At 29.7% G+C, this 72,089-nt stretch overlaps 6 protein-coding genes and 1 long non-coding RNA gene across 7 annotated transcripts; 3 read left to right on the top strand and 4 right to left on the bottom strand.

Annotated features, from left to right (window-relative positions):
• Window positions 1-22,204: 22,204 nt before the first annotated feature.
• On the top strand, window positions 22,205-26,054 carry LOC107638670 (Ubiquitin-specific protease family C19-related protein). The gene is made up of 4 exons (XM_088483749.1): window positions 22,205-23,210; window positions 24,332-24,487; window positions 25,005-25,216; window positions 25,319-26,054. Exons 1-4 carry the CDS (start codon window positions 22,482-22,484, stop codon window positions 25,509-25,511), a joined length of 1,290 nt encoding a protein of 429 aa, XP_088339875.1. The 5' UTR covers window positions 22,205-22,481; the 3' UTR covers window positions 25,512-26,054.
• LOC107638671 (tropinone reductase-like 3) lies at window positions 26,001-28,394 on the bottom strand. Its single transcript, XM_016342027.3, has 6 exons — window positions 27,926-28,394; window positions 27,458-27,574; window positions 27,080-27,214; window positions 26,867-26,992; window positions 26,618-26,719; window positions 26,001-26,517 (listed from the first exon to the last, which is right to left on the bottom strand). The coding sequence occupies exons 1-6, from the start codon at window positions 28,061-28,063 to the stop codon at window positions 26,368-26,370; spliced, it is 768 nt and encodes a 255-aa protein (XP_016197513.1). The 5' UTR covers window positions 28,064-28,394; the 3' UTR covers window positions 26,001-26,367.
• Window positions 28,395-31,838: 3,444 nt separating this feature from the next.
• On the bottom strand, window positions 31,839-36,165 carry LOC107638669 (EH domain-containing protein 1). The gene is made up of 15 exons (XM_088483747.1): window positions 35,957-36,165; window positions 35,717-35,865; window positions 35,569-35,626; window positions 35,042-35,097; window positions 34,907-34,949; window positions 34,749-34,816; window positions 34,183-34,296; window positions 33,928-34,030; window positions 33,753-33,802; window positions 33,368-33,496; window positions 33,034-33,285; window positions 32,861-32,940; window positions 32,607-32,733; window positions 32,309-32,452; window positions 31,839-32,226 (listed from the first exon to the last, which is right to left on the bottom strand). The coding sequence occupies exons 1-15, from the start codon at window positions 36,015-36,017 to the stop codon at window positions 32,041-32,043; spliced, it is 1,620 nt and encodes a 539-aa protein (XP_088339873.1). The 5' UTR covers window positions 36,018-36,165; the 3' UTR covers window positions 31,839-32,040.
• A 13,649-nt stretch (window positions 36,166-49,814) lies between these two features.
• On the bottom strand, window positions 49,815-52,438 carry LOC148566568 (uncharacterized). The gene is made up of 4 exons (XR_015881383.1): window positions 52,168-52,438; window positions 51,639-51,869; window positions 50,010-50,382; window positions 49,815-49,937 (listed from the first exon to the last, which is right to left on the bottom strand). It is a non-coding gene; the product is annotated as an uncharacterized LOC148566568 (long non-coding RNA).
• A 245-nt stretch (window positions 52,439-52,683) lies between these two features.
• MRB1 (transmembrane protein, putative (DUF3537)) lies at window positions 52,684-55,852 on the bottom strand. The gene is made up of 4 exons (XM_016342024.3): window positions 55,108-55,852; window positions 53,632-54,081; window positions 53,171-53,477; window positions 52,684-53,036 (listed from the first exon to the last, which is right to left on the bottom strand). The coding sequence occupies exons 1-4, from the start codon at window positions 55,510-55,512 to the stop codon at window positions 52,903-52,905; spliced, it is 1,296 nt and encodes a 431-aa protein (XP_016197510.1). The 5' UTR covers window positions 55,513-55,852; the 3' UTR covers window positions 52,684-52,902.
• Window positions 55,853-63,212: 7,360 nt separating this feature from the next.
• IM (Alternative oxidase family protein) lies at window positions 63,213-67,059 on the top strand. The gene is made up of 9 exons (XM_016342023.2): window positions 63,213-63,664; window positions 63,755-63,947; window positions 64,354-64,447; window positions 64,762-64,877; window positions 65,451-65,559; window positions 65,685-65,753; window positions 66,054-66,125; window positions 66,224-66,271; window positions 66,632-67,059. The coding sequence occupies exons 1-9, from the start codon at window positions 63,543-63,545 to the stop codon at window positions 66,847-66,849; spliced, it is 1,041 nt and encodes a 346-aa protein (XP_016197509.1). The 5' UTR covers window positions 63,213-63,542; the 3' UTR covers window positions 66,850-67,059.
• Window positions 67,060-68,312: 1,253 nt separating this feature from the next.
• On the top strand, window positions 68,313-70,911 carry LOC107638665 (inositol diphosphatase DSP1-like). Its single transcript, XM_016342021.3, has 5 exons — window positions 68,313-68,756; window positions 68,835-68,928; window positions 70,079-70,136; window positions 70,230-70,273; window positions 70,362-70,911. Exons 1-5 carry the CDS (start codon window positions 68,563-68,565, stop codon window positions 70,545-70,547), a joined length of 576 nt encoding a protein of 191 aa, XP_016197507.1. The 5' UTR covers window positions 68,313-68,562; the 3' UTR covers window positions 70,548-70,911.
• Window positions 70,912-72,089: the final 1,178 nt, after the last annotated feature.

Genomic DNA, 72,089 nt, shown 5'->3' with positions numbered 1-72,089 from the left:
GATGTGTTCGATTTTAATATTATACCTACTATTTGTGTTTAGATTCAATTATGTCCCTAGAAAAGTGAATTATGTAAATGTTGTAGGAATTAATTTCAACTTTTGATGAGCTATTTTTCGAAGTGGATTATCGATTCTATCCCAAACATTTGTATTCTAACTTCAAGAAGAGATTTTTAAAACTCAAACTAAAGCGTTCATGATGTGTAATTGACGGCAGGATAACATTGAATCACTTTTACAAACGTTAGAGATACAAATAGGACAATTTAAACGTTAAAGACACAAATAGAATTTACCCCAAACGTTAAGACAAAAATAATACTTTACTCTTATACTTATATATAAATACAATTGAGAATACTTGAATTGGATTTGTTTTTTCATTCCTAGGATTTGAACTCAAGACTATTGACTTATTACTAAATTCACATTAATTATTATTTATATATTAATTATGTTTAGACCATTACATAAATAAAAAAAAAAAAAGTGAATTATACTTGGCATGTTTCAATAAAATATATTTGTATTGATCCTTGCAGAACATAGATTATAGTTGTCACAAGGTACTAATCCCATGCTTTGCTAGCTCGCTGTCAATATTACGCAATGATAATTTTTATTTTTTATTTTTTTGAAAGTAATGATACTTTTCATAGATGTTACCTATCCGCTTAAATACATTAGCATTACTACAAATTAATGTGTTATACATGTGTATAATGTACTGTATTTAAATGTTTGAACTTATTAGCTAACCTAATGCATTCATTTGAATTCAACTCAGAAGAAAATATAGTCACCAAAAAAAAAAAAAAAAAACTCAGAAGCAAATATGCATGTATTATTAGAGGTACGGATGTAGAGGGAGTGAATAGTGATTTTTATTCCCAAAATTGTAAGGAATTATGCTTATATATAAAATATGTATTTAAAAAAATAAAAAAATATTATATATTATTTTTTTATTATGTGATAAATTATATTTCAATTATTTAATTTATTAATATTTTTTATTTAATTAATTTAATATCATACCATCAAGTTTTGGTATTTTTCAAACTAATTTTTATATGATCGTCTTTATATCTATTTTTTTAAATTCATTTATTTTTTAATATTAACATATTTAATATTTATATTATTATAAATATTAACAATGATTTACGTAGTTGTATTTTAGTAATCAGATTGTGTACTTTATGTTAGTAATTTCATAAAACTAGTAATTTAATTACTTCCAGCTATAGCCATAAAATTTTTAATTTAATTTAAAATTTTTAATTCTTAAATCACCAATTCAGATGGAATTAGAGTGTTTGTTATCGTATAATAATTAAAATTGAGGACCAAAACTTTATGAATTTTTATGAACAATCGTATTTTTTTCATCAAAAAATAAACTAATTACTAATATAATTAACTAGTATAATTTCTTAATAACTACAATACGAGTCAGACTCATTTTTATATTAATAAATTGGACCAAAAATAGAATAAAAATTCTAACACTTTAGATGTTCTTTTTTTATAAAAAATATTCATTGTTTTTAAAAATTTATGTTATAAAAGAAAAAAATTTATAAAAATATTCTATAAAGATACTATATCTTTTATATAATTAATAGTTTATAATTTATTTTTAAATTTTTAAAAAAATTAATTTTAACTAATAAGATACGTAATTTTTTTAATTAAATACACTTTAAATTATTGATATTTTATAATTTTATAATATATTATTAATATTATTAATTTTTTTATATAATTATTATGTTATAAATAAAATTATAAAAAAATTTACAATTTTTTAATACATATATTAATAAACTTTTTAAAAAACTAATTCAATAACTATAAGTTATATCTAAATTATTTTTATGAAATAAAAAGATATAATTAAAAAAATTATCTAAAATTTGATCTCCTCAATATTAAAATTTTTGTATCCATGCCTATATATTATGAAGGTGGTGCTTGTATAATTCACAACTCAACTAGAAGCTTTAATTTCATTTGAATTAAAGTTATATAAGTCATGTTGTTATGATAATAATGGATGTTTATTAACGTGGGCGGTTCAACTTTTAACTTTGAAGGATTTAATTTCTCAATATAAATTGAGAGTTAATGAAATTTGAATATTTGAACTTGTTGTATGTATAAATAGAGGACAAAGTTTTAGACAACAGACATACGATAATAATATAAAAATTCTTTTTCTTTTTCTATCTCTCTGTATAAACCGCAACATATATAATATTAGTAAATATATGAATTACTTTTATTATAATGAGATAATAGTATTAGTGAACGTTAATATTAGATTCTTTTATTTATACTTTTTTATTTTGTATTTATTTTTTTTTCTTATTTATTTATTTTACAATACGTTATCAAAACGAGACTCTGATCAAATTTTAAAAAGACTCAGGTAATAAATTTTCATTATGTCGAAACTCTCTCATCTTGAATTTAATGTTCTTGAAATATCTGAAAACAATTACTTATCATGGATAGTTGGATACTAGATGCTGAAATCTATCTTGATCCAATGGATCTAGAAGATACCATTACGGCTGAAAATAATGCATCCCAGAAAAATAAAGCCAAAACCATGATCTTCCTTCGTCGTCATCTTGACAAAGGATTGAAAAATGAATATCTCACACTAAAAGATCATGTAAATCTATGGAAAAAACCTTGAAGAAAGGTATAATCATCAAAAGACAGTGATACTTCCTCAAATCTGATATGAGTGGACGCACTTACGTCTATAGGATTTTAAATACATAAATGAATACAATTTAACAATGTTCCGAATTATCTCACGAATGAAATTACGTGAAAAAAAAGATAACTGATAATGATATGTTAGAAAAAACTTTCTCAACCTTCCATGCTTCAAATGTGCTCCTGCAGCAGCAATATCGAGAAAAAGAATTTAAAAAATATTATGAGCTAATTTCTTGTCTTCTTTTTGCTGAACGTAACAATGAATTACTTTTAAAAAATCATGAAGTGCGTCCAGCTGGTCCCACCACATTTCCTGAAGCAAATACGACAAATCATAAGATGTAAATGACAAGGTTTTAGTAACAAGAAAAATTATGAAAGGAAGAAAAATTATGTTCATAAGAAAGAATCTCACCAAAATTGGGATAAAGAAAGAAACAATGGACAAAATAAATCAACAGAGGATAAATGTTTCTGTTGTGGTAGAAAAGGTCATTGGTCGCGTACCTGTCGTACCCCAAGGCACCTAGTTAGTCGATCTTTATGAAGCATCTTTGAAAAATGATGACAAAGGAAAGGAGACAAATTTTATTTCAAATGATGTTGCTGAAAATTACCCCACTCATTATGAAGTATCTGATTTTTTTGAGGATCCTGAAAGAAATATTGGTCATTTGATCAATAATGGAAAAGTTTAATATGTGGGTTTGTTAAGCACTCATGCAAATAAATAATGTAGGAAACTTCTTGTTAAACTTTAATTTTTATGTATTTGAATTTTAAGTATGATGTATATAAATAATGTTTAATAAAATATTAATGTTTATCTTTATAAATTTTAAAATTATTAAATGTGTCAAGTTCTAAATAATAATAATAGTAATAACAATAATAATAATAATAAAACTTTTAAGTATATCACACTATTTTTATGTACAATGCTTCATAGAAAAATATTTTCAATCAAGAATATAATTTTATTGCGCATATACTTTTACTCATTTTATTATTATTATTATTATTATTATTATTATTATTATTATTATTATTATTATTATTATTATTATTATTTGTCTTTGAAACAAATGGTAAAGACATATAATAAAGATGTTTGCCTTGCAAATAGTGCAAGTTCGCATACAATTCTCAAAAGTAATATATATTTTACACATTTTATACCAAAAGAAGAATATGTTAATACTATTATTGGTTCGGGTAATGTGATAGAAGGTTCTGGAAGAGCTATAATTTTGTTTTTCGGAGGAACAAAATTCATAATAAATAATATACTATTGTCTACTAAATCTCTAAGAACTTGTTGAGTTTTAAAGATATTCGCCGAAATGAATATCATATTGAAACAATGAATGAGGAAAATCATGAGTACTTATATATCACAACTCATTATTCAAATAAAAATATTATATTAGTTACCCTCACTTTCATCTGGGTTATATTATACTAAAATTAGTGCAATTGAATCACATGTCATTGTAAACCCGAAGTTTACCAGTCCAAATGAATTATAATTTGGCATGATCGATTGGATTATCCGGTAACAACCATGATGCGGATAATTATTAAAAACTCCCATGAACATTCACTAAAGAACCAGAAGATTCTTGAATCTAGTAAATTTTGTTGTGATGCATATTTTCAAAGAAAGCTAATTTTAAGGCCATCACCAGTAAATATTGGATTTGAGTCCCATAAATTTCTAGAAAGAATTCAAGGTGATATATGTGGACCTCTTAATCCACCATGTGGATCTTTTAGATATTTTATGGTCCTAATAGACGCATTTTCGAGATAGTCACATGTGTGCTTATTGTCTTCTCGCAACCTGTCGTTTGCGAGATTACTTGCTCAAATTATTCGATTAAAAGCATAGTTTTCAGAAAATCCAATCAAAGCAATTCGTCTTGATAATGTTGGTGAATTTATTTCCCTAGCCTTTGATGTTATGGCTAACAGAATAAGTGTTGAACATCCAGTAGCTCATGTTCATATACAAAATAGGTTAGCAGAATCACTTATTAAACACCTCCAATTAATTGTTAGACCTTTACTTACGAGAACAAATCTCTCAACCTCGGGTTGGGGGCATGTTATTTTACATGCCGCAGCACTTATTCGTTTGAGACTAACAAGTTACCATCAGTTATCTCCTATCTAATTACCTTTTGGCCAGTAGCCAAATATTTTTCATTTAAAAAGATTCGGGTGTGCGATATACATTCCCATTGCACCACCTTCTCGCACCAAAGTGGGACCCCAAAAAAAATTGGGGATATATATTGGATATGATTCTCCCTCTATAGTGAGGTATCTTGAGATACAAACTGGAGATGTATTTAAAACCCAATTTATACATTGTCATTTTCGTGAATCAAAATTTTCAACATTAGGAGGAAAGAATAAGCTTCCTGAAAAAGAAACTTAATTGGAATATATAATTTTTAATGCATTTAGATCTTTAACCAGGACAATGTGACCTAAAAGTTCAAAAGATTATACTAGGGATGGCAATACCACCCGAACCCGCGGGTACCCACCCCGCCCTTACCCGCTCGGGGCGGGTTCTTGAGAGGGGCGGGGCGGTGTCGGGTTTAGGTAATACCCGCCCTACCCGCCCCCGCTATATATATAATATATATAATTTTAATATATAATATGTATAATATATGTAAAATAATTAGTAAATGATTAATAATATTGTATCATATTTAAATTTTTACTTTAATTTATGTTATGTATGTGATGATGGTTATATAAATTTTGAAATTTAATTTAATTTATTGGATTTTAATAATTATATGAGTGGGGCGGGTACCTGCAGGGGCGGGGTAGGGTTCAACGTTTTACTACTCGCGGGTAGAAGTGGGGCGGGTTCTATGCGGGTTGTTGTACGGCGGGGCGGGGTCGGATAAAGGAAAAACCCGCCCCTACCCGCCCTGTTGAAGGATAACTAAATTCCTGAATAACAAATAAATTTCCTGATGCATTTTCTGATACGAAAAGGATAACTAAATTTTATATACTAGTTGAAAATACTTCAATTCGAATTGATGTCCCAATCGAAACAAATTCACGTCAGAAGCATGGTAGGCCTGTCGGTTCCAAAGACAAAAATTTTTGAAAAAGAAAAGAGGTAAATATTATTCCTGTTGAAAAAGATAAAGACATAGTAAAGACACCTATAGTTGTCCAAAATTCTGATATAATTTTGATGCCAAAAGACGTTCAGGTACCTGAAAATTGTGAAAATGACAAAATCTCTATAAATTATATCTTTAGAGGAGAAAAATGGAACCGAAATAAAATAATTGTCAATGAAATATTTGCATATAATGTGGCATTAAATATCATGCATGAAAGTAAGGATCTTGAACCAAGAACGGCAGAAAAATGTCGACAAAGGAATGATTAGACAAAATGGGAAGAAGTTATGAAGGTTGAGTTAGACTCACTTGCAAAACGTGAAGTCTTTCGACCTGTAGTCCGTACACCAAAATATGTAAAACCTGTTGGATACAGATGAGTATTTGTGAGGAAACGAAATGAGAAAAATGAAGTTGTACGCTATAAAGCTCGACTTGTGGCACAAAGGTTTTCACAAAGGTCTGGTATACATTATGAATAAACATATTCTCCTGTAGTTGATGCAATTATATTACTTTATTTGGTCAATTTATCCGCATACCGTAAACTACATATGCATCTAATGGATGTGGTAATAGCTTATTTATACGGATGATTAGATCGTGATATCTATATGAAAGTAACCGAATGATTAAAGATATCTAAACCATCCAATAAATATTCACAGGAATTATACTCAGTCAAAATCTGGTATAATCATTTTACTAAGTATCTGGCTAAAAACAGATTTAAGAATGATGATATGTGCCCATGTGTTTTTATAAAGAAATCTGCATTTTGATTCATTGTAATTACTATGTACGTTGATGATTTAAATATCATTGGAATCTTGAAGAGATTCCAACAATTATAAAAGCTCTAAAATAAGAGTTTGAGATGAAAGATCTTGGAAAGACTAAATTTTGTCTTGGCCTGCAGATCAAGCTTACAAAAAATAAAATCTTTATTCATCAAACAACATACATAGAAAAGATATTAAAGAGATTTTATATGGATAAGTCACATCCATTAATTACCCCAATGATCGTAAGAGCTTTGGATGTGGAAAATGATCAATTCCATCCTAAAGAAGAAAATGAAGATATCATTGGTCTTGAAATATCAGATTTCAATGTCATTGGGGTACTAATATATCTTGCTAATAATACATGACCCGATATGTCATTTGCTGTAAATTTATTAGCAAGGTATAGTTCTTCTCCAACCAGAAGACATTGGAATGAAATCAAACAAATCTTTCGATATCTTCATGGAACAATTGATATGAAATTATTTTATGCATATGGATCCAAGTCACAACTAGTTGGCTATGCAAATGCAGGATAATTGTCTGATCCACATAAAGGGAGATCTCAAATAGGATACCTGTTCACATATAGTAGTACAGTTATATCGTGAAGGTCCACGAAACAGACGATTGTAGCAACATCCTCTAATCATGCTGAAATACTAGCGATACATGAAGCTAGTCGCGAGTGTTTTTGACTCAAGAGCTTGATCCAATATATTCTGTTATCATGTGGACTGATTGATCATAAGATAGCTCAAACTGTTCTGTTTGAAGATAATACAACATGCATTGCTCAGCTTAAAGGTGGATACATCAAAGGTGATAGAATAAAGCATATTTCTCCCAAATTCTTCTTCACTCATGATCTTCAAAATCAAGGAATAATTGATGTCTAACAAATCAGCTCAAGTGATAATCTAGCAGATTTATTTACAAAGTCACTTCTATAATCCTCCTTTGAAAAATTGATACATCAGATTGAGATGCGCTGATTTCGAGATATTAAATAATGTCGACAAGAGGGGGAGACTGTACTCTTTTCCTTGGTCAGGTTTTTGTCCCTATTGGATTTTTCTTGACAAGATTTTTAACAAGACAGTCATTATCACAAAGGATATTGTACTCTTTTTTCTTCACTACAGATTTTTCTCATTGGGTTTTTCTTTAATAAAGTTTTAATGAGACATAATCTTAAATGGATATCCAAAAAAGAGTGTTATGAACTTATGATAATAATAGATGTCCATTAATGTAGGCAGCTCAGCTTTTCAACGTTGAAGAATTTAACTTCTCAATACAAATTGAGATTTAATGAAATTTGAATATTTGAACTTGTTGTATATATAAATAGAAGACAAAGGCTCAAACAATAAACACACAACAATAATATAAAAATTATCTTTTTTTTTTTTCTATTTCCTGTATAAACTGCATCATATATAATATTAGTAAATATATGAATCATTTTATTATAGTAAAATAATACTATTAGTGAATATTAATACTAAACTCTTCTATTTATATTTTTTTTATTTTATATATATATATATATTTTTTTATTTATTTTACAATAATGTAACCTTTTTTTTCTTAATTGAAGAAAGGTGGGGAACCGTTCAAGGTTTAGGAGTGCTAACTTTCGTTCCAAAGTAATTAGTGAATACTAATAGTCAAATATAGAAGAAAATCAACTTTTGAAGATTTATTTTTTTTTTTTTTAAGATTTTAATGTATTGAATATGTTGAATAAAAAAATATTATATATATATAAAAATTAGTAACTAAATAAATTGTCATGTATTATTTTATTCATTTTTAATATATATTTTTTTTAACATATATTTATGTGAGGTTGATTTAGTAATTGATTATATATATATTGAAATATATAAAAAAAAGAGTTTTAATGAAATTTTTTCTTTCATTATTTCCTTAACAAATGTCCTGGCCAAAGTCAATTTCAAATAAGTGTTTTTTAAAATGAATTTAAAATAAGTTTCTACTTAAAAAAGTTAGAGAATATAAATCAAATTAACATATTTTTTACTAGTAATTATATCAAATGAAGGTGAGAAAATATATGAAAAAAAGTAGTTTGATTTAGTTAATTTAATAATTTTTTAATTAGTGCATTTTATATAAAAAAAATATAATTCTTTTTACTAATATGTTAAAATTATCATATTTTTAAAAGAATAAATTATTATTTTTAATCATAAAAAATTAAGCACAAACAACTCTAGTTATTAAATATATGAACCATCTCAATATTAACCAAACATATAAAAATTAAATCAGTCAAGAAGACTATCTTTTTAAGTAGTTTTTTTTGTGTCTTTCTTTTTAAGTAGTTTATTCATTAAAATTGTAATAATTACTTAAATCTTTGACGATAAAAGATAAAAATTATAACGTATACTTGTCTTAAAATCAAGTTGTTCCAGCTTTTCTTCTCTCTGAATTATGAAATCATTCAATTAAAAACCCCAAATTAAAATTCATTGAACAGCATATTAGAGTAAAATACCAATTCATTCCCTGTCCATTTTTCAAAATGACAAGACGATCCTTAACCAAAAACACGTTCCATTACGGTCTCTAACCCTGTATTCCGTCTGCCAATCCGGTTCTTCTGTTAGTTTTTCGGCGAAAACTCGACGGAAATTGCTGATGTGTCAGGTTAAAAAATGGACAGGGACCTAGTTGTCTCTAAATTTAAATTGGTTAGGGATTTATTTGTCTTTATTATTCTTTAAACAATATTTTAATTATATTTTTATTCATTATATTAATATTCTTTTTTAATAAAAAAGTACAAACTAATTAATAAATTATTTAAATTTAAAAATATCATTTATTATGAAACCAAATAAATAATTTTAAATATAATTTTTAAATATATAAATAATAAACATTAAAATTCAGTTAATACATTAATAATAATAACTAGTGACGGATCCAAAAAATTTTGATAATGGGGGCGAAATATATATAACATGATAATAATTTTTATAATAAAAATATTACGTTTACATAAAAAATTAGCTATCAAATTATCTACTATAAATTTGAGTATAAATATATATATTAACTTATTTTTAATGTGTATTTTGTATTTCAAAATTTGTATTTTAAGATTTATTCTGTACAAGTGATTATTTTATATTTACGTAGCATAATTGTTGTTATAATTATATTTTATTATTATAAAATATGATTAGGTTTCAAGATATCTAATTACAAATTAAAATACGAAAATAGTAATTTAAATAATAACACATAATTTAAAATTTAATTTTTTATATTTCATATTTTGAAACTTTGACAATATAATCAAAATGTCCCTTTTTTTAGTCACAAAAAATGTCTTTTTTTGTATATGTCGTTAAACAATCATTTAAAACTCAACTTTCATACAATCAGCTCTTGATAATATTTATAGTTGAAAAAATTCATTCAATTAGTGTAGTTATTATGAAAAAAAACTAAAGCTAATTTTAAAAGAAGAAACACAAATGGATAGATAATATTCTTTTGAGCTGATTTCTAAAAAAGAACACCAATCTTATTTAAATTTAAAAATTAATTATTATAATGGAAATCTAATATGAAGTTCTCAAATTGATTATCAAGTGTCGAAAGTTGAATAAAAAATTATTGTGGGGTCAAATTTAATAATTTAATGGAGGCAAATAAATATTATTATTATATACTACTCAATAAAATTTTAAACTGTAGTGGGGGCGCTTGCTCCCACACCTATAGGAGTGGATCCATTGGTGATAATAATCCTATGATATACTATTAGTATTATAAATAATGAACACATTATTTGATATATAGTAAACTTTTTTTTACTAGTAACAAATTTAATTTTTTATCTCTTTAAACTAAATTAATAATTCTATTATGTTTTATTTCATTTAGTATTAGTAGTCTACTCATAGTGTATTTTAGTGTAAAGATATCAAATAGAATTATTAATTTAGTTTAAAAAGAGATAAAAAATTAAATTTGTTATTAGTCAAAAAAAGTTTACTATATATTAAATAATGTGTTCATTAGTTTTCACTTTATTGTAAAAATTAGCTAGATCATAATACTAATAGTATATTATAGGGTTATTATTATTAATATATTAACTGAATTTTAGTGTTTATTATTTATATATTTAAAAATTATTTATTTGGTTTTATAATAAATGATATTTTTAAATTTGAATAATTTATTAATTAGTTTGTACTTATTTATTAAAAAAAATATTAATATAATGAATAAAAAAATAATTAAAAAAAATTATTTAAAGAATAATACGGACAAATAAACCTCTAACCAATTTAAATTTAGAGACAACTAGGTTTCTGTCCATTTTTTAACCTGACACATCAGCAATTTTCGTCAAATTTTCGCCGAAAAACTGATAAAAGAGCCGGATTGACAGATAGAATATAAGATTAGGGACCGTAATAAAACGTATTTTTAGTTAAAGATCATCTTATCATTTTAGAAAATAGACAGGACCGAATTGATACTTTCCTCCAGCATATTAGTATATTACAAAGATAGAAACTGAATTTGCCAACAATAATTAATTATGTATGGATTTATGATCCAAAGTTAATTGAGTGGGGAGGGCACTAATCAGTAATTAGTAGCTACAGTGGTAAAAAGAAAAGAGAATAATAAAAAGAGAATGGCATTTGTTCTCCACGCGCATATTTATGCAACTCGGGGAAAAACAGCAGTCAGCATCGTTCAGTACAAAAGGACACTTTCGTCATTTCGAAAGTGTTGAAGAACCATCACCGACTTCCAGGAGAAAGCATATTTACTATTTTGTCCTCCACTTGCCATGTCAACTTGGCGGGAATCTAACCAGCACTAACCAATAATAACTAACACTGATCCCTCTTTCATATCTAATATAGTCTCATGCTCATATATTAACGTATTTTCTCTAATAAATTCGTCTGCACATCTTTTTAGTCACTTGAAAAAAAAAAGGTAATTATTCAACATAGAATTTGAAATATTAACTTTATCTATTGTACTTCTTGTAATATTTTTTTGGTGTAATGCTAATTAATTAGACATAATAATAAATTAATAAAATTACTGGTAGAGTGGTAGAGATTTATTATAAAATTTTTAAGCATAACTAAAATTTTATTTTTAGATAAATCATTAATTAGAATAAAAAGTCCAACTATATTAGAAAATGTATTATATTTTTTCTTTTTTTTGTTTATATAATTTTTTCTTAATAATAATACCCTAAACCCTAATTGCTAATTTGAGGTTTGTTTATTTGGAATTAGAGATAACACATGAAGGAGCTTCCAGTTGTGGACATTTGATGGGGATCCGATTAGAATTAGATCCTGAGAGTCCGAGTCTTCCAGACACGGTAATGCTTTTTTTTTTTATTGAAAGAATAAAGTATAATTTTTAATTTTTAATATTTTTTTATTTAATGATAACAGATCATATTTTACTTCAGAAAAAAAATTGAGATGGTGCATTCACTTGAGACACTAACAGAGTCAGAGACTCAGAGAGTTATAACTCTTCATGGGTCCCACTTCTTTCAATTGATTGTTTTATTATCAACGATGATATGCCCCTTGGGATTCAAATCCCCACCGTCAATCTATGCATCATAGAGGTTACTAAATCTTCTCCTCAACTCAGAATCTAGGTAGTAGGACCTCTATTCCTAACAAGGGTCATAGTCTCCCTTGAAGACGTTCTATTTTATATGGCAAATTATTTCATAAGTTTAAGTTTCTTATAGAATGTAAGGTTTTTTTTTCCCTTTGCAATTTTTTATTTTTTTTACCGAGTGAGGAATGTTAAGAGTGGTCTAAAAAAATGTTGTATATTATATTTGTATGTGCTGTAATAATACAATATATAAAATTATGAGTATTTATCTATTTTAGTTCTCAAAAAATTTTATACCAGATATTTTTAACTAAAATTAATTATTCGATTGGTCATTAACAATTAATCCGTCAGTCATGTACGTCAACTCTAACGGAAGACAAAATGATTCCTACAACTCTAACAGGGGATAAAATTATCCCTGATCCATTTGTTCAAAAACGACACTATTCTTCTCCAATTTTTATCATATCTCGCATAATCCTAACATTTATAGTCTCTTTCTTCACCTTCACAGTCTTCTTTTCCATCTTTTCCTCCCTCCTCTTCAACACCAAGATCAAGTCATGGTGTAACTGCCACGCGTGTTACATCTACCTCAACGTGTCATGGACTACACACTTCCTAAATCTCTGTAACTGGTACACCCACCTCCTCCGCACTTCACCCCACCAAAAGCATCCACTTCTACGTCCTCGATAACAGCATCACCTCCAACCTCAACAACGTCCACCACATCCTTAAGATCAAGTTCCACAACTACTTCAAGGGCACGCATTTCTCTACTCTCTGGAAAGCAATATAGATTGTTGGACATTATGACATAATGAGAAGATTCTCTTTCGACATCATATGTAAATTCTCATTTGAAATGGACCCCGAGTGCTTAATTCCTTCTTTCTTGGAGTCCAAGTTGACAGACAGCTTCGACCTTGCATCCAAACTATCAGTACAACGAGCAATGTCGCCGTTGCCGCTTATATGGAAACTGAAACAATTACTGAACATTGGTTCGGAGAAGAAACTGAAGGAAGCGATCGGAGTGATGGACAATGTGGTCATGGGATAAGACAGAGGAGGAGGGAGATGGCGATGACGACGACGGGTATTAACAAATCAGACTTGCTGTCTAGATTTATCGGATCCATCGAAGACGACAAGTACTTGAAAGACATAGTTATTAGTTTTCTAAGTATGAATTGGTTGAAAACAAGTTTTTTCTTCTTGTGAACATTGAAGTTGCAGAGTGTGCATTGTGTAGCTTGAAGCTACAGTTTTAGACAGTTAGTGTTATGCGAGATACGATGGAAATTGCGAGAGAACAATATCATTTCTGAACAGAGGATGTCAGAGACTATTTTGTCCCTTGTTAGGGTTGTCAGGGACTATTTTGTCCTTCGTTAGAGTTGACGGAGTAAAGGACCAAAGTGACTGACGGAGTTAATTATTAACGACCAATCGAATAATTAATATTAGTTAGGGACTAAAGTATTTGATTCGAAATTCTTTGATAACCAAAATGGGTAAATAGTTTAAAATTATATATAGATATTAAGAAAATTAAAATAATAAAAAAATTTTTATAATAAATATTTAAATATAATAAATAATTTTAATCAATAATAATTAATTCTAATATATTCTAAGCAAGAAATAGTGCTTACTCAAATTTTTTTAATATTGAGACAAAATCCAATAAGGATATGAAACTCAGTGTCGACAGTTAAGATATTAAAAAAATATATTACTTATTTTTTAAATTTTAAATTTTTTAGTCAATTTTTTATTTAAATAATATTATTTAATTAATTTAAATATTTATTTTTTAATTTTTCTCTTCCAAAAATTAAATAATAAATAATTTTTAAAAAAATATCTAATTATACTAGGAGGAGATTGGAGTGAGAAGCGCGAAAAATCTAATTGATTATCATGGGAATGTAAGTGACTACAAATTAACTAACTTGATCTAAATAACTTTAATTTGTTATCCCTAACTACTAACTTGATAAATATCCATGTACTTCTAAGAAATATTACAACAATGTGTCGATCCTTGTCTTTTGCCATGCCAATGTATGTTGTTTTGCTAACCTAGGGGCTAGGGTCATAGTCATCCTAATGATCCTATATTCCTAGTAGAAGAACTTATTTGAATAATTACGTGAATTTGTTTCTGAAATTTTTAAAATTTATTATTTTAATTTTTTAAAATTTAAAATATATAAAATATTTTTTAATATTTAATTTTGTTAAACAGTATATTTTTTTTATTAGTCATTAATAATATCTATTAATATAGAATGTTAATTCATACATGTGATTATTAAATATTTATACGTGTAATCTGAATAAATTATTTTTTTTTAAATTAAAAAATCTCAAAATAAATCTTAAAAAATTTTAAAATAATTATTTCAAATTATTTATATATAATTATTTTTAAATTAATAAATTTTATTTTTCAAAATTTTGGTCTGTTTATCTCAAATTTAATTATTTATATACAAATTTTTTTATGTATTTTTAAAATAAATTATAAATTAATTTTAAAAAGTACTATTAAAAAAATTAAAATAAATAAACCTATATTTATTTTTTATCATACAAAATATTAATTTAATTTGAGCTAGTGTTGTTTAAAAAAATATGAAAACTTCTATTTAATATAAAATTTTTCATGTAAATAATTACAAATATTTGTATAAATATTTATGAAGACAATACTTTGCAACTTGCATGCAACAAGAACTAGGGATGACAAAACTCTCAGCGGGACGGATATCTATAAAAATTTATCCACCGAGAGATAGATACGAGGAGGATTTTTTACTTACGGGAATGGGAGATAGGGCCTGTATAATAAACGGGACGGGGGCGGAGGCGGGAATAGTAGTCTCCCATGAAAATTCATTTAACTCCCATATATGTAAAAAGACTAGAATACCCCTTAATATATATATATATGAGGAAATGTGAGAAACCCTAGCCGTTACAATCACAAACCCTAAATCCCTAATTAAGTCTGAACTTTGAAGTCCCTCAAACAGTCAAACCTCATCCTCTCGCCATGTCCTCTCTGAAACGCTGAATGGTGACTGAACCACGCACGGACGGCACGGTCTCACCATCACCACTGCTAACCGCCACCTTCCACCCCCCAGTCCTTCACCGCTACCGTCCACCCCTCAGTCCCTCACCGCCACCTCTCAGTCTCTCACGCACTGTGGATGTCAGTCAGGTCACCGTCACGTCACGCACACCGCAGCAGGGAGTCCGTCATCTTCGCCGTCGTCGCGTCTTCACCGGTCGTCGCGCCTTCGCCAGTCATCACTTCTATGCCAGCCGTCGTCTCTTCTCCATCGGGTAAGTCACAGAACTCTGGAATCTTCATTATTTGCTTTGATTTTGAAGGATTTGTTATAATTTTTGTGAGTTGGGTTAAGTTAATTTATATTTCTGATATTGAATTGTTGATTCTTGTTTATATGATTCTGAAATTTTTATTATTTACTTTGATTTTGAATTTCTGATGCTAAATTGTTGATTCTGGTTTTTATGATTATGAAATTTTTATTGTTTATTTTGATTTTGAAGTATTTGTTACAATTTATATTTCTGATGTTGAATTGTTGATTCTGATTTCTATGATTCTAAAATTTTTATTATTTTACTTTGATTTTGAATTTCTAATGTTGAATTGTTGATTCTGGTTTCTATGATTATGAAATTTTCATGATTTATTTTGATTTTGAAGCATTTGTTATGATTTATATTTCTGATGCTAATTCTGAAATTTATGTGTTTATGTGATTTTAAAGAATGTCTTTCTCTCATGTATTGAGTAATACTCTTGAGAACAGTACTCCATCGGAAGAACCTACAACCACTAATGTTCAAACTACTCAAGAGGCTCCTCAATCTCAATCTCAAGAACCCCCAACCGATATGATAACTACCAAGAACAACAAACTCTACAAGTGGTGTTCGAAAGAGGAAGTTGACCTCTGAAGTGTGGAATCACTTCAAGATTATCGAAATCAAGAAAAAATTGAAGGCTAAATGCAATTATTGCAAATCGAAGCTACTTGATGACACAAAACAAGAAAATTCGCACTTGCATGATCACTTCAAAACGTGCAAGCTTCGCACCACTAGAGATATAAGACAATGTATGATGAAGACAACTCCAACAACCAGTGAAAAAACAGTTGTGGTTGGTGCATATACATTTGACCAAGAAAATGCAAAGAAAGAGTTATCTATTATGGTTTGTCTTCACAAGTATCCGCTGCGCTATCTATTGTGGATCACATTGGCTTTCGACGATTTTGCAATGCTTTGCAGCCTCTCTTTAAGGTGATTACTCGCAACACTTTGAAAAGTGACATCTTAAAACTCTACAATGATGAGAGATCGAAGACATTGAATGTCTTTGAGCGGAATAAAAGTGAGTCGCAATTACGACTGATATTTGGACAGCAAGCAACCAAAACAAAAGTTATATGGCTATCACGGCTTATTATATTGATGATTCTTGAAAATTGCAAAGTCATCTTGTGAGGTAATAATATTAAATATTAATTTTATTTTTGTGATTGGTGAAATTTTTATAATTGGAATACTTCTTATTTTTTTTGTACCAAATTATCATTATAGATTTATATATATGCTGGCTCCTCACACGACTGAGGTATTTCAGAGATTTTTGTGGATTATTTGATGGATTGAAATCTTGATAAAAAAATATCTACTTTATACTAATAATATGATTGAAAATATTTTGACTAAAATGTCACAGAATATTTTGATAATTGCATATTTGTATTTTTGGTCAATCACAAGGTCAATGTGGATAATTTAAAAAAATTTAATTTGAAGTTCTTAATACTTTGCAATAGTTGAAGAAAAATTATTTTGACAAATCTAAATGTTGTGCTATTACAGTTAGCAATTATGTCAAAAAATAAATTTTTTTTACTTAAAAATATTTTTTAAAATTTATTTGGTGTTAATATCTAAATTCTTAAGAGCTTAGCTATATATGATTTTATAATGTAATAACCTCTTAGATTTAATTGTTATTATTATAATTTTTACATTACTTCGACGTAAATATCGTCTGATAATAATTAAATAATATTATTCCTTATAACATTTTAATATCAATAAATAAAATTATCTTCTAGTACATATTTTATTATTTTTTTATATTCTTTATTTATTATATATTTTTAATAATATTTTATTATTCTTATTAATAAAAATATTATAAGATGTTAACTTTTAAAAAAATTATTTGAAGAGATTGTTTTAAAATTTTAAAAATTTGTTAGCGACTATTTTATATTTTATTCTATCTTAGAGATTAATTTGTTCAGTTGGCATTTATGAAAAATTAATGTTTTATGTCAGTCATGGTTAATTAATAATTAACATAAAAAAATTATATTATCTAACAAAAATAAATAATAGAGACAATCATATATTAAAATTTAAAAAACTAGAGTATCCAATTTTAAAAATTACATGAACTAATTTAAATAATTAGTCACATTATTTTTCACGTGGCTACTTATTTTAATTTTAGATTTTTTTAAACATTTTTTTAAATTTTAATACGATTACGTACGAAGTGAGTTGCATAAAAATAATATAATTTTCTTGTTTTTATGTGGATATGATTAATCTAAGAATTTGTCGGAAGTAAATGCTTTGCACCTGGCGAATTCATTTTGGGAAAATAAAAAAAATCACAATTTGCGCTCTTGAATCATTAATTTAGAAAAGGTCCTTAACAATTTTTGTTTTTTACCATATTTCTATAAATCACCCATGATCTTTATTTTTGAAGATTTCACCTATCGAATCATATTACAATTTTTATCATCTTATAAATACTTACTTTTTATTTTAGACTTACATAAAAAAGTTCGTGAAAATATATTTTTAATACACAAATTTATTACGAAAAGTGCTTCGTAAATGTAAAAATTTTTGTATATATTCATGCATTAATAATATTAGGTAAATAGCCATTTTTCAACCAAATTTTTAAAATTTTTTATTTAAATAAAATAAAAAGAGATTAATATTATTTGATTTTTTAAAATTAATTTTCAAAACGTGAACCTCTTTTTTTAATAATATATAAATCATCTTAAAATTGTGTGTTTTGAATTATATATTAACCATTACACAATTTATACTTTAAAATATTCTAAAAAAATATACATAAATCGTTATAGGATATGATGATTTACACATTTTATATCTAAAATACATTGAAATAGAACGATTTATGTGCAAAAATTAACCTTCACTAATTTAAAGTAATTTATGTGCAACTTCCAAATACACAATGGAATGTGACAATTTACGTCAATAACAATAATAAATTTTTTAATAATTCAACAATTTTTTTCTTCCATCTTTATAATAAATTAGAGTTAAAATTAAAAAATAAACATACAACATTAAAAAAAGAAAAATATATTTTTATTTAAATAAAAATTAATAACTCATAACATATATTTTTAACAACCAATAAATTAAGGCATTTTTTAAAAAATCGTATTGTAAATATATTAATTAAAATTTGACATATAAATTATAAAATATAAAAGATATATAAAAATAATTACAAAAAATAAAACAAAAAATATTACCTTAAAAAATAATAATCTAACAATATATAACAATAGAAATTATTACAAAATAATTTAAAAAATAACTGCAAAGAAAAAAATTATTTTTTTAACAAAATATAATAAATTTAACTATTTTAGAAAAATAACATTAGAAAAATAATTTCAAGATATATGAATTTATCTTTTTATATATTTCATCGTTATTATTATTATTATTATTATTATTATTATTATTATTATTATTATTATTATTATAAAAATATTAATTTACAAATATAAAAAATAAAAGAGACCATAACATAAATTTAAAAATTATCGATCTCTAATCTATTTAAGTAGGAATAATAATTATTCAAGAAATACAATTTACATTATTTTTTAAATGATATTTTCTTTTAAAGTGTACACTATTTTTATTTCTAAAACGTAGTTGAAGTTGCTCCAAAATATTTTCATAAACATTAAATATAACTTATACTCTTAAAATATATCTCAATTTATCGAAGAAAAGATTCTGTTGAATAATTTACTTGTCAAATTTTTTTTTTATAAACATTAGATGTGGAGTTTCAATGATCATCATTTTCATTAGACAATAATATCTTTAATCCTGATTTTGTTGTCACTCTAGATTTGGAAGTATTTAGAAATTACATATAAATCACTTTAGACTAGTGAGGATTATTTTTTGCACATAAATTATGCTACTCCAATTTATTTTAGGTGTAAAACGTATAAATCATCACGTTCTAGAACGATTTAGGTTGATTTTGAAAGTTAGTACTCTAAGACGAATTTTTTTACTTGGTTAAATAATTACAAAATTATTTGTTCAATTAGTATTTTTTTATACATATTATTTTATATATTCTTTCTAATAAATAAATAATTATTAGAATAATAAATTTTTTTATCAAAAATAAAACATTTTTATAACAACATAATTAATCTTTTTTCATGAACAATAAATATACATATTCTTATATTATGGATACTTGACTTTCAATATATCTATGTAGAATGGTTGATTTATTTAAGTATATCCTCTTAGATATATGTTTATTGTTCAATATTAAAATTTAATTTTCATTTAACTTCAAATAAGGGAAAGAAAAAAAAAAGGTTAGACATACTTTCTATATTTAAACAAATGCTCTCTTTTGAGAATGTTGTATTAAACATTCATATGCAAAATGTGAATTTTGAATGGTGTGTTTTTCGTAATACATAAATTATGCTTACGGAGGCTTTTGGTGAACTAATCTGTTATACGTGGAAAATGATATTGACCGCAAGAATGACATTAAAAATTTAAAATGTCAATGGAAAAGGGAATAATTTGATTTTTACATACCACATACATAACACCTATCTATATTTTTATAGTATATGGTCAATCATGATTAAACTCATTTTCTTGATATTTTTTGGTAGCAATAAATGAAAGCAATGCAAGCCATGAATGAGATGCAATAACAGTACAAAATAACAATAGTACACAGTCCATAATTTTCACATACAGAGAGGACTCCTGCACTCTTAGCTGATTGTTGGCCCAGTTCAAAGCATGTATGAGAGAGAGGGAGAGGAGGAGAGAGAGAGAACTCCGACAAAATATTATACTTGCCTCTTTTTCCTTTTTGTGTTGGGTAATAGGTGTAATATTATCGAAGTAAATATGAAAATTTTAGAAAATTTTATTATAATTTGTGAAACAAAAAATTATATTATGTGTATATAAAAAAATTAATCAGTAAATTAACGATCTCGTATGAATTTGTATTGAAATATAAAATATATATTAAAAATAAATTAAATAATATTATTTATATATTGTTTTAAAAGTTATCTGAAATGATGATTTGGGTCTGAACGTGAAATCGAGACTTCTTTTAAGACAATATTCGATTTGTACTAGCGTCGAGATGTCGCCGTTCGAATTTTTCGTGCGGAAATAGAGTGGTACCTACAAAAGACTCTAATACTTTAGTTAGCAAAGATTTTAACCAGATTTTTAGTAAATTGAGTTCTGAATATTCATGAGTGTGTCAGTGTATTTATAATAGAAAAAATAAACCATTTTTTAGAGTAGTTCCACCTTGAATTATGGATGGCCATTCCCCTTTGTTAAGAAAGTTGTTTAAATTTATCTTTTAGATGAGTACGAGATATCTTAGGAGTTAGTTATTAAGGTTGAACTGCCCGTTGTCACGCCCAATCTCTATGAAATCTAAATGAGGCCACCTCATTAAATGGGACTGACTTCATTTTGGATCTGACTATGAACATATACAAATATATAATAATTTATTTAATGATAATTTTTTGGCTAAATTTTTTTATAAATGATTTTAATGTGAAATACAAAAGTATTAATTATTTTAGTGTTTTACACTATTATGATAATAGTAATAAAAAAATTTAATCATAAAAAAACAAAATACCATTGGGTTAATTTTTTTGTAATGAATTTTTATTATGTGTTTTTTATTGTTATAGACTGTTGTTGTCATCATTTTAATAGATATATAGATAATTTTTTTAAATAACAATTCACAAATCGAAAGCTCAGAATTGTAAAAGAGAAAAAACTTAAGATTAATTTTAGAATTGGTAAATTTAAATTCCGGTGATAAATAAATCAGATCCTCAATATTATGTGATTAATTTTTTTAAAAATTTAAAGCAAATTGGTAGATCGATTTTGTGATTAAAAATCTTAGATCGAACTTTTTAATTTTGTTGATAGCTATTTTCTATACCCCTAAATAACATACATAGTCTCAATAACAACCCCAATAAATAACACTACTATTTTTTCAATATAAAAATTAACAAAACGAATATTATTGACATTTTATAAAAAAATATTATTTTAATTATAAAAATACAAAATATCAACAATGTTTTGTAAAGACTTAAGTAATATATAACATATAGTTTAGGTTATTTTTGAGAAATTCAACCCTAATAATTCAATATAAAAAAATAAATTTTTTATATAAACTTATTTTAAAAAAATTACATGAAAAAGGGAATTACAAAAAGGTGATGAAAGAGAAATAGGATAACCGAATACTGAAAAGGGTAACAAGGTAAAATAAGGGAAAGAAAAAGTATGGGGGGGAGGGACATGAAGAAAAATGAGTGACGAATAGATAGAGATAAATGATAAATCAATCTGTTGTGTGTTAAATTTAAAACAGCATTATTAGTATTTAGTAGTGCAATTAAGAGCTTCATTCATGACAACAGCTTTGAAGGGATACACCTGTCATTATCACAATCACACAAACCCATTTTTGTCATTTCATGCAACCTTCCACCTTCTCTCACTAACTACCCCTCTCTCTCTCTCTCCCCACTTCCACTTCCACCACCACCAACTCACACAGAACACAAAAACCCACACAAACTGGTGAGAAGCTGGGAAGAATCATCACACAGCAACACCCAAAGCTTCCAACTTCCTTGCAATGGGGACTCGAATCCCTTCCCATCAGCTCAGTAGCGGCTTGTATGTTTCGGGTCGACCCGAACAACACAAGCCCGAGCGACAGCCGACAATGTCGTCGCGCTCCGTTCCCTACACCGGCGGGGACCCCAAGAAATCCGGGGAGCTCGGGAAGATGCTCGAGGTTCCCGGCGTCGACGCCAAGCCCTCTCGGTCATCGTCGCAGCACAACAGTGGGTCGGTTAGATCCGGGCCGAACTCGGGCACTGTTGGCAGGAACAGTGGTTCGGGCCCAATGACCCGGAAATCGTCTGGTTCGGGCCCGATGGCGCTTCCAACGGGGCTCATCACATCGGGCCCGGTAGGATCCGGCCCGATTGGAAAGCGTTCGGGTCAGCTGGACCAGACGGGTGCTCCGGCAGCGGCGCCTTCGGCGGGAGGGAAGACGGTTTATGGTTCGGCCGTGACGAGCTTGGCGGAGGAGGTGAAGGTTGGGTATAGGGTTTCTCGGGCGGTGGTGTGGGTTTTCCTGGTGGTGGTGGCAATGGGGTTGCTGGTTGGGGTGTTCTTGATGGTGGCGGTGAAGAAATTTGTGATCTTGGTGGCACTTGCGGCGGTTATTGTTCCGGTGGTGGCTTTGACTGTTTGGAACTGTGTTTGGGGAAGAAGAGGGTTGTTAGGGTTTGTGAAGAGGTACCCTGATGCTGAGCTTAGAGGCGCCATTGATGGACAATACGTCAAGGTTACCGGGGTAATTTCATTTAACTCTATTTTGATTTGTTTTCTTAATCTCTTTTATTTTGGAGGGTATTAATGAATGAAATGAATCATTAATGTTCACGGATGATATTGATGTTTTAGTCTTAGACCCCCATTTTTGTGGTTCCTCTTTCTGATTGCAAAAATGTTTATTCTTATTTAGCTAACATTGTTTGTTTCTCTATTACTAGAAGTACTGAAGTAGTATTATTATTCTTTTTATTTTTCAAATGATTGTCTCATTTGGTGGGAAATTATTTATTGTTAGGTATGGGATTTTTGGTATGGTATTGGTTATTGCTTATTGGTGATTGTGACTCGTTTTTGGAACTTGTCTTATATGTTGAAACTTCTCTGCCCCCGGGGTTGCTGGAATCTTGAATGTCAGAATTTAACCTAGTAAACTGTCTCTGATTTATAATAATTCTATATTAATTTAGTCTTAAAGATATACTAGTATATAACTATATGCTTTATTTATCCTGAAAAGAACAGAGCTAACTTGCATTTTGAGGAATCGTTTTGTTAGTCCATAAGTTTTTTTCATCACTTTGACCACATGGTTCAGCGTAGATGGTGGCATGGATAATGTTGTATAATGTTCATTTATGTTCTATTGTGCTTAGTCTGGTAGATAATGTGGGGACCATATATTCACTTTTCTGAGATAGTCAAAATTTCCAGAGGAGCTTTTTGTCTCGTTAACAAAATAATTGTGTTTTAATCACAATTCTTTGCAAAGATAACCAGTTATTATGGTTAGCTAGATATTTTTTGCTGTGGGACATTTAGGGAAGCTCATATTCTGACTAACTTCAAAATTTGAGTTGTCGCTTTTGCTTTCCCGTCCCATTCCTTTCTCTTTGTTCCAACTGTAATGCTTTCTGGTTAAGCGGCAGGCTGAAATCTTAAGCTATGTTATTAGGCATGCTCAATCTCCTTAATTTTTTTCTTTAGTGAATCCTTCTAGCTTTTCGAGTATTCGATGTTATAATTTTGGAGAAAATTTGAAGTGACATAAAAGATGCGGATGCTTTAATGTTGATATCTGGTGGAATGAGTTGAAATAATTTCTCCAATAAATGTTTATATATATCGTATTTCTCCCTGTAGGTTGTAACCTGTGGCAGTATTCCTTTGGAGTCATCCTACCAAAGGATACCTAGATGTGTATATGTCTCTACTGAATTATATGAATATAAAGGTCTTGGTGGAAAATCAGCAAATCCTAAACACCGCTGCTTCACTTGGGGTTCTAGATACTCTGAGGTTAGTTTGTTCAACTGCTTCATTAATGCTTTATGTATACTCATTTGAGATTTAGCACAATTTGTTGAGAGTGAGATGTCACTCCTCTCTCGCAGTTGTACATAGAGTTGATTGACACCTGAAATATTCGGATAATGCTTACGGGGCAAAATAATGTTGATTTAACTTTGAGGTTGAATAGGGAATGTATAAACCGACACCACGTCCATAGTTCTGAATAATAGATTGATACCTATTTTCATCCAAAGAAAAAAAAGAAACAAAAAGAAACCATTGAATAGGGATATCAAAAAACTACCCAGATGCTCATGTAATTGCAACCTAGCGTATGTAATGAAGTTCTATGACTATGTTGACTTCAACTGCATGGTGGTTTTTAGTGTCAGTTAAATTTATATACTCTGTTCTATTTCTTCAACATCAGTAAATTGATTGAATCTTACATTCTGGTAGTTTCTGGCTTTTTGATTACCAGGTAAGGTGTTTCCTTCTTACAATTATTATATCTGGTGTGCAGAAATATGTAGCAGACTTTTACATATCAGACTTCCAGTCTGGGTTAAGAGCACTAGTGAAAGCAGGCTATGGTGCCAAGGTTGCTCCCTTTGTGGAACCAACTACTGTAGTTGATGTAACAAAGGACAACAGAGAGTTATCGCCGAACTTCTTAGGCTGGCTTGGGGACCGCAAACTCTCTAGCGATGACCGTATAATGCGCCTCAAGGAAGGGTACATGACTTACTATTTTCACTGTGCTCCTGTATCTGTTAAAATTTCCTTTTAATTGCTTTTGGAATTTTTAAAATCGAACACGGGGTTTATACTGCATAGGTACATCAAAGAAGGTAGCACCGTAAGTGTGATGGGAGTTGTGCGTCGACATGATAATGTGCTCATGATTGTTCCTTCCACAGAACCTGTCTCAACAGGTTGTCAATGGATCCGCTGCCTCTTGCCAACCTACGTTGAGGGTCTTATCCTGACATGTGAGGATAATCAAAATTCCGATGTTATTCCCGTTTAGCATCTTCTGTCTAATAAGCTTCCACGGAAACTCATGTCTTAATACCAAAAATGTAGTTAGTGATGGTGGAATCCTACACTACAGATTAAACAACTAGTTTTCCACGTGCAATCTCTGTGTAGATCATCAATTTGGCTCGGGAAGAAGATGCAAAGACGACTCTGAAGTCGTCATAAGAATCAGAATATAATCAGATTAATATCACTTGAGGAAGGGTCAAATGTCAATTAGAAGCAGTATGAGAGTCATATATATCAGTGTATGAAGAAGTTGCATATTGTCTTATTTATTATGCTTAATTATATGTACATAGGTAGGAGATATGCCCGAAGGGGCTCGAAGTAGTTGCTCTCATGTTTGGAGTTTAGTGCTAGCATGAATGTAGTTGCTCTATTGCTAAAATATTTGATATATGTCAAGTGTGTTAACCTGTATTCTTCAAGTTAGTATGTTGTATTAAGCCTATGACCTATGTTAGTAGCTGTAAAATTGAAGCATCAATCCTATCACTGATAATCTTGTATAAATTTTGGCGTAAAATAAGTTCTTATGTTTTGCATTTACAAACATCCTTAGTCTTTTGTTCTCAAATTGGCAGCTGAAGATGATAGAAAGTAGGAATGATATACATATACATGTTAGGGAACACATGGAATGGTACTTAATCCTCAGCAACATAAAGGATATTGGATTGGATTAACTTATTCAGCAATGGTACTTGATCACAAAAGTCCCATTAGCAGATGATACTTGAATACTTTTCTTGCCAATGGATGCAGGGAATCCAAGGAGCAATACAATTTGGGGTTGGGGATGGTGAGGTCCACCAAAGTCCACTAAAAGATGGAAAATTGGTCTACAACCTGGAAGGGACTCCACCAGCAACCACTAGATTCTCTCCTGTTATGTATGAAGCATCATCTGATGCCAAAAAAGCTACTGCAGCAGCCATGTCTTGTGTTCTTCCAAGCTTTCCAAGTAATGTCTTCCCTTCAAGATCTTCCCTCTGTAGTTGTACCACACAAAAAGAAAACTCATTCCAGGTGAGGAAATAGGAGACTTAATAAAGCAAAACTAGGAGTCTAGAAGGGACAAAGTGCGCTTACAGTAGCATCATTTGTGGTAAAGAGTGCAGTAAAATGAGTTGGCACAAAACCAGGAACAACACAGTTTACACGAGTGTTGGGAGCCATTTCACTAGCCAAGGCCTCCAAAGAAGAATAAAAACTTTAAGCAGATATAGAAGATAGAATTTAATCTTGATGCACTATCATTCAAACAATCAGTTATATGTTCACGCATCGATAAAAGTATTTGACTTTGATAGCAATACCAATTGCAAGGCAAGTACATACCTTGGTAAGTCCAAGAACTGCTGTTTTGGAGACTCCGTACAGAGCCATAGTAGGAGGTGGATTATAAGCAACAACAGAAGCAATTAGCACAACACAAGAACCCTTCTTCAAGTAAGGAGCTGCATCCTATGTAAACCATAACCATACAATTTGCAATTTCAGTATATATATATACTTTCACACTTTGTTGTTTCTTCCCTTTTCTTCATTTACCTTAAGGAGAAGTATAGTGGATTTGACATTTATCTCCCAGAGCTTGTCAAGGACTGAGTCTTGTGTTTGTAAGATGGGTTCCACAGAAGGATTCACAGCAGCATTGGATACAACAACATCTATCTTTCCATACTTCTGTAACAAACCAGGCATGTTAACCAACCACTTCTTAGAGCATAGCTTTCAAGTATTTTTGCAAAGACTTAAGTTTAGGTAAAAGGATTAAACAAATTCTTAGTCTATATCTTCCAGAGCAACACAGTACATATAAATTCATGGTGGTGGACCCTTAATAGAACATGTTACTCATAAGCACCAAGATTGCAAAAACAGATCATACAACACAGTTTATTATCTGAAGAAACTCTTCAACCTCACCTGTATGGTTTTGCTTATCATGGTCTTCCTCTGTTGTGCATCTGAAACATGGCAAACCATAGCCGACACTTCAATTCCTTTAGCCCTTAGCTTTTCCGCAGCCGCATCAACATTTTGCTGCAAAAGTGTCCAATATTATTCCTTTTCGTGATGCAAGGTGGAAAGATGATAAAAAGCGAAACACATAAATGTCATATAATACTTTCTCATTATTCTTTCTATGTACAGATTAAAGTTTAGGCGGGTTCGACAACACACCTTTTATTAATATATTTTAATTTTTTTCTTACAAATCCCTTATTAAAAGGGTCCTCGCAACAACAAAAGAGAAACTCAACCATATTATACATTGGTCCACTTATTCAGAGGAATATTATATGCATCATTTCGTGTATACTTCTCTTGTGCACTTTCTATTTTGATAATTAAAGTAATCGATAAGAAGTGAGAGAAGATAAAATGTTAAACCTGTTTTCGAGAAGAGATGACAACAGATGCACCTTCCAAGCCAAGCCTCTCAGCTATGCTAAACCCAATTCCCTGAGTGGAAGCTGTAACAATGGCTACCTTACCTTGAAACTTCATGCCAAATTTTGTAACATCCATTTTTCTACTTTTACTTTCTTAAAGCAACAAAAACACAAACAGATGGTGAGTGGTTTCAAAATTTTGATCTCAACAAAGAGCTGAGAGACAAGGCTTGCTTTTATGAACATGATAAGGTAGTTAAACACTGTAGTGGATACTGGTCCCTTGTCATTATAGAAGGATGAAGGATAACACTCAGAAAAAAATGGGCGATTTGATTTGATCCACGACTTCCTCCACCATTTTTTGTTCTCATCATAAATGAATATACTGCCATTTTCACTGTTTTATTTGACTCGAGAGAAAAATGCACGTCATCAATCATCATCACCTACTGTGCATACACTCTATTCTTTCTATTTTGGGTCTTCTATTAAAACAAAATGTGATTTTGACAGTTCTATAAAGTGCTCGGAAAAAAATTGCCAAGGTCTTTGACTACGATCATGATAGTAAACATAATATATAATAAGTTTTGGGGATTCTTAGTTAAAAAAAGTTGGTTCCTAGCAAAAATTGTTAATAAAATTTTTGGCCCTGGTAATTAAGGACCATAAGGATATGAACACAAATTTAGATCCTGTTCTTGTCTAGTAAAAAGCTACTTGATCTATAGCTCGTCAAGTATGATTCGTGTCAGACAGTACTTCCATTGGATGAGTTATACCTCAACTTGATGAAAAAGAACACTTGTAAAAGATATTTTGACACTCATATCAATATGTGATCAAAGTTCTTTTTACGAGTTTATATGTATAACATCAACTTCGTGTTCATGTAAAGATTTTACCTTTATAGGTGATGTACAAAAAATACCGTCAGAATTTGTCTTATTTAACATTCATTAATTATCGCAACAATTAATAAATGCTAAATAAGACAAGTTATGACTGTTTTTGGCTAATTTTCTTTAGTTACCAAACATTTCTGTATTTTAGACGGTTATATGATATAATTGGTTATAGGCCGAGATATAGCTTGGTTAAATACGAGTTATAACAAGATGCACACGTGTAAGTGTGTGTTTGGATTACAGTTTACAAACGGGAGTTTGAATAAAATTGATTTTGCAAACTTAAATAATTTTGATGAAAAGTAAGTTTGTGTTAAAGTGATTTATGTTTGACAATCTTTACATCAAAATAAATTATAGTAAAATAAAATGTTGTTTAGATTATACTACTCAAAATCACTTTTAGATAAAAAATTACTAAAATAGACACCAACTTAAATAATTTTTATATATTATCTTATCATTTTAATTTAGATAATTGAATAGATCTTATTAATTAATTCTATAATAAAATTAATATTTATACACTAAAATAAAAATAATATATAAAAATTGGCAAAATATATTTTTAATTAAAACTAACAAAATATAAATTTTAGAGAGTACTAAGAATAATAAAAAAATTAAATATTTATCTTGATAGTAATTGAAATAAATTAAAAAAAATTTTATGATATTTTTTATATAGTATATTTTTAGTACTCTTAGTACTCTTTTTTAGTATGCTATGATTTATTATTATTATTATTATTATTATTATTATTATTATTATTATTATTATTATTATTATTGTTTAATTTACTTTACCTAATAGAATCAATAAATCATATTATAAAAAGATAATAAAAATAATACAAAAAATTACAATTATAAAAGTGTATTTTTTTTGTGTGACTAATTATAAAAGTGTATAATATCAAATAAATAATTAATAAAAAATAAAAATAATAAATAATAAAAAAGAGAGTTCATGTAAACAAAAATAATAAGAATTCCATAAATAATATAATAACATGCATAAAGGATAAAGTTGGTAAAACGTAAATAAAGATGGAGTATTGATGGTTAGAAGTCCGTTGGTGAAATGCAGAAGCTCAAAATTGTAGCTTCTTGTAAACCATGGTTTTGAAAGCAAAATCACTTCTGCGTTTATGAATAAAAAATTTGCCAAACCAAAAATTGAAGCTTTCAAGAAGGCTAAACGTGCTTCTTCTCTTGTAACACGTTTGCCAAACACACCCTAAGTTGTGAGGTCAAACTGAACTCTTTTAAAATCAATGTTGAGGGATTTGTAGTTAAATTTTGATATACCAAAAATAACCTTAACAAATTATTTAATTTATCTTCATCATTTGTAGTTAAATTCAATTTGTAGCTTAGTATTTTATTCTAAAGATTATATTTCAGTCCAATTTAATCTCATTTTAATTCATTCCAATCTCATTAATGATCTTGTCAAGTTCTATTTCGTATTTGAGTAGCAGAAGTTTTTTTTTTTTTTTCAATTATGAAAAGTCATTATTTACTTGGCACCATTTTAAGAAAAGCTTTTAACTTTTCAAAAAGTAATTCACAACTTTTTGAAAAGGTATAAATATATGATTTTTTTTTTTTTTTTATAAGTTATTTTATCACTTTTATAAAATAAAATTGACTTCAAAACAAAAAAAATCTACTTTCATTCTTGTTCTGTGGAGAAATATTTCTTGTTTTTGCTAGAAATATTGGCTCTGCACTGGCCTTCCACCATCATTTTTACGCAATGTTTCATCTGTTGGAAGTATTGGCCCTCCACCACCATTTTAAAACAATGTTTCATCTGAACCACCTCTTGTAGATTTTTTTTAGTGACTTAATATTTTTTTTGGTGACTTATTAGTAGTTTTTTTTTTTTTTTTTACCAAAGATAAGAGACTCGAACCCGCAACCTCTTAATTGAGTATGGGGAGACTATGTCATTTGAGCTATTACTCATTGGCTAACCACCTCTTGTAGATATTCCTTCTAATTATTTTTTTTATCATTTTATCACTCTATTTTTATTATTAAATTTGAATGTGTGTGGTATGAAATATCAGTTTTAATTTTTTTTTTGCTATTATTTTTATAATTAGTTATAACAAGTTCTTGACCCCAGTAAAAAAAAGGGAGTAAAATAAAAAATAGCAATAAAATATACATTAACACACATTTTACATTTGTTTATTTTTACCTACCATATTATATCTTTGGCATTGTCATCAAAATTATTGTGAATTAAAATTTTATTACTATTCACTACATACAAGAATACCATTATGGGTGAATGTGAAGTAGAAGAACCAGTTTCTAATATTACATAGGAAGAACTAATTGCCTATAAAATAGAACTAATAAGAGAGCAAATAAAAAATCAGTTGCCTTAGTGATTAAGTTATGTAAAATTAACATTCAATATTGAAAAATATTTGTTATCATCATTGTTTTAATATCTATTTTATTGTGTAAAAAAATTGATTTTTTTTAGTTATTTATCCAAACGCTACAACTTTAAAATAAATACTTCTATAACTAAAAATTCAAACACAAAACAACTTATTTATAAGCTGCTCTTAATAAAAGTCCTTATTATTTACCCAAACTAGATCTTAGTTTGGATAAATAACTTAAATAAATTCTTTTATGTTTAATTTTTTAGTTATAAAAATATTTATTTTAAAGTTGTAACGTTTGGATGATAGTTGATAGATACTTAGATAACATCCCTATTTTAGTGCTACTGCTACATATCAGCACCATTTACGGAACGCCCTTATCCCTCTTAAAAGTACTACAATATTTTATGGGTCAGTGCCTACATGATAAAAGTCTCTCTTCATATGGTGGTGCCCTTCATTCGTCATAAAGCAAACAAAACAGGTCATAGAATTGTTTTTAGAAATTTTTTAAAATAAGAACTCCCTTTTCTACAAACTTTTCCTATGTACTGAAACCAAATAGGCAAATATTGACACTAGAGAGTGAAAATGAAACCAATCAAATTTTTATAAAGAATTTAAAGATAAAACAGTAGAATCTCACATTCAAGAAGCATATATGACAATGGCAATTAATAAATCCCCAAACATTAGGGATTCTTGAAGACGAAAGCCTAAACAGGCTCAAGTCCACCGATAATGTGCTTGTTTATCTAAATTCAGAGCTTTTAAAAAAAAGAAAATAATTAATCATAAGGATTTCTGAATTTCTTTAAAAGCTCTGGAATTTCATATCCAAGCATATCATCTACGGCTTGAATCATTCTGGACTTCAGTTTTTCAAATTTATCAATGTTGTAACTACTTAAAACTTCTCTGAAGTGATCTGCATTAGGAAAATCTCCAGAAGGTAGATGATACTCTCGTTGAACCTGTTTTTCAACATAAATAAATAGTAAAATTAGAGAAGGAAAAGGAACCAAAGTAAAGAAGCAAAGGAGAAAGGAAAGATACCTTTGCAAATTCCTCATCAAGTTTATCAATGAGCCTTTGTTGAGCCTTGGCTTTGCCCATTATTGCAGGCATCTCCTTCTTGAGATGACTAATTATGTATGCATGAATTTTAGCAGATCTAGCACGTTTGACAAATTCATTTATCTGCACCATTACATTAAGCATGTAAAATCTTTCGTTAAAATAATAGAAGCAAACATGATCTATAAGCACAGAGTGACATACATGTACCAATGTATATAATTTTTCTTGATTGCACCACTAAGTCATGTAAATAGTATAAAATTTGTGACTATACCTTGCGATCGCAAGCCTTCTTTGGAATATCTACCAAATCTGCAAGCAAATCATTTTGTTCTTTCTCAAAGAGATCCCTCCCTAAAGGACCAGCAAAGCTTTCATCGATAGGCTTATCATTGAACGAGCTGTAGAGAACATTAACGTAGCATTAACTGAACTGAAGAATATCAAACTAACTGGATAAACAAACTTCGTCAAATTAATTGAAGATTAAGAAGATAATTAGGCAAATTTTGAGGAGACGAAACCTACCCAATATATACACGTGAAACTTCAGGAGTGTTTAGCACTTTCCCCAATGACCACATCAACGCTCCATAAACTCTCATCAGCTTTAAAATAAATTCAGGCAAGTAGAGAAAAATAAAAAGATTGAAGATAGCATTCACAACATACCAAAAGAAATCTCGTTCATAGTATCTTACTTGTTGAGTATCAACTTGATCTGCCTTATTTAAAACCACACGGATCTTGTCTTCATTACCACGTAGAGATGAAATCACACGTTTGAACTCGTCACTAATATCAAGTTTATGAGGATCAAATAGGAGAAGAATGAGATCACATTTTTCAGCAAACCAAGAAACAACACCGGTGAAATCATAGCTTCTTTGAGTCCTTTGTTTCTCTCCAGATAGGACACCAGGAGTATCCACAAATGTTACTTCATCCAATAGCTAAAATAGAAAAGTGGTTCAAGTAAAATCTCAGATAGTGAATGACACAACCATAAAAACTTAAAATGTAAATAGAACGTACAGGATGCGGCATTTGAGAACATTGAAACTTCGATAAAAATGATCCTCCAAATGTTGTTAGGCCACCAAAAGGCATATCAGCATCAACAGCAATGGTATTTCCAGGAATACTCCTCTCATCAGGTCCCGACTATATAAATAAGAAAGCAAACTCCATTAACACAAGAAAACTTATATAAATTCAGCCTATGTTATGCACAAAGTTTAACATATCCAATCCCAAGCTTGGATAAAAGGAAATGGCTATGTTGACAATTTACAAGTAATAAAAAACTTTGTTGAATTGTTGTGTCATGATAAAAGAAAACTGCCTTTTTTTTTTTTTCTAGTCAGACTTCATAACAACTTCTAAAGAAGATACAAGAGCAAAAATAAACTTTTTATACCATGACAACAACGAATCTATCAGTTGTGGGCTCAGGTCCAACATGTGCTCCTGAACAAAGAAAGATATTTTAACATAGTATAAACACTAGTACAGTAATATATTTTCCTCTATCAATTCTATGAATGAAGGAATTTTGACAATGTAGGCATTACATCATGTAGAACTAAACTGACCTGGATAATCACATCTTAACAAATGCTTTATAAATGTTGTTTTTCCTGTAGAATATTGACCGAGAAGCATGACCATGGGTTTAGCATCAAAATCACTGTTGGTCTGTATACACGTATAATCTTGATTTTATTATCAACACATATATTCACAATAGCAACAAATGATAAGCAGGGTAGTTACAATTACAATGCTAATACATGTGTGGACAAATTTTAGCATCAAATTTACGTAGAAGGTGCACAGATGCAACTTACCAACAATGGAGATGCAAAATCGTTATACCGATAAGTGACTTCTAATGGCTTTAATCTCTCAACGTACAATTTCTTCAAGCCATCAACTATTGATGTAACAGAATTGAGAGGTAACTACAAAAAAGAGAAGCTATTATGACTACTGTACACTTTGCAACAAATAAAATTGAGCAAAACCATGGAAGCAGAGCTCCACTGCTACTTTATCAATATCAAAACCCGGCATCAGTTTTTCATCTTCATGCAAGAAAAACAACAAACATGGATTCACTATATACAATCATTGTGAATGTGTTCCAGAGCATGCTCGTTGGACTTGAAGTATAATGCACGAGCTTGTGTCAATCACTTTATTATAATGAAATCGTTACTTGAATAAATAGTTTGGAGGATCTCTCAACTCCGAATTATAGAAGAAATATACTATCAAATGAAGAGAAATTATCTGATCATCTCTAAAATAATGGATTTTGGATCCATCCATGATCTATTGCCAACAACCAATTGAACTAGATAGAATTCATAATATGAAATTTTCACAAGATGGAATTCATGGCAAGACTCACTCTCTTTAGAGATTTTGATTTTGAAGTAAACCACGGGTTTTTTGGAATTGACTGAGGCTGAGCGGGCCCTACAAATCATCGGTAAAATCATTTAGCCGCATATAATGAAACCCAGGTAAGTCCTGAATAAACAAAAATAATAAAATTATATATCTAACCGTTAATTTCAGGAGGAGAATTAATTATTAATCTCTTTGTTTTCTGCAAAAAAAAAAAAAAAAGGGGGTAAAGAATCATTAGAAACAGTATTATCTAATCTAATAATAATAAAGCACAAGGTAAAGAAGTCTTACTGCGACTAGATCTTCAAGTCCTTCCATCACAGGAGGTTTAACATTTTCCTTATCAACTTTAAACAACAGAGAAAGGATTATTTAAATTCATTAAAACATTTGAAAAAAAAAAAAAAAGTATCACAAGAAACTCGGGTCTGTGAAGCCAACATATAATAGCAACTAAAGCATCCCTAAATTGATTTTTTCTCAAAAGTGACGAAGTTAATGAAATCTACTCTTAGATCAAGGAGAATGTGCATTGTTTATTGAATCCACTAAATATTCAAATAGTGAATACAAATACTTTCTTAATTTGTAGAACAATGAGCTTTTCACAAGTATCTCATTTCACGATTCATCAATACTGATACTAAACAGTAGCAACATTTTCTCTAAATATAGATCAAATATCTAAATTATACATGAGGAGTTAGAATAAACACTACTGCACATTCTTTCGGAGTATCATTTCAATACACATAAGAGGACATGATCACACACACTTTCCACGAAAAATAAAAAATCGCATTATGATCTGAACTTACTCTCAATTTTAAGTATATCTGAGTTCAGTTCGTACCCTGCTTGTGCAAGCGAAACCAGCTGTTCATTGAAAGAAAAAATAAATAAAAGATGGAACTGAAATCGCAGTTTCATTTATCCGAATCAGATACAAACGACAAAGATTATTACCTGCATTGCAGTAACGAACTCGTTGAATCCCAAATAGCCTTGTCGTTTGGTATCGGCGAGAGACCAGAGTTGCTTGAGTTGTGAGCGAGATAACTTGGAGAGAGTAAAGAACTTCGTAGCGTCGTTTCCGCTGATACGACCATCTCCATCTGCGAAGAATCAAAACGAATCGTTTTACTATAGAAGCTGCAAATGAAGAAGCACGAACATGCGATTTCAAAAGTGAAGGAAAAAACGAACCTGAATCAGCCAAGTTGAACCATTCCTGGTACGTCTTCGTTTCCTCATTGGAACGCGTCATCTTCTTGTTCTCTCAATTCGCGACTCTGAATTCGAATTGGAATCTGAAGTTTGCAGAGAAAACTGAATACTTTTTTATTCTTCTTTTCGGTCTAAAGAAATAAGAGGTGATGTTGTTTCTGCTGCATGCTTCTCAATGTGATTATGATGCTTGGATTGGGATGGGATGATCGTGATTGCGATTAATTATTGCGTGTTGATTATTTTTTATTGGGTATGGGCGTGGGGCCCTTTTAAGCGATGACACGTGTAATTGTGGACCGTTCGATGGCTTTTCTGCTAGGTTTTTAGGGTGGGCGCGTTCGTAGTGGATACTCACTCTTTTCAGTTTTCCGGTTTTATGAATTGTGATTTTGAAAATTTGAATTTAAAGCGCCCAATGAGGTGCACGCGTAACGAGAGTGGTCAGTGGATTACGGTCAACATGTAAAACGCTCTTGTCTGTTATCTTCTGTTGAGGTGGCTAATCACTAGTTTAATAAGACATGTTAAATGATTTAACAATTTTTTAATTATTATTATCTTCATCTTCATATAAATAATCACATTTTTTTAGTTGACTGGTTTCCACTTGAGAACAAATTAAAAATTTATAATTAAAAATAAGAAAATAACTATCATTAAACTAATAATTTATATTTTAATAAATCTCATCAAATAATCTAAAAGTAAAAACAATTAAAAGTTAGTTTAATTTTAGAGCAAAATTTACCTCAAATTTTTCTTTCTTTATTATTTTGTCAAGTGTTATAGCCTTATAGGTGTATAATCAGATATAGATAGAAAGAAGTCAATTACATATTATTAAAAAAATTTTAAATAATAGCATAGTTAACGTGACATATTTTTGAAGGTATTTTTTATTTATTTGATTTTATTTGATTTATATAAATATTAATTAATTATTAATTTAATTGAAACAAATATCAAATTATTTAATACTTTATTTGACTACATTAACTAATTATATTAATTATTTAATTTGATTAAAATAAATAAATTAATTTTATTTTAATTTTTATTAATTTTTTATTTTATGTATTTTTATTAATAATTTTTAAGAATGTTATAATTAATTAATTATTTAATTTAATTGAAATAAATATTAAAGTATTTAATATTTTGTTTGGCCACATTAACTATAACTAATTAATTATATTAATTATTTAATTTGACTGGAATAAATAAATTTATTTTATTTTAATTTGTATTTTTTTTTCGTATTTGGATTAATGATTTTTAAGTGTGTTATAATTTTTATATGACATATTTATAAGATAATTTTTATTAATTTAACTTACTTTATTGAGCCAAATAATTATAGTTAATTTATTATATTAATTATTTAATTTAATTATTAAATATATGTTATTTGATTCAATTTATTGTCATGTTAACGTTTGAATCGTTATTTACTAAAAAAATTTCTTCATTTTTTGTTTAATCTTAAATATTTTAATTTTAAATTTCAAATTTTTATTCATTATTTATATTTCTTTTTTTTTATTTTAATATCAATCAATTAATTATATCAAATTATTGATTTAATTGTAGTCCACTTTACCAGAAAAATAATTTGCTATGCATATGTTTTTACCTCATAAATGTCTTAGAAATAGAATTTTAACAAATATTTTTTTTTAAGAAATACTAAAAGTTATTACCAATGACTTTGTTTAAATACTCAAAGAGGATGTATAAATTTTTGAGACATAGAAACAACAATAAAAATTTTCTAGCATCTTTGGAGTTTAATATGGATTGAAATTCGCTTATCGGATGACAAATACTAAATGTTACTTCAAGTAACATTGCATATTTACTTATTGATAATACTAAAGTTCGAAATGCCACTAAATATAATTGAGAATTCAATATAAAACATCTAATCTTATTCTACTTAAGCAATATTGTTAATGAGAATTAAACTTTCAATTTGAAAAAATACTTGAATGATATTATGAGTTTTTTTTTTTTTTTTTTTACATATAACAAAGATTTTCGTTTTGAAAAAAAATAGATGTGCTATCATAGATAGATTTCAACAAAAATAATTTTTTATAATAGTGTCTTTTGTCATCATCATCAAGAAGACAAATTTTATCCTATGTTAAATTATACAAATTCAAATCGATTTTAACAAAAGAAAAAAAAGAGTGTTTGAAAGTTTACTTATAAATCATGAGAAAATATAGACAAATTTAACTATTAATATTATTTAAAAATAAATCTTTTAAAAGATAAATGCTAATATAAATATTTTAATTTAAATAATAATTATTCTATTTTAAAGATAAATAAAATAATTACTCATTGTTTTCAATATCAAAAAACTTAAACTTTGAATTTAATAAACTTCGCAAAATTTTTATGGTAATAATTATTATGTGTGTTTTCATTTAAAAAATTAAAAATAAATATTTTACACATTTTCATATATTATCCCATGCAAGGCATGCATATATATTAATTAATTATTTAATAGTTATATGTCTACTATTAATTATATAATAGTAAATAATTTTTTAATTTATTAAAAAAATAGAATTTTATTTTTTTATTTTATCTATTTTATCTATTTTATTCTGTATTTTATAATTTATTCACTATAAAAGATCATATATGTTAAAAAAATCTTATTTTCTATCAATTACTCTTTTATTTGATAATTTTTTTTCTCCTATGATGTATTATTTTTATTTTTTTATTTTTTTTAATTATAAACATTATTATTGGTTATTGACTTATTTGTACTCTATTTCTTCTATTTTTTATTTTTTATTTATTTAAGTTTTTATAATTTTTTATTATAAAGTTTATTATTTTTATCCCGTACAAATTAATCTTTTCATATGTTAATTTTTCTCAATATTTAAATTATATTCCTTACGTGCTTAATTTTATTTCTAATTTAAAAAATTGAGTGATAAAATAACATCAATAAATAATGTTGTGCATTTTTTCTTCATTTTTTTTTCTTACATCCCTTTTTGTAGGGACCATGAATAATTATATACAATGGTGTTTATGCATAAAAAGGTATGTATAAATTCTATCATATATTCTCTTAGTAAAATTTTGATCATCTATCTTGAAATAGGAAAAAAGTTATAAATTACTTTGAACTAATAACTCAGTCATCGTTGTGACAAGATATTGTGTATTCATCTCATCTTTAATAGTTTTGGTAGGTGTTTAAACTAATAAAAAAAATATGAATCTATTTCTATCGTTGTGACAAGATATTGTGTATTCATCTCATCTTTAATAGTTTTGGTAGGTGTTTAAACTAACAAAAAAATATGAAATCGTTTCTAGGTACAAATACAGCTGCTTTAATTCAAGAATAGTCAAAATATATCAGTAAATTTTAATGTACATTTGGTCATATTATTTTGATTCTAATAATGAATGATACTAGAATATAAAATAGTTCTAGGTAGATTTTAACAAAAATAGTTTTTTATAATAGTTTTTTTTGCTATGATAATAAAAAAATAATTTAAGGACAAATTTTATTTCATGTTAGATTTTACTTGTTCAAATTGATTTTAACATAAGAATAAGAGAGTTTAAAAAATTTACTCATAAATAATAAAAAAATATCTATAAATTTAACCACTAATATTATTTAAAGATAAATATTTAAAAAGATAAAATTTTAATATAAATATTTTAATTTAATTACAAACGGTATATTATTATTAATGAGTAATTATTATATTTTGAAAACAAGTGAAATTATTACTCATTAATTTTATTATTTTAATATTAAAAATAGTTAAACTTTAAATTTAATTAACTTTATAAAATTTTTTATAACAAAAATTGTTATGCATATTTTTATTTAAAAAATTTAAATTTTTATTATATATTGTTGTATATTATTTTGTGCAGTACATGAGTATATATACTAGTAAAAATTATTAATAAATTAGTTCAAAATATCCATAAGTTATTAGGCAATTGGAGAAGAGAAATATCAAAAGGACAGTAAAATTTATTTTTTTTGTCAGTAATTACTAATAATATTTAAAAATATGGACTAAAAATATATTATTAGATTATTAGACTAAAAAAAAATTAAATTAATAACTAACATTATTAAATAAAAATAATAAATTATACTGCCCTTTAAATTTTTATCATCGGAGAATTTGATCAAATGGAGACAAAAAAAAATTGAAGTTAGTTAAGAGAAAAGGATAAGTAGGTCCTTGATATTTTGTCCCGCGGTTTTCGTCTCTGAGCATTTAAAAATACTTTTAAATCTCCGACCTTCACAAATCTTGGACGGATGAGTCCCTCCGTCCAATTGCCTCCGTCAGACCCAACGAAAAAGTCTAACGTGGTTCCTATTCTGATGACGTGGCATGATGGGTTGGCACGTAGACTATTGACTGGAATGGTACTTTCAAAAATTGGACAAATAAGTCCCTGTACCTAAAAAATTATGTGTTCTTCTTTGGCCCCTTACAAAGATCCACATCTTTTAAGTTGTATACAATACCCATTACACCCATACTACCCTTTCTGAATTACATTAAACCCTAAGAATACTAACGATCACCATACTCTGTTTCTCCTTCCAAAAAGATCACTACCCAGACTGAAATGGTTGCGGTGTGCAGTGGCTGTCGAAGAGGGAAAATCCTCCATTATTGTTTGAGTTGCTGTCTTCATCACCGAAGGTAAGAATTATATTGTATTACTTAGTTAGTGGATTGTGAGGTTCAATGCTTATGCAAGTATGAACTGTGTTGTGAAAGGACTGATTGTGCATGTTGATAGTATTGTCAAAAAATTATTGGGATTTTTCGTTTGAAATTGATTTACTGTTAGGGCAAAGAAAGCTTCTGGGGTGATTTTTGTTTCTGTATGTTGAAGGACATTGCTTTTTAATATGTAAAAAGAGTACTTCTTGATCATTGTTTTTTGTTTTTTGTTTTTTTTTTCAGATGATTGATGTGTTTGTAGTACCTATTTTTCACCATAGAAGTAATTTTGTGAGAGAAAATAATGGGTCTTTGGTTTATAAAAATGGGAAGGTAGAGAAGTTTTCAGAAATGGACCTGGGCTTTGTTAATTTCGGATACTTGATCATATTGTTTAAGGGCTTGGGGTACCAATCATACAAGACAGTTTATTGGTATGATCCAAGGAGTCCTGATATTGAGTCTGGGCTGCATATTTTGACAGGGGATGCAGGGACTAATGCAATGAGAGAGAACAAAATGAAGAATACAGAAACGGACGAGTTTTACCTATACTTTGACCACCCTGTTGATGAACCTGAGATTGTGGAGGATGCTGGAAAGCAAAGTAACAGTCCTGTCGCATAAGAGGTTTTGGTGGATAATCAGAGTTCGTCATCTGATGATGGGTACGAGAGTACGGAGGATGAGCCTTACAAACCTCCACCTCCCGGGTTTGAAAGTAATAGTGACGAAGATGATACCAATGGTGATGAGAATGGTAGCAAAAGGCAAAGAGTAATGAAGGAAAAGAAAAAAGTTGTGTCTCCAAAGAAGCCAACTGCAAAGAAGATAGGTGCTAAAAGAAACAGGAAGACGTGGAAGAAGAATGGACAAAGTAGTGGACCCAATGAGCAGCAGGCCAAAAAGAATGTTGGGCCTGATCCTAATGTGCAGCCCAACAGGGACCAACATGTTAGGTTCTATGTGAGCCTGCTGATCCAAGATGATGATGATGACTCGGTATATGATTATGAATCTGAGAATTTACATACACCTATATCATCAGATGATGAATCTAGCAAGCATAAATTTTATGAGTTTGATGATGATTATGCTTTTGGAGATGGGAGGTTTGAGTTAGGGATTAGGTTTGCCACCATAGAGAGATTTAAGAAAGTTGTGAAAGACTCATTCATTGCTGAGGGTAAGGAGTTTAGGTGGATTAAGAATGATAAGGAGAGAGTGAGGGTGGGATGCATGGATGATGAGTGTCCGTGGCTGGTTCATTTATCATACAACAAATCTCTGCAATGTTATCAGGTGAAGACTTACAAAAATGACCATACACATGCAAGGGACATGGAAAGTAATGCGGCTGATCAACATTGGATTAGTTTGAAGGTTGAGAAAAGAATGAGTACACAGCCTCATATGAGGATAAGTGAGGCTATTGACTTTCTCAGAGAAGAATTCTCACTCACTGCACATCCAAAAATAGTTTACAGAGCAGTTAGAGAGGCAAGAGAGAAAATCATGGGCAATGAGAGGGAACAGTACAGTAATGTTAGAGATTACTTGTTTGAGATATTAAGAAGCAACCCAGGGTCTAGGGCAGAATTGTGTGTCACTCCTATTCCTCAATCCCCGCCTGTGTTTGATAAGCATTATATATGTTTAGAGGCAGCTGACTGGTTAGTTTTAATTAATTGTTAATTCTTTTTTCAATTATATGCTTTATATATGTTTAACTGGTACATGATGTTGTTCTGTTTTAGACATGTCCTGTATCCATGCAGTAACAACAATCAGGAAAAGACATGATCATCCAGAAGAATATGTGCATCCATGGTCATGCATGGAGTCAATCCATAAAACATATGCACACTGTATTCAACCTGTGCCAAGTCAGGAATTTTGGACAAGGAGTGAGTATTCAAGACCAAATCCTCCCATCATAAAGAGACCAATAGGCAGGCCAAAGATACACAACAGACAAAAGGATCTGCCTGAACCAATGATGCAGCAAGGTGACAAGTTGAAGAGATCCTTTAAAGTAACTTGTAGTAAATGTGGTGCAGAGGGACATAATTATAAGACATGCAAGGGTGCTCCATCTGACCCCAACTGAAAACCTAAAAACAAGAAGTCCATGAAAGGTGGGACAAGTCAATCACTAGTTGTCCTTCCACGATCACAGTCAGCACCAAATGATAATGTAAGTATTGTATTTAAGATAGTAATTCGGATAATTGATTTTGCTGCGTGATGTATGTCTTTGTTTAATTCAATGTTTGAGAATTTATATAGTAAAGTTCTAATTGGTCAACTTATTTGGACAGGATGCTCCTAACACCTAAAGTGCTCTATTTAGCTAGGCTCCATCTAGTCAGGATGACATTAACAATAGCTAGCAATACGCTCCAGATATAAGTTTTATTTATTATTGTAAAATATTTACCCTTTAAACTGTTATTTATCCTAAATTTCATGAATACTTTCTTATATATGACAACCAGGTTTCAAGTGTTGTGAATCCAACTCCTTCTATGTCTGTGGCAGCAACACCAAGGCCTGTAACACCAGCTCCAGTGGCAGATCAACTCAAGCCAGGTCCTGTAACTAGAGGGACACCATTTAGGCCTCCACTTCAAGTTCCATCTACAACCCACCAAATAGTTCAACCAAAAATTTTAAAAATGAGGCCCAAGCAGAAGATATTTAGGCCACCTGCTTCATTTTGCCCCAATTCACTCCCACCTCTAAATCAGCCTGCACCACCACAGCCTCAACCACAAGGTGCTCCACCTGGCCCATAACCATCTTAAATCAGGCCAGGACCAAGTACAACAGCTACCAAGGAGACATTGGCAGCAGCAAGCACAACAACAATACGGCTGTTCAAATTCATTCCTAATCCACCCTCCATCAATCCAAAGAAGTGAAGAAATATGACATATTGAGCATTCCACTATGTCTTGTAATAGCATTTAGAAAACTTGACTGTGGCAACAATGTTTTTTTGAGAGGCTTGTTTTTTTGGAGAAGCTCTTAGAATTTTATAAACCATTGCAAACTTGTTAGGTATTTAAGGCTTACTTTTTGTGATGTTAAGCTTCATAATATTATACATTTTAAGAGGTTTGTTCGTTTTGGGTAGCTTTTAGAAAATTTGACTGTAGTAAAGATGTTTATATAACTTTTAATCTATGTTATGTGTTTATGTATACAACTCTTATGCCTACTTTTTTCAATTATTCAATGCTTCTTTAGATGTTGACAACATAACTTCAACAACCTACTGATATTATAACTTGAATTGCATTTAGATAGATAATAGGATACATAAATTGCCTAAACGACATGTTTCAATACACAACAAAAATCTGGATCAACCCATTTTTCTATTCTACTTTCTAGAATTCATTTTCCAGGCACTATATACATAAAAAGCAACAAAAATAGCACATACAATTATACCAACACCACAAGCTAATGGGTTTTTTTTCTTCTCTAGAGTAGTAACCTTCTCCTCTAGAACATCCATCCTATGATGAAATTCCTCATCCTCTTCAACAACTTCAACCTCTTTCTCAACCAGAGGTCTTTTATCAAAGATGCAACCATTGTTTTCAATTATAGCAAGATGTTCATCGACCCAAACGAAAAACTTGTAATGCGGTTGTTTTTTCTGTCAAAATTCTCAAATTTATGTACTATATAAAACCATTTCAGAACAAAATTCCCAAATTTTTTATCTTACCTTATAGAATGGGCAACCCAAGAAGACTCTGTTTGGGTTGCTAATCGTCCTCGACATATACATTATTGCATAAACTCCACAGAAGCATCTCGGGCGACATCGTCCTTCAGGTCTCCGTCTTGCACAACACAAGGATCTGAGATTGAAGCAGAATTTTCTTCTCTTACTCCCCTGTGGCTTCTTCTTGACGTTGATGATGCTCCATTAGCAGCCATGGTTGACGCAGGTAGAGCTCCTCACCACTAGCCTCCAGAAAGAAACGCAATCAATTTAAGGATGAGGGCCAAAGAAGAACGACGTAGCTTTTAGGTACAAGAACTTAGTTGTCCAATTTTTGAAAGTATCTTTCCGGTCAACAGTCCACGTGTCAACCCGTCATGCCACGTCATCAGACCGGGAGCCACGTCAGACTTTTCCGTTGAGTTTGACGGAGACAATTGGACTGAGGGACTCATCCGTCCAAGATTTGTGAAGGTCGAGATTTAAAAGTATTTTCAAATACTCAGGGACGAAAATATCTGCGGGACAAAAAGTCAAGGACCTATTTATCATTTTCTCTTAAGTTAATATATTGATACTTGATAGTGATAAATTATGCAACAATAAACAAAAATAGTACATTAAATAAAGGAATAGTCAATGGAAGTATAGTGAATAACAAGTCAACAAATATTTTTAAATTGTAATCTATACTAATTAATTATTATTAATTAGTAATTACTTAAATTTTATCTTTTAAAAAATATAAAATTAATAATTATTAATTACAATTGTTTAAAATTTGGTGCCGATGAGTTATAGCTCAAATGGCATAGACTCTTCATACTCAATTAAGAAGTTGCGAGTATTGTTTAAAATTTGGTTAAAAATTATTTATCTATACTTTTTCCATAATCAAATTCAGCAAGTGGTCCAATATAATGAATCAGATAACTATTAAAACTTAAGAGTTCTATAACTACAGTAATAATAAAAAAAATCAAGTATAATTTAAATTACACGATACTTCATATGTTAAATTCAACTCTCCTCTGGACTAAAGTAAACAGCAATGATTCTATTTTATGAAAAAATTGACAACAACAAACAATTCGGAGGTCCGTTTTTTAGTTTCCGAAATTCGTATTTGTCCAACCATAAGTCGGACCATGCGATTTTTTAAGCAAAATTTTAAAATCAAACAACTCGCATGGTCCGATTTATGTACTCTTAGTTTTTTCAATTTTTTTAACACAAATCGGACTCTCCGATTTGTGTACTCTGAATTTTTTTTACTTTTTTAAACACAAACCGGAAAGTCCGATTTGTGTACTCCCACAATTTTAAAAAACACAAAAAATTACCATATTAAAATATATCACTTATTTTACTTCCATATCAAAATTTTTTAGCCAAATATAACAGTGTAACCCTCCATTCACATCCCAATCACCAATTGTCAAGCTTTGAAATTTGGTTCTAAAGCTTGTGACAAGACGGGCAAAGTGCCACGCCCTGCTAAGGTTGCATGTTTTGCATGCCAACTTTTACACAAGTTCATATGTGATTGTAATAATTAAAATTACTATATAGCTATTAGTTTAATTAGATTATAGTTTGTACATGGTTAATAGAATTCCATTCATCTTTAATTTCTTTAAGCTACATGAGTATTATCGTGACATAGTTAATATATAGATGAATAAATTTCATTTTTAGTTTAGTTTAATTCCTTTAGCTTCATATCAGCATTAATTATCATGTACAAAGTTAATATATGAATATATAATTTCATCTTTACTATTATTACTCATCTTTCCCTCTAACATCTTCTCTTTCTTTCTAATACATTATTCAAGTCTCACAAACATATGCATGGATGCCTTTATATATAGGATCTTGATTGTAATATTTAAAATAAAATTTTTGAATATCAAAATTATCTCTTACATTTTAAAATTAAGTTTCTTATTAAATTTTAAAGGTTCATAAAATATTGAGTATTTAGACACAAGATATCAAAATATAATAATTATTTATTCGTAATTATCCTTTGATGATTGGTTCTACGTTAAAATAACCTACTTTTGAATAAAAATAAAAATAAAAATAAAAAATAGTGTAAATATTTATCTTCATTATTATTTGCAAGTAATATTTTTTTCAAATTTATTCTTATAATTTGTTAAACAACAATTATCACTATTAATAAATAAATTAAATTAGCATATACATATTACATAACTAACTGACTAATTTACTAATTTTATATATATACTTTATATTTTTCTTTTCATGAATTTTTTCCATTTCAATCCATACACTTCAAACTATATGTATAATGTATCATTGTAAATCAAAATAAAAGTTGTTTCTAATTAGCGCGTTAAAATAAATGTAAAAGTTGTTTCTCTTCCAATATCCTTATCCTAAATACATGTCAGCAATTTTTTTTAATCGTATACAAATGCAAGATAGGCTGAAACTTATAAAATTTTATATTATAACGAGGGCTTCCCTGTTATTATTTTTTTTGGGTTCATTTTTAAGGAAGGGTGATGATAATTCTACCGTTAAAATTACTTATATTTTACATATATTTTAAATTTTAAAGTGAAAAAATAAAATGAATAAAATTTGAAGAAAGTTCATAATTAATTTAAAGATACTAATAGTTGCACACTTAAATAGGTGTACAATTAATACATGTCCATTCGAGTAAGATGAGTGGAGTTATAATTTTTACTTTTTATCAGATAAATATAAAATAAACTTAAATATATATAACTTATCAATTAACGATTGACCGATATAACTAATCAATTTATTTATAATATTAAGAAGAATTAGGTTATACAATCAAAAAAAATATTTAATAACTAAATTCAACTAAATTATTATAATCTTTGGTATTAGAAATAATTATTTATTCTATGTAAATCTTGTCTTTTGAACTTGTTAAAATATGTATCTATGCATCAAATATAATAAAATGTTTTATACACATGAGATGCATTATTTTTTTTGGTGAGTACATGAGATGCATTATTAGCTTTTAATTTGTTTGTTGTTAGGAGTGAAAAAGGAATAAATAATGAAAAATACAGCGTGGTTTTGGTTGATTATTTAATCTATAAAAATAGATTTATTATTTAACATATTATTTTACATAAAAAATTTATTTTTATTACAAGTAAGAAAAATAAAAGAAAAAAATATTATTTTTTATATATTTTTAATACTACCTTTAATTATATTGTTATTAATAATTATTAATATAAGTTTTAATAGTTTAACATATTATTATAATAAAGATTCGTAATTGAACATTATATGTATTAAATAAATAATTTAAATTAAATATATAAAATTATATTATAAAATATAATAAAAAATAAATAAATAAAAATATTTATATTTTATTTCATGTTAAAGATAGATTTATTATTTAACGTATAATGCATACTCTAATTTATATATAATGTAGATATGAGTATTAACATAATTTTTATTATTATTATTATTTTTTTTTACTTTTCTTTCTATCAAAACAGAAGAAATTTTTTTTTTTATTTTTTTTATTTTTTTTTATCCAAACAACACATAACAAATTTATTTTTTTATTTTTTTCCTTATTTTTTCAATCATTTTTTTTTATATTTTGCCAATGACGTTTATATTATCAGCACAACAATATAAATAATAAAATAATCAAATATTTTTGTATTTTACATTAAAATTATCCATATACAAAAATTTTAGCTATATATGTACATATATACTTTTACATTCGTATACCAATTTCAATTATAATTTCTTTTATTGATTAATTATTATGACAATGTTGGATGACGACATACTGTTACTCAATGTGAAAAGAATAACTAACTAGTGAAAGGATCACGCAAATTAAGTTCTTATCTAAAGTATAACATCTTAGGTCTTAATTTAAAGATACTAATAGTTACACACTTAAATAGGTGTACAATTAATACATATCCATACGAGTAAGATAAGTGGAGTTATAGTTTTTACTTTTTATTGGATAAATATAAAATGAACTTAAATATATATAACTAATCAATTAATGATTGACCCATATAACTAATCAATTTATTTATAATATTAAGAAGAATTAGGTTATACAATCAAAAAAATATTTAATAACTAAATTCAACTAAATTATTATAATCTTTGATATTAGAAATAATTATTTACTTTATGTATATCTTGTCTTCTGAACTTGTTAAAATATGTATCTATGCATCAAATATAATAAAATATTTTATACACATGAGATGCATTATTTTTTTGGTGAGTACATGAAATGCATTATCCGCTTTTAATTTGTTTAATCTATAAAAATAGATTTATTATTTAACATATTATTTTACATAAAAAATTTATTTTTATTACAAGTAAGAAAAATAAAAAAATTATATGTATTAAAGATTCGTAATTGAACATTATATGTATTAAATAAATAATTTAAATTAAATATATAAAATTATAATACTTATAAAATATAATAAAAAATAAATAAATAAAAATATTTATATTTTATTTCATGTTAAAAATAGATTTATTATTTAACGTTGAATGCATACTTTAATTTACATATAATGTAGATAGGAGTATTAATATATTTTTTCTATTATTATTATTTTTTTTTTACTTTTTTTTCTATCAAAATCAGAAGAAAATTTATTCTTCTATTTTCTTTTTATCAATTTTTTCTTCATCCAAACAACACATAACAAATTTATTTTTTTTTTCTTATTTTTTTCAATCATTTTCTTTTCTTTTACGTTTTGCCAATGACGTTATATATTATCAGCACAACAATATAAATAATAAAATAATTAAATATTTTTGTATTTTACATTAAAATTATTCATATACAAAAATTTTAACTATATATATACATATATACTTTTTACATCGTACACCAATTTCATTCATAATTTCTTTTATTGATTAATTATTATGACAATGTTGGATGGCGACATGCCGTTACTCAATGTGAAAAGAATATTAGAAAATATTTACCTCAAGAAGGATTTGTTTCTTAACTAACTAGTGAAAGGATCACGCGAAATTAAGTTCTTATCTAAAGTATAACATCTTAGGCATTAGGATGAGCAAAATAAAATTTTGAATTTAACAACGGATCCTTACTCTTCATAGATACATAAAATATACTGTAATTAAAATTAAAGTAATTGATTCACTACAAGAAAAACATATATTCAGATACATTTAAAAAGTGCAGTCAAAAGTAAAAAAAAAATGATGTCTTAGATTAAGACTACGCTTTTCAAGCTACGGAGACATTTTAGTGGGGGATGTTTGTTCTGGCGTTGTCTATTCTCAAAGGCTACGTTTTTCTGCACCAAGGCCTATACCAAGGCCAAAGGCTACGCTTTTCAATTCTAGCAAGATGCTCATCGACCCGAACAAAAAACTTGCAATGCGGTTGTTTTTCCTGTCAAAATTCTCAAATTTATGTACTATATAAAACCATTTCAGAACAAAATCCCCAAATTTTTTATCTTACCTTATAGAATGGGCAACCCAAAAAGACTCTGTTTGGGTTGCTAATCGTCCTCGACATATACATTATTGCATAAACTCCACAAAAGCATCTCGAGGCGACATCGTCCTTCAGGTCTCCGTCTTGCACAACACAAGGATCTGAGATTGAAGCAGAATTTTCTTCTCTTACTCCCCTGCGGCTTCTTCTTGACGTTGATGATGCTCCATTAGCAGCCATGGTTGACGCAGGTAGAGCTCCTCACCACTAGACTCCAGAAAGAAACGCAATCAATTTAAGGATGAGGGCCATTGAAGAACGACGTAGTTTTTAGGTACAGGAACTTATTTGTCCAATTTTTGAAAGTATCTTTTCAGTCAACAGTCCACGTGTCAACCTGTCATGCCACGTCATCAGAACGGAGCCACGTCAGACTTTTCCGTTGGGTCTGACGGAGGCAATTGGACGGAGGGACTCATCCGTCCAAGATTTGTGAAGGTCGGAGATTTAAAAGTATTCGAAAATATCTGTGGGGTAAAAAGTCAAGGACTTATTTATCCTTTTCTCTTAAGTTAATATATTGATACTTGATAGTGTTAAATTATGCAATAATAAACAAAAGTAGTACATTAAATAAAAGAATAGTCAATAGAAGTATAGTCAATAACAAGTCAACAAATATTTTTAAATTGTATTCTATACTAATAATTATTATTAATTAGTAATTATTTAAATTTTATCTTTTAAAAAATACAAAATTAATAATTATTAATTACAATGGTTTAAAATTTGGTTAAAAATTATTTATCTATACTTTTCCATAATCAAATTCAACAAGTGGTCCAATATAATGAATCACATAACTATTAAAACTTAAGAGTTCTATAACTCAGTAATAATAAAAAAAATTAAGTATAATTTAAATTAGACGATACTTCATATGTTAAATTCAAGTCTCCTTTGGACCAAAGTAAACAGCAATGATTCCATGTTCATTTGCTTTCGCTTCAAAACAAACAGCAACAGTACTGCAAAGATTATGTCACGTATATCCATGTTTAGCCGTGCAAATGGAAATAAATCAGCATAAAACCTTCCCTTATTTTCTTTTCATTTTGAATTCTACTAAATATAGCAGTGTAACCCTCCCTTCACATAATCACATCCCAATCACCAAATCTGGGTATTATTGTTCATGATTCTGTCCCACAAAGCACATTCCATATAAGTCAAGAATTTTTATCTTACATTTATATATTTATACTAAAATATGTAAAATAAAAGAATAGTTAAAAAACTAATATTACAATAAAAAGAGATTTTGTATTTTTCATTTACAAAAAAGAAGGCCGAGTCAGAATAGTTCACTTATTAGTTATTACGATCAAACATAATATGACTAGTCCGCAATTCATTTCGACGGATCTAATGGTATCATATAAAATATTGGAAACATTTCAAGTGCACGGAGAGTACCGGTGCACCAGTTAGTTTAACCGTTAATTTCAATTAATATATATTATATATATTTTTTATAATTTGGATCAACGGTTAAAACAACTGGAGCACTGGTAATCCCAGTACACTTGAAATGTTTTCTTATTATGTTAAAGGCAATGCATTACAAGATGATTTAACAAATAATATTATTACCATATGAGGGCCATTGAAGGAATGGCTTCCACTTCTGTGTCTACGATGACTTGAAGAAGAGAAGCTACTATGGCTCTTGTTGTGATCACCATGGCTTCTTTCTCTTCCAGATTCTGAAATGAAGCTTTGACTTAATGACTTCCCTTACTCCTGTGAGTGTGAGAAGAAGTGTTGAAGGCCTCTGGATTTTGCATTGGATCATTTGGATTTATCATGACAACACCTCTTTCTCTGCTTTGGATCAGCCATTAGCAAAAGCATCATCAGATGAAGATTATATTGATCTGAATATAATTTGATGTGATAAAAATTCTATTTATAAATGGTACTGAAAATCTTATCCAAATTAAATCAGGAAATAACTACAAAATTTAATAGGAAAATCAACTCTAAAATTATTATTATAAAGATATTATAACAAATTAGGGAACAAATGATTAGAGGTCAAAACCAAATTGTTTTCTTGTTTAATTCCTATTCCTAATTATGAGAGATTATAATCTGAGAGAGTATGAGTAGGAGAACTTACAGCCATATTGTTAGCTAGAAAGAGAATAATATGTAGTTTGTCAGTGTTTCTGGAAGAACATGACCCTTTCTTTAATAGCTGAGAACTTAGGGTAACAGTAGTGCCATTAGTCTCTGATTATTGATAACTTGAGGCCAATCAACACAAAACATCGATGGTTACAAAGCTTCTCTTATATGTTTTTGTTTTGAAAGCCAATGAATGACATTGCTTTGAGTTTTGTTCTGCTCTCCACAACAACATTCTCCTTGTCACAATTTTATTTCCACAAACTAGACATTCCTTCCGGTTACTCCATGTGGATTTCATATTTATGTGTGTATATATCTTGTTGATTTTTTCTAACACATTATTTGATGATAGATACTAGTTGGCAAAAAGAAAACATCACAGGACCTACCATTTAATTGGTTTAATATTGATGTATAACAGTACAAAATTTCAACTTAAATGAATGTGAGTTTTTCAAGAAATTGGATTGCAAGAAGTGGATTATTTGTGGAACTAGTCAACACCTTTGAACTCAACAATGTTACTCATCATTAACACTAGTTTCTGTAACTTGTGGAGCAAACTCATATATCATTTACCATTTCGTTGATCATAAAGTTCATAACCAGAACTATCAGATCCAAATGAACTAATCACTTTAAGATAATATTATACATTAATTAGTACATTACAAAACACATAGTGAACAAGGTAGGAAGATCAAGGCAGTTTTTCTCTCTGTCTCTAAACACCAACTGTCTTGTTAAGTAGCCAAAGGCATAGAGCCAATTGAATTGCAAAAATTGAGTGGAGCCATGTTCTGTCAAGCATGAATCCAAACACAGTGATTCCTGCTCTATTGTTCTCCATGTATGTTACTGCAAAAAATGTAAAAAATCAAAGTAATTCAGGACCAAAACACAATTGGACAGGTGATTTACCATAACAAGAATAACCAAACTAGTAACTTAGTCTAAGAAGAATGAATAGAAGCAACAAAATAGTCATTTACCAAGAGCTTGTCTCTTATGGAATGAGATTGTCTGTGTATGAATTGGCATCATTTTGGTGTTATCCAACTCATCCTCCTCATCCCCAACATCATCATCAGACGATCCCCAGCTAATATGGGCAGCGATATCTTGGGCCAAAGGTGTCGGTACTCTTGGCGTCTCTCCCTCAATGTTGTCAAAAGAGTTTACTGTGGCACATATATGCCACTTAGCAGCAAGGCTTGTACTGGCTTGTGCCTTATGTGTGATCTTGGTCGCGCTTCGCAAGAGTATGTAAAGTCCACTCACCAAGGTAATGGCAACTAACTGCAACATCAGATTCAACACACAATCCTTCTGTTGTAAGTATCTAATGCTTGAGAAAGTTTAACATTTTGATAAAAATCATAGGAAAACTCAGGCCTATTTGGTTTTTATATTTTCATTTTCAGTCGCAAAATCACATTGAAAGAAACTTTACTGCGAGCTCTCCACCTCTGAGGATGTCAAGATCAGCATTTGGTCTTGTAGCCATAAGCAGGAAAATGAGCTGGCTTGCTGTAACCAAAATTAAAGAAGCTAAAATGAAAACCCGGAAGCGATGGCTGATAATCCGCAGATTCCTCCTTATTCTCAGGTGCTCTATCAAGATGAATGCCACCTCGCTTTCTCTTTGGAAAACTTGGGCGAAGTCATCTAGTCTGAATATTTGAAGGTAGCATATAAGCCGAAAGAGGACACACACCAAGAAGAAAATGGAAGTTCTATAAATCCAAGAACATAGCTCCAGTGTGCACAAAATGATGCTACTTAAGTATACATTCCCATAATATGGAATTCCGGATCCTCCTGAAGCATACCACCATATCTTGTAAGCAAATTCAGCTATAAAACAAGGAAGCCCCCAACGCAAGATAAGAATATTGGTTCTCTGCAAACAAAAGAAGGGAAGTTATTTCACTACACAAACACAATAGAATAAGTGGTTTCTCCCTCAATCAGATGCATTTATCTGTTTTTCCAATGTCAAATGTTCAATTATTATATAAAACTATTCTAGAACAAATTATTTTCACATGGAATTCCATTGATGTGAGTCGATATTCGTCTCACAAACAAAACAAATCATTGACCAAGACTATCACTGAGAAGCAGACACATTTTTCTTGGGGTTATTTTGAAAAGCATAATGATCAATTGATCATGCTCCTTTGTTTGGTTGCAAATTAGAGGCAAAGGAATCCAATTCATAACCCCACAATGAACTCCACCTTGTCCTTATTCTTTTTACACAGAAGTGAAGGAACTAAAAATAATCCATATCTCTTGTTTAGTACTTCTTTTTTCGTTGGTATATTCTTTTTTGAGTTCTAACCAAGAACACACTTATTAAGAAGGACCGCTCAGTGCACAAGTATCTCGTGTTAGTACAGAGTACGAAAAATGACTCTATCTAAAAAGTATATTATAGGTAGTCTAACCATTGCCTCAAATCTCCGTCCGAAAACAAACTTATTACCAAGATTATTAAACTCTCAAGCTAACATCTAAAATTTTTACAAATTTAGGTCCCCGAATCTATAATTGAGTTTAGGTTTATTACACTAATTCTAATGTAACCAACGCCATCAAAGTAAAATTCTCACTTTTTGGCTTGTATCTAGGAAACTGATTAACCTGACCATACTATAAATAGACCAAAACTCAGTCATACGTATAAAATTGACTTTAAAAATATGTGAAATAATATAAGTATATATATAAAAATACATAGTCCAAGATCATTTGTTAAGACTTGAGAGATCAAGGTAACTCAATAACTAACACTGTTCATACACCAAAGACTATTGAAACTTTACAGTTACTTGCATAGTTGTACTGGTAAAATTACTAGGCAACAAGTTGAAGTTCAAATTGAAATTGGAGAAAGAAAATCAGAGTTAGTGAAAGCACAAACCTTCATCTGTTCTGCATATGCTCGTTGAATCTTGAGGCTCTCGTCACCAACCTTATCAAGAAAGAGGAACTTCCTGAAACCATATCTGCGATCCCAACCGGAGAGGCAGAGGAAAGAGAGCGTGGCAAAGACCGAGAGAGAGATCTGAACCGGCACGTGATAGGGTCGAGTGTGATCGGAGTCGCACGTGTCAGAACAATCTAGAAGGAAGTGAGAACAAATAGGAACAACCAAGGCCAAGAAGATGAATATGGACCAAGACACAGTGCTCTTGCATGCGTTTGATTGGTCCACGTACACCCATCTCAGGTATGACCTGAAGCTTCTTAACTCAGCTCCATCGTAGGTCACGTAGAAACCACTCTCGTTGTTTTTCGGTAACAGTGATCCTCTTTCATCTTCCATAGCCTTGGATTTTTCTGTATGAACAATCAGGTGTTGATGAACTTGAACACATAAAAATCGAAAATGTTTCTATACTCCTATCATGAATTTGCTTCTGTTTCAAGCTCCTCACATGTTCTCTTCAATTTTTTAATGTGTTAGCTATGGTTTTTGATAGCATCACATTTAAACCTTTTTTTTTCTTCTGGACCAGCTAGCATCTTAAATAATTAAAATTCAAACAATTTTATCTATAAAATCTAATTATTATATAGTGTGATGTTGTGAAGTAAGGTTTTTGAAAGGGGAAGAACATGAAATAGAAGGGGTGAGCACGGGTAAAATTAGAACCAAATCCATCAAAATGTAATTGGTTTGGTTTGGTTTTGATTTGTAATTTTTTTTGTACATGTATCCAAACTAAACTAAACCGATTAAAGATGGATTGGTTTGGTTCGGATAATTGGGTACTCGATGACTTTAAAATTCATAAAAAAAAACTAAATTTTTATTTTAAAAATTCAACAAGTACAATAAACATGTAACATTAATAGAAATAATCTAATCATGTTAAACACCAAATACATTAAAAACTAAACTCATTAAAATCCAAACATATTAATAATAAATAATCATTGTTTAATAAAAAAGTCATATATATTTTTTTATTTAATTAATATATGATCGGGTTCGTGGGTTGGTTCGGGTTCCACACCTCTAAAATCGATACCCGAACTAATCACTAACAAAAGTCATCAGTTTGATTCGAATTGGACCCAATTACCTGTTGGTTCCAGAACCAATTACCTGTTGGTTCCAGAACCAATTTAATCTGATACCCGTTACCCATGCTCACCCCTATGTAATAAGAAAGAATTAATGTGATAAGAGATAAATAGAGAGAGAATTAATCAAATCAAAGAGAGTTAGAAAAGAATTAATTCTATAAAAGAAAAATTACAAAGAAAAAATGATACTAATAATAATTTCTGTTGGGCTCATTTTTATTCTTTATAGTTTTTTTTTTTTTTTTGGATTTTTGTCTCATAAATCATATCTAAATACTCAGCTAAATGATAAATATACAATATATAATAAAGAATTAAATCATTTTTATGACTTATTTAGTATTAAAATTCCCATAAGTTTAATCAATCAAATTGATTGGGACATCCACATCATATAGATAGCTAGTTGGGAATTGTTTGATAAACCATGTTGCATCAGCAACTCAAAAAGCAATTATTTAGTACTACTTGTCAAGTAAGTATATGTCAATGTGGTCATTGTGTTCAACTACTCTTAGCTTCAAAGTATGACTCGTGATATACTTGGCTTTTAAAACCTTTGGGCAAACCAAGACAGCAAAACGTAACCTAGCTGTAAATGACTGATAACAAGCTCAGTTAAGGTTAAGGATCGCTAAAAGCGTGTGTTTACTTATTAAATGATTAATTATATAGATTTTATATATCATAAATGTGAACGAAAATTGGAGGCGAGCAAATAATGAGTGGCGTGTTAAATAATAAATACCAGCTGGACAGGAGTTTCATGCGGATTTGGTCTTGTCTTTATTACCAGAGGTGCCGAGTGGCAAGCTACTATTTGGGTATGCGTTGCACTTTAAAATAACGAAAATGTTTTTTGTCCTTTAAATTTTAGTTTGAAAGAAGGGACAAAAGTACACCTGAAAGTTCACACGCTGGACACGATTATACTTCAATCATTTAATGAGTCACGCGTGCACACTATTTATACACTAAGGCGAATACAGTATTTTTCGTGTTTATTTTGTTTAGAAAGAATGGACAAAAATACATTTGAAAGTTCACACGCTGGTCACAATTACACTTCAATCATTTAACGCCGCCACATGTCGATGGTCGGAAGGGTAAATGTGTCTGCCGGAGTGTATAAATGGTGTGCACGTGTGACTCATTAAATGATTAAAGTGTAATCGTGTCCAGCGTGCGAATTTTTAGGTGTACTTCTTCCTTTTAGTTTTTAGTCCACTTTAAAATTTAATAATATATTATTTTAATTTTTATATTCATTTTTATTATATTAATTGTTTAAAAAATAAAAATTACTTATTTTTTTATTTTTTTTTCTTTTTCAAAAATTGAATAAAAAATTATTTTTAAAGATATCTAATTACACTGCTAAAATAAATACTATCATAAGAATTACATACAAATATGCATGTTTTTTTTTAAAAAATATATACTTTAAATTATATCAAAAGATAGTATAAAATATCATTTTTCTTTATTATTGTATAGATATAATGCCTACAATTTCCAGAAGAAAAGGAAAAAATCACGCCTACAATTACGTGGCTATCACGACAAAGAAAAGTTGACTATTTTAGTTAATTTATTATTAAATGTATTAGGAAAAAAACTGTTACTTATCACTATTTACTATTAAGTATAACAAAAAAAGTTTTTAAGTTGTAAATATAATAACTCTTTTATTTTATTTCCTTTTTCTAACTTTTACTTTAATTTTAGTTTATCTTTTTCTTTATTATTATGTTTTTAGTTCCTATTATAATATTATAAATTACATAAGATTGACATAGAAAAAATTTCTAATATTTATGTTGATTAAACACGTATTTAAAAATTTTTTTATTGTTTTTTAAATTGCTAAAACACATAATCTATGTAGTGGGATTGTTCAATTATAGGCTTGATTCAAAATATATATTATATATAAAAACTTTTTAAGTAGTATAAATATATTAAGATATACATATATAAAACCAAAATTGTTTGGGCTAAATTAATTTGTGGATGTTACTCACAAATAAAAAAAAAGGATAGAAATGGAGACATTAATTTTATTACTTTATTTGACTAGTAAATGATGATATAATAATATGCTTTTTTTTTCCCATTTATATACCTCTATTCGTTAATTATAATATACTTGAATAGATACTAAGTATTTAGTAATTTATAATATTAAAATTAGTCTAAACACTTTAAATACTCTAAAGTTAATACTTTATTGATTTATGTATTTTCTTTTTCCAAAAATGATCTATATCTTTAGACGGTGAAAAGAAAGTATAATTAAATTTATTTGTATTTATTTTATTTCTTTAGAAGATCTTTTTATTTGTCAATAAATTATATCTTAAATGACTTAATTTTTTTTATTCTAATTAAAAAATTTTAAATTCGAGTCTTATTTTTAATTTTATAAAAAAAAAATCCCTTCATTTTATCGATAAGTATGTCAGGGAATAGATCTTGGCACAAAATATGAAATCTAACAGCTTGAACCTAAAAATTACGTAATGAAATGACATCATATTGTTGGTAGAAACCTATAACAGGAATGCTCTATATTTATTATGAATTTTTTAATTTTAAAATTATTTTATTTGGTTGATTTGATCTTTTTCGTAATGATAATGTGATAAAATAAATATTTAATAATTATATTATATAAAATTTTAAAATTTACAAAAAAATAATTATTTTTTTATTAAAAATACATCTATTATAATTTTATTTATTTTTAAAAATTATTTTATTAAACATAATTATAATATTTATACTTATTAAAAAAGATTTTTAATTTGATTTTACCAAAAATACGTACGGCAACTTAAAAAAAACTACTTTTATAAATTATTTTAAAAAAAAAAAATTATACCAAACTAAACCCGATACATATAAATATGTCAAATCTTATTGAAAGAGCCAGAAACAAAAACAACACAAATATTCTACACAAAAAAAATATAAAAATACTTACAACACAATATGACAGTAATTATGAACAAGTAAATATAACAAGTAAAGTAATAACAAGAACACACCGAGATTTTAACGTGAAAAATCCTTTCAATGTGAGAGGTAAAGAGGTAAAAACCACGAGTCGTCCAAACCAATAAAATAACACCACTGTAATCAAATGAGGTACAAGGGAGTCTCAAACAAAGCATCGCATAAAAATGTGCATATAATCAGCCAAAACATCAAAGTACCAAAGTTTACAAATGATAAGCAAGAATATGAAAAATATCCAAAAATAGAGCTAATGTTCGAAGCCTAATTCTTCCTTTGAAGACTTCCAATTAAAATCTTCACCGTTCAGAATGAAGAACAAGATAAGAAGAATCTGCATTCCAAATTTCACGTCGATCCAACGATGAAAGAATGAGAAACTGCTGTCAAAAATCGCTGTTCTGTGTAAAAACGAAAAACCTATTCTATCTCTTGCGAAGCCAATTTCTTCCACCGAAGACTTCCAATCAACATCTCCACCGTCCAAAATGAACAAGACGAGAGAAAATAAATTTTAAGCCAATCCAACGATTAAGGAATGAGAAACTGCCATTTGAAATTTACTGTTTTGCATAAAAATAAAAATTCTGTTTTCCCTCTTCTCTCTCACTTTGGTGACTATACTTTCTACCTCTCAATGACTCCAAAATCTTATTAAGATTGTGGCACAATAAATATAAAAAGATACCCTAAAAAAATTAGACTTAAACCTAACAAAAAAGAGAAAAAATCCAACACTCATATCATCTAAAACATCATCAAAATCTATATATTATTGCCTCAAAACAGTTCCAACTTATAAAATCTAAGAGAGGTTGTCAAAACTTGTCATGTTAATTAGTGGTAATCAATTTTTATTTTCTTTAAATTTGTCCATATTCTAGTTACAGATCATCTTTGGTAGTAGCGGCAAACTGTAATGGAGTGATACGTGAACATGGACAAATTTTTTTTTTTTTTTTTAAAGATACGATTTTTAACTACTAAAAATTTAGATGTTAATAAATTAAAATTAATCATATATAAAAGAGTAAACTTAATATCCATAAAAATTATTTTTATTTAAAAAAGAAAACCAAAATAATAACTAAACTTTGACCATATTAACAATACAAGTAACCTTGTCAAAAACATCCATTAACCATGATATTCCTCTAATTACTAAGATGTAAATGCAAGTATATAGATCTCAGGGATTTAGGAATCCATTATATATATATGGATATTGAATCAAAAAGCTTTTATTTAATGCAAAAAATTTTTATTATTAAGCCAAAATCATCAATTAATAATCAATTACAAATGATGATGATATTGTATCTAAATTTATAGATTAGTGATAGTATTGTTGTAGCAAATAACATGTTCATAAACTTACAATAATTTTATTTATATTTGTGTTATTAATTTAAACAAAAATTTTTATGTAAAATTAAACATTTGATGATTATATTGTTTGAGACCATTATTATGCTATTTGTATTAAATTTTTAATTTGTCTGTTCATTAGGGTTATATAATAATATTGCATAACTCAAAATCTTAAAGTGCTAAATTAATGAGTCTCTCATCTTATAAATACTCACTCTTTCTTATTTTCTTTAATGTGGGACTAACTCCATACACTCCTCACATTTGCAACATTAACAGTTAAGATTAGAATTGGAGTGTTTTCTATCCGCAGGTAGAATTAGGATTAGGTCCAAATTCTACTCTGATCTACCTTACTCATTTCCACCCCTACATGAGAATGTGAGTTTTGAGTGTAAGTATTTATTTTCATTTGTTATTCCATGCCTATAACGTTGGCGAAGCAATAATATGGTCTATATCAGAGAATACAAAGTCATATTTTGAAGAAGATGAACAATATTTTGCACAAAAATTCCATTATCGTATTTGACGGGCTAATACAATCTGACACAATGCTCATTGTTGACAAAGTAAGTATGCAATAGATATTTTAGATTCATGGACGAATTCAAGTTCAAGTGCTCATAGTTAAGTAATATGTTGAGTTTGAACATAAAACTGTGATTGAGATTTAACATGAGTCAAACATAGATGACGATAGAGAAATAGTCCACAAAGCAAACAACAATGATAGAGAAGACGAACTCAAAACAACTACAAAATTAATGACAAAAATGAGAATGATGACAAAACAAATAATACGGTATACAAAATATAATAGTTTCATGCATAGTTGTAAGAATCGAACCGGTGATCAAACCGGTCAGATTATTAATTTATTAGTTTATTGATTTAACCGATAAATTACTAGTTGAATCGATAAAACCGATTTCACGTAAATAAAAACTATAATAGCAAAGGTATAAAACAACAGCTATTACAAAATACAAATTCACATCAATTGTTCAATGTTGGAAGCATAACCTATTTCCAACAGTTCAATTCAAAGGGTTCCTGTTAGACAAGACAAAAGCAACCATATATGCATTCACTAAAATCTGTTTTGGACAAAACCAGTTTTGCCGACATGTTTTCAAGCCTCAATTTGCCGAATGATTTAAATTATGAGCAACATTGGTACCTAACTAAGACAAATAGCCATGAGAAATTGATGAATGGATAACAAGCACTTAACTCACAAGTAAAATGGTTGCATTCAAGTTGAAAATAACCATTCAATTCAACACACATTTAAAAGCAACACCATAGTAGTTCAACAGCAAATAATTCGACAAAAAGACACATAGTCACTACACTAAACAGATGCACAGTGGGATAATAGTTCAACAGCAAATAATTCGATAAAAATTGCTAGAAAATCCAGCAATCCTTCTTCTAAAGCAAACAGGCATAATGGCATAATCAAAAATTAATAAAAAATCCAGCAATCACTACACTAAACAGATGCACAATAAAAAATTCAACAAATTCAGTAATTTCATAATCAAGAATCAACAAATTCATAATAAAAAATCAACAAATTCAACATAACCAGAAAATCTATTCAGCTATTCAATATTTCCAGATCCAGCAATATAAATTCACAGCAATGTTACATCAACAAAAACAACCATAACCACTACAAATCAGAAAAAAATCAACAATCTGCCATTAACTAGTTCAACAATATAACAAGTTATAACTCAACAATATATACATAATCAACAATCTGCCATTAACCTATCAGTTATTCACTCCCTTAATCAAATTAAAATCCAACTAAATAACTAAAAAAAAAACAGAGAACAGATTTCACAGTTTGGAGACCAACTTGGATGAGGCAGATTCTGGCGACGGAGAGGCAGCACCGCAGCAGCGACGGAGGAGACGCGACGGAGGAGACGCAGAGGAAGAGAGTCTTCTAGACTGAGAGGGACTGCGAGGAAGAGAGTGTTGGTGTGATGAGGGGAGGAAGAGACTCGAAATTGTTGGTGTGATGAGGTGAGGAAGAAAGGCTTCGAGAGCTCCAGCCTCTAGCCTCTAGCCTCTAGGTCCAGGGGTCAGGGGAAGGGTATTGGGGGATTGGGGTAGCCGTTTAGGGTTAGGGCTTTTTCTTATTTTTTATTTTTTGTTAAAACTTAAAAAAACAAAATGACGTCGTTTTTCGGTAAGGAAAAACAAAAAAGTTCCGAACCGGTTTTGTTCCTTATGCAGTCAACTTATTCAACCGATCAAATTACCAATTCACTGATTTTTTGGTCGGATCGGTCGGTCCGGTCTAATTTTTATAACTATGGTTTCATGTACAAATTAACATTCTTTTGATGTTCCACTTTTTTATCCTCTCCTAGATCTTAATGACATATATATATATATATATATATATACCAGAATTTTCTAAAAACGCAATTTCAGTAATTTTCTAAAAAAAAAATTTGACTTAAACTATAAAGGTTTTAATTTTTAAATGCTTAAAGAATATTAGACACAAAATTAAAATATAAATGTTAAATTAGAGTTTTTTTTTTTTTTTCCCAAATAAAGAAACAACTCTTCAAATTGCCAAGGAGTACAATGTTTTGGCGTATTGTTCTGTTGAGGTGGATGAAGAGACGGAATATGCCGCTGAGTAGAGACATGCCATCGAAGTGGACACCGGAATTGCCGTGAAACTAAACGACCTTAACCAGCACCAAACGACAAACCCATCACTGATATTATTCTTCTTCCCCAAAACTATAACCTTGTCGTTTATTCTCTGTGGGTGCCGCCTTTTTCCCAATTTCCGTTAATATCTCATTTAATATCTCTCTCCCTCCGATTCACACAAACATGGCTGCGACGACTCTCTCCTCGTCGCTCTTCGCAACCACCACCTTCAAGGCCCCACCACCACATTCTTCTTCCTTCTCACACAACTTCAATCCCTGCACTACTCGCCAATCGCTTCCCAGGTTCCTGATTACTGATTATTGATCCTCCTTCAATTTGAGTTTTGTGAAGCGCTCTGATTTTATGCTTTCAACTTTCTTTTGTGTGTATAGGGTGCGCGCAACTATGTTACAAGATAACGAGGAGAAAGTGAAATTGAAAGAATCCTTACCCTCTAAGATTTCTACTTTTGATGATGCCGGTAAAGCCAGTATTGAAAGTGGGGACTCAACTTCAAGCTCATCGTCGTCGTCCTTTGAGAAATTCGTCATCAAGGTTGAACAATCAGTCAATATCTTTCTCACGGTAAGTCAATTACTTTATCTTCGTTTATATCGTTATTGTGTTCATGTTGGCTTAAGTTTTCTACTTCAACTGCTTAGTGTTAGTGTGCAAGTGCTCAATTAGGAGCATGCTCAATTTCAATTCAGTTGGCAATTTAAGGTAGATGTCATTGATTAATAGTTTATAGCATCTGAAAGCTACGGATTTGGCAATGAGAATTCATACTATAGCTTTGAGAATGAGAAATCAATACTCTGTAGAATGTTTTTAGTAATATGATGCTTGGTCTGTCATTTCTCATATTGAGGCTGTAATCTTGAATTGGCTGATCCCCTCTCAGGGAGACAGAGGTGGCTTTTTACATAAGAAGCTTGTTTTGATGTCTATTTCTGTTTGCTTATTTTTTTGCCTTGTTGATATTTTTCAGGATTCTGTGATAAAGATACTTGATACTTTGTACCATGATCGGGATTATGCAAGGTTTTTTGTTCTTGAAACAATTGCCAGGGTTCCTTATTTTGGTAAGTGCCATTCTTTAATAACTGTTGAGGGGCTTGAAGTTGTTGTCTCTAACTCTAATTAATGAACAGCAATCCTTGCTGGTTGCTGATACACATAATTTACATGCTCTTTTGAAAGAATGAACATAACAAACCTGCATATGGCCCTTTTGTTTTCTTATAACTTCATCATACTTTGGAAACTTACAATTGCACAGCTGTAATTTAGTGAAAATTACTGCACAATGTATTCTTTTAGTTATGAACACAGGGATATGCTGTGCATTGGTTGCAGATATTTGGTATTAACTTTTGTGTACCATTATCTATGGCAGCCTTTATGTCAGTTCTTCACATGTACGAGAGTTTCGGCTGGTGGAGGCGGGCTGACTATCTGAAAGTGCATTTCGCTGAGAGTTGGAATGAAATGCATCATTTACTCATCATGGAAGTAAGATCTCGAGATAATTTTGCCTCTTTCTGATGTGCATTAGAGCTATTCTGGTGTGTTGGTTCTAGATATCTCTCTCTCTCTCTCTCTCTCTCTCTCTCACACACACACACACACATAATAAAACCCAAACTAGTATCTTATTGTTAAATCCTCAAAAGATATCGTTATACAAAATTGGAGTATTCACCCTTCCATGTGTTGTTTAATATTTGATGAATTTAGTTTAGAAATGGACAAACTTAAGGCTTCAATCAAATGGCCATAGTGAATGTAGGAAAAGATCAAGGGAGGTCCTTTGATATAATTGGGATTCAACTGTGTAGTTAATCAGAGTAGTATGTGACTCTTCAAAGATATTGATTCAAGACCCACAGATGTAGTTTATAAAAATAACTTGATAATGGAAAATGCCTTCAAAAGAAAGTATTTGCTAAAAATATCTTATAACTGGCATATACTTCTGGGCGAAGTTTCTGGAAGTTTATAGTGTGCAATCACATGCATGAATTCTATTATTCACAATTTCACATACTTCACTGTATGCTATATAACATGGGTCTTTGGTTGCAGGAGCTAGGGGGGAATGCATGGTGGTTTGACCGTTTTCTTGCTCAACATATTGCAATATTTTATTATATAATGACGGTTTTTATGTATGCGATAAGCCCAAGAATGGCATGTAAGTACTAACTAGTTGCTTTTTCATATTAATCCTGTTTACATCTGTCAGTTTGGTGGTTGGATTTTCATGACGAATTGCTTCTCCAGTCTTTTATTTGATATATGTGGTTTGCGCTAGTGCAGATCACTTTTCAGAATGTGTAGAGAGTCATGCATTTGAAACTTATGACAAATTTATCAAGGCTCAAGGAGGTATGATGGTCGTAGTTTCTTCTCATCCTTTTTTGTGTTAGTTTTTCATATGTTTATGCTCTTATGTATATTTTCATAATGAGCTAGGGCCAGAACCCCAACTTTAGTTCGATCCTTCAACTTTCAGTTTCTGTCTTATATTGATTTGTTCTGGAAATGACCATAATTTATCTTCGAAAAAGAAATGGAACAAATAAATAAATGATCTCACATTGATTTTATTACAGAATAGTAGTAAATTGACTCTTATGTAATTCAATAACCATATCATTGTCTGAATTCTTATAAACTTATATGCAGAGGATTTGAAAAAACTGCCAGCTCCTGAGGTTGCAGTGAATTATTATACAGGCGGTGATCTATATCTGTTCGGTAAGCTTTCTGTTTTTTTTTTTTTTACCTATGGTTGTCGACTGGAGGGTGAAAAGATATACATGGAATCTAACATTTCCCTTCTCATGTTTTCTCAGATGAATTTCAAACGTCCAGAATTCCAAATACTAGAAGGCCTAAGATAGGTAAGCCTCCAAACCCAGTTCCACCATGTATTATTATGCTGAATTTGTTTTGCCCAATAAAACCATTTATTGTCACTGAATCTCACCATACGAAATTATGAATCCAATTTAAGAAACAGCTAATCACTCAATTTAATGAATCATTCAGCCTCTGAACATAGTCAGCATTTTTTTCCTTCCCGTGATTTTAAATTTTCTCCCATGCAAACCCCTCTGCTTGTGTACACTTTTGTTAGAACTTCCATGTTTTGATGATTGTATGGCAGACACAACACTATTGTTTGGGCCTGGTTCTAATTCATGAACTTTGCTAACATTGATTATTAACAATATATTAATTTTGAATATTGCCCCCTCTAGAGAATCTGTACGACGTATTTGTAAATATCAGAGATGATGAAGCGGAACATTGCAAGACAATGAAGGCCTGTCAAACGCATGGGAACCTCCGGTCTCCGCATTCGGATTCAGCGGATAATGATGGTGATGCTGCACTCTGTAACCTTGAAGCAGATTGCGAAGGAATAGTAGACTGTTTAAAGAAATCTGTTACTTCAAATCCAGCCAAACTCAAGTAAAATACACGGCACAATCACACTAAATACATAACTCATTCATGAAAGAAAATTATACGAGGCAATGAATAATTATTAGAGTTAGTAAATAGAAATAGATTTCCATCCACAGACACATTATGTATGTATCCCATATATCTCCATACTCAAATGTATAATCATTTTAGTTTTTCCTTTTTCTGCTCAACCGGATAATTTAGTTTCTCTTCTCACATGATTACCTAACTTCAGCTGCAATACCCGTTTTTCTTTTTCTTTTCTTACAACTGAAATTTATTTTAAGGAAATTGCAGAAATAAGAGAATTGATAAATTTGTAGTATATAATTCGGTTTTTATATAAATTGACACATAGTAAACAACATTGATTCCTTGATTTCTCTAATGGCAAATTGCTAGGACAATTTCCTATCAAATAGTAATCACAAAAGAAATGAAAAGAGAACACCTAATTTCCATTCTCTTGTCATCCTTATCAATTTCAACTTGCATGTATTGTCAATCATTTCGTGGCAAAAGGTTTAGTTAGGTTGGCATTGTCATTCTAACTCGGCCATCAACTTGGCGACAATTTACTAGAAAAATCAAACAGGACCTCTCAGAATTTTGCGGCAAAATTGGTTTGTGTCTTTTGTGTTGACAGCAATAAACCAACACTGCATGCAGGGTAGGCCAAATGCCAAACTTAAATCCAATCACAATCTCCCCTCATCCTTCATCCTTTGATATGATTTCACAATTTGATAAATATATGGTTCTCCACTGCCTCTAGAATCCACACTATGACCCCACGATTAAATGACTAGTTCCGATCCTAATAGCTTTAGAAGATGCTAAAAGAGTAAACTATTTTTATTTGCCTCCTGTGAATGTTGATCATGTATTTTTGAAAGTCAAATGCATTTTTCTAACAGTTAATGAAAAATTAATTTAAAAGTTCACAAAATTAATCTATGTCGTTAATCTATAATTAGAAATGATATTTTATCATTCAAAGTTGTACTTCACAATCTAGAAGAGGTAAATCATTTATTTTTTTAGCCTGATATCCAAATCAAATTTTTTAAACTGATAGGTTTTAGAATAATATAATCAAACGTTAACTTTTTTCTAATATAAATATTTGTTCATGAAGCCAATGAGTAATAGCTCAAATGGCATAGTCTCTCCATACTCAATTAAGAGGTTGCGGGTTCGAGTCTCATATATTTGGATAGTAATATTACTAATCAATGTTATGTTCAATAAACAAACCATGTCGCTGTAGATATAATCCACCAAGACTCCAATGATATTGACTAAATATTCAATCAAATCAAATATGAAGAATTTGACTTTCCTCTCTCAAAATTTTCAATTCACAACTAAATATATATAAAACTCTTTTATACCGAATAATATATACAAATTAAAATTCATAATATATTACTGTTCCATTAAAAAGGAAAATAGCGGGAAGAAAAAATAATAATCGAGGGTTTGAAACTGTGGGTGCCCTGAGCGGTCAGCACAAGGCATATTCCTTTCTTCCTTACTCCGTTCCACACTTCACTCCAAGGCATCTTATCAAAGATCCTCTTTCCCTTTTTCTCTCTCATCACTCATCACTATATTTTCTCTCTCTATAACCACCGCAGCTGCCTGTATATTCAGTATTCACTCTGCTCCATCGCCGCTTCTCCTTTATTTATTTATTTTTTTTTTTGGCGCCAAAGCCATGAAACTCGATAGCACTAATGGCGACACGAAACCTTCCGGATCCTTCACCGAAGGCGGCGGTGCTGCTGATGACGACGACGTGCTGGTGCCTCCGCTGAACTTCGCCGTGGTGGACAACGGCATTTTCCGCTCTGGTTTTCCCGAACCCGCCAACTTCGGGTTCCTGAAATCGCTCCACCTCCGTTCCGTTGTGTGAGTTTCCGTGTTCTGTTCTTTGACCTTTACCTGTTTGATGAATGGATTTTGATCTGAGAGTGTATTTTCGTGAAGATGTTTGTGCCCCGAGCCCTATCCGGAACCCAATTCAGAGTTTCTGAAGTCTCATGGAATTAGGCTTTTCCAATTCGGGATCGATGGCTGTAAGGTTTCGTAATTTCTCCTTTCATTCTGGTCTTGATCACACTGTTTGAAATGTTATTTCCTTCTTAATATTGCAATCTTCATCAGCTTAATTAGATTTTACTCTACTGTTTTGATCTGTTGCTTGCTGCCTTGCTGCTGAATTGTGATTCAACAAGTAATTTAAGTATAGCTTTCAACAAGTAATTAGACTTTTTATACGTAGTTGAAGCTTCTGGTGTAGAATCATATCACAAACACTGATTGTGATATAAACACAAGCATGCACACTGCATTATGTGCTGAACTAGGAAGATGATTGCAAGCAGGGATTGGTTATGAATTTTTGTCAGACAATTAGACATGATCACATCACATGAATATTATTTCCAAGAATCTAGCATTTGAATGCCATATATCTGGTTCCCTTTAACATTTCAGTTGAATTATATGTTCACCTCCACAAGCTCCATTTCATATTCACTCTATAATCCAATATACAAACACCAAACATGTAATATACTAATAGGAGCTTCAGAAGAGACTCTAATGCTTGCTGAACCTATGGCTGGTAGTTGTGCCTGCTCATACGAATTTGGTCTTTATGTGATGTGCTGCTGCTTGTTTCAAATAATATTATGTAGATGAATGTTATTTAAAAGTAGTTTGCCTCCTTGGCTTGCACAGCACAACTGATCCTACTACTGGATTCATATCCAAAGAGTTGCCAAGTGAATAGTGGCTATTTTATGTGCTGCTCCAAGGAAGCCTTTAGAATTAGTGAGGTGATGAAGATATGAGTAGTCCGCAGAAAGTTCCTATAAGTTTAATAAATCTGCTTCTTCTTGTTACATTAGAGAAGGTTTAAAAGAAAAACACTGCACGAGTCCATGGTAATTTCTGTTCTTGTAGCTTCCCTTGTCCAATACAGATTATATTATCTTATTAATTAAAGTTTTGAAGCTGCCTGATATAGTGAACTCAATCATACATGCTTGCTTTCCACTGGATAATGACATTTTTATCTGGGAGTTAAGGCTATGCTATGGGGATGCCTTGGCCCTTGGGTTATTTCTCTTAACTGGAAAAAGATTCACAATATTAAGTTTTCAACTTATGTCTTAAATTATGTACTATTATATATTCTCAGCGTTGATTACACTTGTTGTGGGTAGGAACCCTTTGTCAACATCCCAGAGGATACTATTCGAGAAGCTTTGAAAGTAGTCCTAGGTATTACACACTCTTTAACTTCTTTACTACAATGTTAGCCCTTAGCACAGCCTGTTGAGTGATTATTAATCTAACGTTGTTTGCTTGCATCAGATGTTAGAAACCACCCCGTGCTTATTCATTGTAAACGAGGGAAGGTACTAAAATTTGTTCTTCTTGTTCCCTGTTACTAACACTTGAGTTATTACCCCCAGACTTAAGGTTTTTAGCTTTTGCATGAAACAGCACCGCACTGGTTGTTTGGTAGGATGCTTAAGAAGATTGCAGAGATGGTGTTTGTCATCTGTTTTTGATGAGTACCAAAGGTTTGCAGCAGCCAAAGCCAGAGTGTCAGACCAGAGGTTCATAGAATTATTCGACATTTCTTGTTTGAAGCACTACCCATTATCATTTTCATGCTCAAGGAAATAGAAATAATGAAGCACATTAGACGGCTGCTGATTCCTTTCAAGGGAAAATTTCCGTGACGAAGAGAAGTTTAGGGACCTTTTTCTGTCTTCTGTTTTTTCTTCGTTTGAAAAATCAGAGATGGCTGAATTGGACTGTTACTTAAGTTTGAACTCCATCCTTTTGGTTTTATTTTTTTGGTACCTGTAGCAATGGTGAAGCATGTGTCAGCTTGTTTAGAAAATACCCCAGTTATAGCAATTTATGTAAACTTGACACCAGTGGATTGGATGGTTTTGTTGCTCCATTCCCCTTAATGGTGTTAAAAGATAAAAAAGATTTAAAAAAAAAAAAAAACTATTGCGTTTGCTGGTATATAATATAACTAGTCTTTTACTATTTGAAAGAAAGAAAATGAATTCAGTAATTTACATTAAATCCCCCCCCCCCCCCCCTCTCCCCCTTTTTTTTTCAGCCCGTTACCATTCATAATAACACCCGTAAACCATGATACAGTAAAATAACCAATAACCATCATCTAATTCAGGTAAAAAAATAGCAACCAATAAAATAAATAAATAACCAACCAATGAAGTACAGAACAATAAATGATATTTCTGGATTATGAATCATGAGAGCGCATTGGTTGAACAGTTCACAAGCACATGCAGTTCTTGGCTCATCATCTGCAACTTTAAAAGTGAGAATAATAAGGGCAGTATATCAATCAAGAAGAGATTGTTCAAAATTCAAGAAATGTGAAAATATATGGAAGAAATGATATTATATTATTATCGTTAGGTAGGTATAAGGGTTTTAATTTCAGTTTCTCTTGGCCACTGTCACCGACCAAGGAACCCTGGCTTTGCCAAATCTCTAAGACAAATTATAAGGATTAAGGAACAATAATCTCATTCATCCACTGTAAACTACTATGATGATTTCTGATGTTTAAGATAACTATGAGACTAGCTAGTATGTTTATAGCAAAATTAAAAGGTGGTTGCTCCCATACTACATATTTCAACAGTGCAGAGATACAGAAAGAAAAATCAATGTGGGTCCTCCTCTTCTATTTTTTTTTTCTCACTATGTATCTGAGTGCCCACCAAATTAAAATAGTATCCCTGCTTCTACTAAATGCATTGGAACCGTTGTTTCAAGCTTCATGATCTCCCTCATGAAGAACAAAAGGCAACTCTTTCCATGAGAATAGATAGCTACTTCAGGTTTCCTTTTCGTGAAGTGTAGGTGGCACAGCTCATTAACTTTGATGCTCTCACACGTGATTAACTTGTTACTCAGTTATTGTATAATTAATGTGGTGGCCCTTATCATTAGTGGCGCTATGGTGCTGCTGCAATACTGATATCATATTAATTTGGTGATTATATTACTAATTCTCTATGCATACTTTTGACCAAGATCAAATCCAAATATCAAAACCGTCACAAAGTTTATCAGAGTTTTCATATTGGGCTTAAAATGTGTTATCTATTTTGTTCGATATATCCAATTATACTAACCAATATAAATTAGATATATGATTAAATCTTAAACATACAT

Source organism: Arachis ipaensis, chromosome B4, assembly GCF_059453495.1.
Source record: "Arachis ipaensis isolate K30076 ecotype BB chromosome B4, ASM5945349v1, whole genome shotgun sequence".
Lineage (NCBI taxonomy): Eukaryota > Viridiplantae > Streptophyta > Magnoliopsida > Fabales > Fabaceae > Arachis > Arachis ipaensis.
This window is presented reverse-complemented; position numbering and strand designations above follow the sequence as displayed.

What these genes read in the sequence shown, in the direction of transcription:
- LOC107638670 (XM_088483749.1), top strand. Translation starts at nt 22,482, where the DNA reads ATGGGGACTCGAATCCCTTCCCATCAGCTCAGTAGCGGCTTGTATGTT. An exon ending in AATACGTCAAGGTTACCGGG is followed by an intron (nt 23,211 to 24,331) that starts GTAATTTCATTT and finishes TTCTCCCTGTAG; the next exon opens with GTTGTAACCTGTGGCAGTAT. An exon ending in ATAATGCGCCTCAAGGAAGG is followed by an intron (nt 25,217 to 25,318) that starts GTACATGACTTA and finishes TATACTGCATAG; the next exon opens with GTACATCAAAGAAGGTAGCA.
- LOC107638671 (XM_016342027.3), bottom strand. Translation starts at nt 28,063, where the DNA reads ATGGATGTTACAAAATTTGGCATGAAGTTTCAAGGTAAGGTAGCCATT. An exon ending in TGATAAGCAAAACCATACAG is followed by an intron (nt 27,215 to 27,457) that starts GTGAGGTTGAAG and finishes GGTTTGTTACAG; the next exon opens with AAGTATGGAAAGATAGATGT. An exon ending in CAGTTCTTGGACTTACCAAG is followed by an intron (nt 26,720 to 26,866) that starts GTATGTACTTGC and finishes TCTTCTTTGGAG; the next exon opens with GCCTTGGCTAGTGAAATGGC.
- LOC107638669 (XM_088483747.1), bottom strand. Translation starts at nt 36,017, where the DNA reads ATGACGCGTTCCAATGAGGAAACGAAGACGTACCAGGAATGGTTCAAC. An exon ending in GACTTGAAGATCTAGTCGCA is followed by an intron (nt 34,950 to 35,041) that starts GTAAGACTTCTT and finishes TTTTTTTTGCAG; the next exon opens with AAAACAAAGAGATTAATAAT. An exon ending in AATCAAAATCTCTAAAGAGA is followed by an intron (nt 34,297 to 34,748) that starts GTGAGTCTTGCC and finishes TCTTTTTTGTAG; the next exon opens with TTACCTCTCAATTCTGTTAC.
- MRB1 (XM_016342024.3), bottom strand. Translation starts at nt 55,512, where the DNA reads ATGGAAGATGAAAGAGGATCACTGTTACCGAAAAACAACGAGAGTGGT. An exon ending in TCAGAGGTGGAGAGCTCGCA is followed by an intron (nt 53,478 to 53,631) that starts GTAAAGTTTCTT and finishes CTGATGTTGCAG; the next exon opens with TTAGTTGCCATTACCTTGGT. An exon ending in CCATAAGAGACAAGCTCTTG is followed by an intron (nt 53,037 to 53,170) that starts GTAAATGACTAT and finishes CATTTTTTGCAG; the next exon opens with TAACATACATGGAGAACAAT.
- IM (XM_016342023.2), top strand. Translation starts at nt 63,543, where the DNA reads ATGGCTGCGACGACTCTCTCCTCGTCGCTCTTCGCAACCACCACCTTC. An exon ending in CAGTCAATATCTTTCTCACG is followed by an intron (nt 63,948 to 64,353) that starts GTAAGTCAATTA and finishes GATATTTTTCAG; the next exon opens with GATTCTGTGATAAAGATACT. An exon ending in TGCCAGGGTTCCTTATTTTG is followed by an intron (nt 64,448 to 64,761) that starts GTAAGTGCCATT and finishes TATCTATGGCAG; the next exon opens with CCTTTATGTCAGTTCTTCAC.
- LOC107638665 (XM_016342021.3), top strand. Translation starts at nt 68,563, where the DNA reads ATGAAACTCGATAGCACTAATGGCGACACGAAACCTTCCGGATCCTTC. An exon ending in CTCCACCTCCGTTCCGTTGT is followed by an intron (nt 68,757 to 68,834) that starts GTGAGTTTCCGT and finishes ATTTTCGTGAAG; the next exon opens with ATGTTTGTGCCCCGAGCCCT. An exon ending in TCGGGATCGATGGCTGTAAG is followed by an intron (nt 68,929 to 70,078) that starts GTTTCGTAATTT and finishes TGTTGTGGGTAG; the next exon opens with GAACCCTTTGTCAACATCCC.